At 41.5% G+C, this 51,394-nt stretch overlaps 1 protein-coding gene across 1 annotated transcript; it reads left to right on the top strand.

Annotated features, from left to right (window-relative positions):
- Nucleotides 1–8,514: 8,514 nt before the first annotated feature.
- Nucleotides 8,515–49,090, top strand: LOC115464499 (vomeronasal type-2 receptor 26-like). Its single transcript, XM_030194866.1, has 7 exons — nt 8,515–8,520; nt 9,438–9,598; nt 14,221–14,512; nt 26,918–27,337; nt 32,099–32,326; nt 41,783–41,909; nt 48,192–49,090. Exons 1-7 carry the CDS (start codon nt 8,515–8,517, stop codon nt 49,088–49,090), a joined length of 2,133 nt encoding a protein of 710 aa, XP_030050726.1.
- Nucleotides 49,091–51,394: the final 2,304 nt, after the last annotated feature.

Here is a 51,394-nt window from a genome sequence, read left to right as displayed (position 1 = left end):
GACAAGCTGATTGGTTGAGTGATGTCAGATGTTCCTCTGGGGGGGGGGGGTGAGTTGCCAGGGAGACTGCTGAGCAGTGTTGCCAGGTGGGCGGTTTTACCGCCCAATTGGGCGGTTTTCCGCGACCCGCCGCGGGAAATTTTTGCCCGCGGCGGGTTGCGGTTTTTTGGGCTGTTTTTTGGGCTTCAGGGCGGTTTTTTGTGCGGCTTTTTTGGCCGCGGGGGCGGGGTTAGTGACGTTTTGGGCGGGGTTAGTGACGTGGGAGGCGGGGCCGATGACGTGGGAGGCGGGGCCGATGACGTGGGAGGCGGGGCCGGTGACGGCGGGGGCGGGGTTGATGACGGCGGGGGCGGGGGTGAATGTCGCGGGGGTGGGGGTGTCAGGGGCGGGGTTTGAGTTTGGGCGGGTTTTGGGCGGTTTTTGTGCTGGATTGGGTGGGAAAAAAATTTCCCACCTGGCAACACTGCTGCTGAGTGAACTGAAGACAAGAGCAGGGGATGACTGGGAGAGTAAAATGTATGCTGTGTGTCTGTGTAAAGTAAGAGAACAAGCATGGATTTTATGAGTTTTAAAGTGAAAGGAGACATTGAAAAAGGGTACTTTGATATTGAAAGTGAGCTGAGGTGAGTGTGAATGTTGCAGTATAGCACTGAATTTCCAGAGATAAGTGATTTACCATTTTAGGCAGTGCAGGATTTTAGCAACTAGAAACCAGTTAGACACAAAACCTGGGGCACCAAAATCTCCCTTTGTAGGACTCTGCATCTTTCTCCCTTTCTTCAGTAGAGTCCCTCAAAGTGCCTTTCCTCGGGCCAGGTCTGCTCAGGCTCCTGACTTTGCAGTGCCTCAGGTTAGAAAGCTGCAGCAGTGTTTGCAGAGAAAGGACAGGAAATTGGGGGAATCTCCTACCAGAGCAGTAGCTCCTGCAGGCAGTTTTCTCTCTGTTTCTCCTGTTTGCAGGATTAGAAGCTCTTTCTCTGGCTATTGGGGCAGAGCTGAGGATTTCTCTCTTAAAATTTTGCAAGAACTGGAAAAGAGCAGAATCAGACCTTGACCTGACTCAGGTTAAGCTGGAAAGCAAAAAGGAAGAGAAAACTTACAGCGATTTTTATTTTCAGGGGCGGGACAGGCTGAAGTAAAGTCCCCAGGATTGGCTAAAGCAACGTGCTTTTTCTTACTCTGCCTGCCGGCCGCCCGGCCGGCACCACTGAAAAAAAAATCGCTGTAAGAAGAGGAGCTGCATCAGGAGTAGGGGGGGAGGTGGTGAGACATGCTGAGCGAGCCACAGGGAAGGACGGAGCGGAGGACATCAAGAAGAGGCATGGCAACTCGGCAAGCCTAAATTTTGGGAGCCGGTTGTTAAAGTAGCTACTTTAACAACCGGCTCCCAAAATTCTTAAAAAACTAACAACCGGCTCTTGTGAACCAGTGCGAGCCGGCTCCAGCACACCACTGATTTTAGGGTGAGAGAGGCTTTGATTTGTGGTGGGAATTGTACTACATGAGAAGAGCTTGTGACTCTGAGGGAGACAGACCTGTGTGCTGAGGGTGTTGCAGGTGTGTGGAGAATTGGGTGTTGGACTGTGAGAGAAGCTGCAGATGTGGGTAATGTAAGGGAGTGAGAGAGGATCCAGACACTGGAGGGAAGTGTATGGTTTGGAGAGTGAGTGAAACTGGTTGTGAAGGAGCAATTACAAACCAACAATAGCCTTCTCATTAGTAGTGAGGGAAAACCAGTGAGTCTAGGGTAGAGAAAGGGAATAATAATTATTTATTGTTTAAAATTAGAGAGTTGGCCACCAGTTTTGTGTAAAATTCCCACAATTTCTGTATATGTTCGTTAAGGAGGTAGGGTTTTTTTCCCCCCTCTTATTTAATTATAGTTCAGGTACCGTCCACCCTGCAAACATCCCGACTGAAAGAGCTCCAACGCAAGAAAGGGAAGAAGCTGAAGAAGTTTTGCAGCAGATTTGCAGCTAAGTACTTACCTGCTCGAGTTTTGGACTGAAATTTTAATTAAATTAAAAGGTTTAAAGAAATAAGCTGAAATACTGTATACTTACCTTCGGATTTTTGATGGTGAGACCTGGAGGAAAAGAAAACAACACAAAGAATCAGTTCTTCACATAGGAAAACAATTCTAACATTATTAAGTGTTGGTTGAGAGTTAAAATTGTTGAATACTTATCTGACACAGGTGTTAGATTAATTCGCTAGGATTGCTTGCTGTTAAAGAAAAGAAATGCACATTAGTAGATCTGTTAATACATGAAATTATACAAGAGTTGAAAGTTATCGTGAGTTGAACTTATTTGTTATTCTCAAACATTCATTGCACCTTAAAACATCTTGTGCAATAAATTATTTAAATCCAAAATTTAGTGTGCAAAATTGTCATCATTAAAATTTTGTAACATCTAGGGAAATTCGCTTAACATCTTGAATTACACACTGTATAACATACAGAATTTCCCCACCTTTCTTTGTACCTTCCTTAAGTGGTGAGAGTTTATCGTGGGACCCTACACCGTGATTTTACCATCGCACCACCCTCTTTAAAAAACCTCACCCATAGGGGATCTACAGAAAGAAAGTCATTTTCAAAAAAAAAAAACATCTTTTTTTCAAAAATAGTGTTTTGAACAAGGTTTTGTGATTTGGACGTTTTGTTTTTTGGTCCATTTTCAAAAACAAAAAATGTCCAAGTGCAAAACCCACAACATCAAGCTATTGGGATATAGGAGGAGGAGCCATCATTATTAGTAAACTGGTCCCCCAGACATCTCATGAAACCAATAGGTCACCCTAGGAGGCACTGCAGTGGAATTTATAAAATGCTCCCAGGTACACATCTCACAATTGCTCCCTTATCTTGTCTGCTGAACCCCCCAAACCCCACCCAAAACCTACTACCGCCAACTGTACACTACTACCATAGCCCTTATGGGTGAAGGGGGCACCTATATATGTAGGAACAGTGGGTTTCTAGTGAGTTTTGGAGGGCTCACAATTTCTTCCACAAGTGTAACAGGTAGGGTAAGTATGGACCTGGGTCCACCTGTCTGCAGTGCACTGCACCCACCATTACACTACTCCAGGGATCTACATGCTGTTCTAATGGACCTGAGGCTGGCAAGTAATGTATTAAATCACATTTTTGGAAGGGCAGTAAGGAGATGTCATCCCTGATTCCATCCAGTGGTCATCTGGTCATTTAGGGCACCCTTGTGTGCCTTATTCGTTATAAAAACAAGTCTACTACTACTACTACTACTACAATTTTGCATCAAAACGTCTTAGCTTTAGTCCTGGATGGTTTTGTTTTGTTCCTTATGGCTTTAAAATTTCCAAATGTTAGGAACGCCCAGATCCCACCATTAAAATATCCCTGACACACCCCCTTGTGATTTGAACACACTTCTGATGGACTTCATAGAAAAATTGGTTTTAAAAATACCAATTTGGAAGTTTTGTGAGAAAAATGTCCAAATGCAGATTTATGCCAGTTTTTGGACGTTTTTCTCTCTTGAAAATGAGCTCCTTAATGAGATTACACTTACACTGGAATTTTCTTTCTCTTACTCCCCTTTCCCCACCTTGTGTTTCTCCCTAGGTTAATTTTAACCAAATTCTTCTCCTCTCTTGAATTTTATTAAGTTTCCCATGTAATCCAAGCTATCTTTTGTTTCCATCTTCTCATTTCAACCCTAATATTATTAATAAGTAAACCACTTGATATTTGATTTTATTTGAGGTATATTAAATAAAATTGAACTGTGAACTGTGATAGTCCATTTGCTTGCATGATATTCTATAACATAGCAGACCCTGTTATCTTAGACTTTGAGAGGCATAATTGAAAGGGACGCCCAAGTTTTCCTGAGGATGTCCTCGCAGGATGTCCCCAGAGAGGGGCGGGGACACCCGTATTATCAAAACAAGATGGACGTCCATCTTTTGTTTCGATAATATGGTCGGGGATGCCCAAATGTTGAAATTTAGGTCTTCCTTAGAGATGGTTGTCCCTAGACTTGGTCATTTCTGATTTTTGGTGATAATGGAAACCGAAGACGCCCATCTCAGAAACGACCAAATCCAAGCCTTTTGGTCATGGGAGGAGCCAGCACTGCAGTGGACTTCAGAAATTGCTCCCAAGTGCATACCTCCCTTTCCTTGTGTGCTGAGCCCCCAAAACCCACTCCCCACAACTGTATACCACTACTATAGCCCTAAGGGGTGAAGGGGGGCACCTACATGTGGGTACAGTGGGTTTCTGGTGGTCTATGGTCATCCTCGCGACGGAGAGAGGTTGGGGAAGCCCAAAATCTGCTTTCCTTTATACCGATTTGGGCGACCGTGTGAGAAGGACGCCCATCTTCCGATTTGTGTCGAAAGATGGGCATCCTCTTTCAAAAATGAGCCTGTTTGTCATGTGAATCCTCACTCTCCAAAACACATTTTTGGGTCTTCATTAGTGACCCAACATCACAGCAAATAGTAATCTAGCATACCTTACAACGGTTAACAGACCAAAGAACACTGCATATCTCCCAGATTGGTTACGTTCAACAACATCAGTGAAATGGCAATCTTGCACAGTTGAAACCATCACCATAGTCCTTATGACTATGGGGACAATATAACCCGTACAGAATGCACCTATACCACCTTCAGGGATCCCATAGCCATCCTTCCATTAGCTGTGTGCAGCATGTGAAGCCTACAAACTTGGGAAGGTTGGAGGAGGAGGTAGGTGGCCATCTAGATAATGAGGGAAAGGACAGAGAATGTCATGCACAGAGAGATCTCAGGCCTTATTGCAATTGTGCCCACATGCATAACTTTGGTAGACACTTCATGGTTTATTTAAACTTTCTATATCACCCATAATAACAAGTAGAGCTGAGAGGTGTACAATTTTAAAAACTAAAATTAAAAAGAAAATAAGAAAAGAACTACAATATATTCATTTATTTATTTGTTACATTTGTATCCCACATTTTCCCACCTATTTGTAGGCTCAATGTGGCTTACATAGTACCGAAGAGGCGTTTGCAGGCTCCGGTGAGCGCTATAGAAATGATAAGTAGTAGTAGTATGTTGTGGTAAGATAAAGTTCATGTGGCACAGCCACATTAGGGAATCGTACAACGGAAGAGTTATGTCCATTACGTACTTAAGTTTTGTTGTGTTGCAGGGATCAGGCATTTAAGTTGGATCGGAGGGGTATGCCTTTTTGAACAGGTTAGTTTTTAGTGATTTCCGGAAGTTTAGGAGGTCGTACATCTTTTTCAAGGCTTTTGGTAATGTGTTCCACAGTTGTGTGCTTATGTAGGAAAAGCTGGATACATAAGTTGATTTGTATTTAAGTCCTTTGCAGCTTGGGTAGTGCAGATTTAGATATGTTGATTCGGATGTGTTTCTAGTTGGTAAGTCGATGAAGTCTGTCATGTATCCTGGGGCTTCACCATAGATAATTTTGTGAACCTGGGTGCAGATTTTGAAGGCAATGCGTTCTTTGATTGGGAGCCAGAGTAGTTTTTCGCGGAGGGGTTTTGTGCTTTCAAATCACGTTTTCCAAATATAAGTCTAGCTGCTGTGTTTTGAGAGGTCTGGAGTTTCTTTAAGGTTTGTTCTTTGATTCCCGCATAAATCCCATTGCAGTAGTCTATGTAGTTTTGTACCATTGATTGTATCAGGTTGCAAAATGTTTCCCTTGGGAAGAATTGTTTCAAGCGTTTGAGTTTCCACATTGAGTGGAACATTTTCTTTGTTGTGGATGCTACTTGGCTGTCTAGTGTTAGGTTGCTGTCTATTGTAATGCCGAGGATTTTCAGGCTGTCTGAGATAGGAAGGGTATAGTCTGGGGTGTTGATACTTATGGGGTTGTCCGCGCTGTATTGGGATGAGAGGATGAGACAATGAGTTTTTTTCTTTATTGAGTTTTAGTTGAAATGCATTTGCCCATGAGTCCATGATGTTCAAGCTGAGCTTGATTTCGTTGGTGATTTCTGTCAGTTTGGTATTGTACTGAATGTATATTATGACATCATCTGCATATATGGAAGGGTTAAGGCCTTGGTTGGGTAAGGACTTGGCTGGAGGGGTCATCATTAGGATGAAGAGTATCGGTGATAGCGGTGATCCTTGTGGTACTCCACAGTCTGCTTTCCACGGTGATGATATGCTTGAGTTTGATTTTACTTGATATGTTCTTGTGGTTAGGAAACCCTTGATCCAGCTAAATATGTTTCCACCGATCCTAAACTTAGCTAGCAGTCTTATTAATATATTATGGTTTACCATGTCGAATGCACTAGACCTATCGATTTGGAGGAGAAGGATGTTTTTGCCTATGGCTATTTCCTGCTTGAATTTGGCTAGGAGAGTGATTAGTACTGTTTCAGTGCTGTGGAGGGGGCGAAAACCTGACTGTGCTTCATGTAATATTGAGAATTTGTTTATGTAATCTGTAAGTTGTTTGGTTACCATGCTTTCCATCAGTTTTACTGCCAACGGGATCAATGCTACTGGAATATATGATAGGACAGAAGACATATACAGTTAAAGAAAAATCTTAAGTAACTGATGTTTTATGTGGAAATATGCAACACAGAGGGGGAAGCCCTAACCCGTCTAATTAATCAATGCCAAAAGGCAACGTCTTTATCACAGTTTTAAAATCTTTTAATGACAAAATAAAACAGAAAGTCAAAGGCAAATTATTCCATGTCAAAGGGGACAAGAAATTAAAAAAAAACTGATTACATCGTTCATTCCAATCTAGCTTGTTTTTGGACTGGAAGGACCAATCGGTAGTCATTGATAAATCGAAGAACCCGTGTCGGAGTTTAGGGAATAGTGAAAACAGCTAAGTAATCTGGAAAGTCCATTTAAACACTTTGAACGTCATAAATGCAATTTTATAAATAATTCTATGCATAACAGGCAGCCAATGATGTTTTTTTTTTTAACAAAGGAGTAATGTGTTGTCATTGTTTCACATGAGTTAACAGACAAATTGCTATATTTTCTCTAGTTTGCAACTTTTTCATTAAGAAATGTGTAAGACCAGCATAGACAATATTACAATAATCCAATTTGGTGATAAGTAGAGAGAGAATAAGGCCATGAAATATATTATTATCAATAGATGTCTAACTGAACGCAATTGACGGAGAACGAAAAAGCTAGCTTTATATAAATGAGAAACTTGTGGAGCAAAAGATACCCTAGATTCTAGTATAATTCCAAGATATTTAAATGAATCAACTGGCACTACAGGCTTCCCAGATAGTGAAATAGTGTTTGTTGAGGAAGAAAAGTGGCCTGTGATCCAACATGTGACAGTTTTGTCTTTCTTTAACACTAATCTATGATCGAATAGCCAGTCTGCTATACAATTTATGCAGCCCTGAAGTGGATCTAGTTGAGGTGAAAAAGGTTCTGCAGGGTTCAGAAAGAGGATGTTGTCAGCTTAAAAGTGCGCTGATATATCTTTAGATTGGATGAGAGTGGCCAAAGGACTAAGAAAAAGATTGAAAAGAAGAGGTGAGAGTATAGAACCCTGGGTGACACCATAGTGTAAAGAAATCACTTTAAAAGACCATCCTAAAAGAAAATATGAAAACTACTCCAAAACAACACCAGAAATTCCCAAAGCAGATTATGAAAGGAACAATTTTGGGTTAATCAGATTAAAGGCTGCTGATAGATCCAGTGAGAATGTCAGTATCACCTTATATTGTCCATATAAGAGCATATTTCATTAATAAGAGCTGCCAAAGCTGTTTCAGTACTATAATTTTGCTAAAAACTGGACTGCCTGGGGTGTAAAGCCAGAGTTTTTTCGACAAAAGATGAGAGTTGATGAAATTGACAGAAAGCAAAGATTCGATACTGGCCTATAATGTGCCAAGATAGCTGGATCCAACAATTTCTTCTTTAATATGAGCTGAACAACAGCCATCTTCCATATGGATGGTACCTGACCAGAATTTAAGCTATGGTTAATAATTTCTAATAAAGGTGGATGAGTCTTTAGCTATGGTAACTTTATTCATTTCCAAAAGTGATTGCAAGTATCCACCCCTCACTAGTGATGGAACATGTTTCAGCAAGTGGCAAGGGAATCCACCTTGCCCCTTACTATTCTCCCCCTCTTTAACAAAGTCACGCTAGCAGCTGTTGTGCAATAATGCGGACAAAGCCCATTTACTTTTAATGAGCTTTGTCAGCATTAACCCACCACTAGCCGCTAGCATGGCTTGATAGAAAGGGGCCTATATTTGCAAAATATGCATGTAGGCAGATGTAATCCTCACAATCTGCCTCCTGCTGCCTCAAAGTTTTCCCTCTCTGCCAGGATCTGCCCAGACAGAAACAGGAAATTGCATTAGCAGGGAGCGGGATCCTGGCATTGAGAGAAAGCTTCAGGGCAACCAGAGGCAGCTTGTGAGAATGTCCTGGCACTGTAGCCCCTCTGAGAATGGAAATGAATTTTAAAAGAAGATCATGAAGGTGAGAGAAAGGAAGAAGGAGATGGACTGTGGTGGGAGAAGGGGAAAAGATTCCTGGACCATGGGGTACCCCTGGAGCTGTGAGGCCCAGGGCAGCTGCCCTGTTTGCCCCCACCCCCACCCCGCCTAATGCCTGCCCTGTTAATAGCAAACCCATGCCTACAGCCTTCTTAGTCTTGCCCCAGGCCAGAAAGGCACAAGCTGTGGAAAAATCTCCCACCCTCTGGAAATTGAGCTGTGTTTTTATTTTGTTTTGCAGGAAAGTTTTGATTTCTTCCTATGTCTGAAACTCTCTTTGCAGTTGTCAAGTGTATTCTTTAATCCATCATGAAGATAGTATTGTTTAAAATTAAAAGATGACAACCACACTACTTTATAAAATATGAAGGGAATATAATGTCACTGATTATAATCATTTTCTTCTCACTGAGATTTTCTATATAATTAATTTTTGTTAGTTAATAAACATGCAATTTCTATTAGATATATTAAGAAAGCAAAACAAAAAATCAAAAGTATAATGTCAAACACATATATCTGGAGAAGACATCCCTTGAGGCTGAATCTTTGAGGAGCAGGACTCTATAAAGATTTATCTGTGCCCTCACCAGCTGCTGAATCACAGCTAATAATACAGAGATCTATGCAACATCAGTATGAGACTTGTGCTGTCTTTCCTCAACCTCCTGTGTGTCTTTGCACAGATTTAGTGGTCTGCACTTTGAAAATTCTTGGTCATAATATGACTTTTTTTCTGCAAATTATTTTAATATCCAAGACCTCTTAAACTTCCTCCTCATACCACAATTGCAGAGCAGGACAAGCAGGTGTTTGTTTCATAGGAAAAACTGATTCACAACCTGAAAGACGGCAGCAATTCTGGTCCTGATTTTGATACTTTTCTACATTCAATGGAAGACCACCGAGGGCCAGGGTCCACCAGTAAAATATGGAAGCATAAAACCAGGATACCACAAGGATGGAGACATCATGATTGGAGGAATTGTTACAATGAGAGATTTAATAATCTCCAAACCACCGTCCTATACAACTTTGCCCACATGGAATTATATTTACTTGTAAGTAACACAGGAGCTTAGTTCCTATTGGACACACACTTATGATTCATATGTTTAGGATGGTCTCTGACTTTAACTTCCAATTTGATTTGTAGCTTAATGAAGGATCTTTAGATAAGAGAGACCTTTGTGGGATTTTACATTTGCCTAACACCATTTAATGGGATGCTATGAATTTAATCATAATCTGATGGTTTACAGTTCTAAATCAGGGTCTGTCAATAAATTAATTGCCATTAAGAAAACACACAGAGGTAGATATTCAAAATCATTTAAGCAGTTAACTTCCGGTTTAACCACATTAGTCTTTTTTTAATTTTTTTTTTTAATTTGGAGCTATCAAACTGAAAACCTTAGGTTAGATAGCAAAATATCTTGTCTGAGTTACATGTGTAAAAAGAGAGTAGTGATATTCATCCCCTTTTTGGTCAAATTTATTCCGTTTAAGTTTAGAACTGTATATTCATCAGTCCTATTTAAATGGATAGTGTGTTTGCATCAAAGCAGTCAAATAAGCCATTTGCTTATTTTTATACAGAGACCACCCTGCTGAATATCGACCTTACACTGTCCAGGTAAACAGATGAGAAACTGCTCAGCTGAATTCTCACTTAGCTCAAGGTATAAAATGAGCAAAACTAGTGACCTTAAAATTGTCATATATGCAAATTTTTTCATCACCATAAAAATCTAAGGGATTGGTATTCAAAGTATAATCCAACCAGTTAGTGCCGCAAAATATCATGCTAACCACTAAAACAAAACAGGCTATTTTGTGTGTACAGAGAGCAGAGTCAGCACTTATGTGGTTAAGTGCCGCTAATCAGCACTTACATGCATATGATGACCTCATGAATCGGACTGGTTAAAAGACTTCTAGTTATTGCTATGACCTTGTTTCATAGGGAGCTTGTAGGGATCTGTACCCAGAAAATTTTCAGTTTGGTTTCCTCTTTCATTTGCTTTTGAATCATGAAACATCAGTTGTTTCCATCAGTGTCCTGGCTAACCTTCTTTTGAAGAAACACTCACTTGATCGCCAAATTATAGGCTTGTTCTTCTTTTCTAAAGTGGTTGATAAAACAGTTTTCTCCCAATTCCTATGCATTCTGAGGCCACAAATATTTTCCTTCCGCACCTGTTTGGCTTTTGTGTAGACCGTGGCATGGAGTCCATTCTGACTGGTTCTTGAGTGAGATTTACTCTATCCTTGATAAGGGTTAGATTGAACACCTTATCTCTTTAGATTTATCATTGGCTTTTTATCTAATGAATCAAAAACTTCTTTGCTGTTTTGTGAATTCTGAGCTCTCTGGTATGGTATTAAAGTGGTTCAACTCCTTTCTTACTGATCGTGCTTCTCAGTCTGTGCCCATTCTACTCTGTCCACTCCCTCCCTTTCACCTGTGGTGTTCCTGGGGGTCACCCCTTCTTTTCCAAAATATTTCTTAGTCCTCTTGTCACTGATCTTCAGAATGAAGATGTCTTGTATTACTTCTATGTTGTTGACATTCTTAAGATTGTTCTGCAAAATGATCTTACCCCTGATTTTTCCTAGATTCAACATTGTCTCAATCCAATTTCTTTTTGGTTTCAATCTAATCACTTGACCCTGAATACTTCTAAAATTGTCACCTGTTGAGTGACAGGTGCAAAGGACTGTCTCTCATTTTTTCTTTGTTGACTAATTTAAATACCTTGGCGTTTGCATCAACCAGCACCTCTTTTGATCCTCACATCTATCATTTAATTCAAATTTGCTCATGACCATTGCAACAGTTTAGATAAATGTAGTCTTATGCTGACCAAGAATCTCAGATTATGTTCCTGCATGCTCACATCATATCTCAGATGGATTACTGTAACACTGAGTATGTCAGTTTCCAACAGCTGCTACTTCAATATATTCAATCAATACAAAATACCATAATCAGACTTTGTCATGCACATAGGTTTCATCACATTACATCACTCCTCTGTTGTTATCACTGATTTCCAGTCATGTTTCAAATTCAGTTCAAACTCTATACCAGTATCCCTCCCTATTTGGCTAAATTTATCGTACCATACTCATCTTCCCTTCTTTTACCTTCATCAAATTCCTTGTGGCTTTTCATACCTCTGTCTTCACTGATGCATCTTGATACCAGTAGAAAAGCAACAGTTTTATTTTTTGTTTTTACTTTGTGGAATTTAGGCGGAAGTTATCAATATGGGCTACCATTAAGTCAGGTTATTTTACTGTTAAGCCAGGTTTTTAGTTACTATTGCATAAAATGGGACATCTGCTCAAACAGATGAAGTTAGCAGTAGAATTATCCATCTTAATGGTGGCCCACATTGAGGGGCATAATCGAACGGGGCGCCCAAGTTTTCATCAGCCTGTGTCAGGCACATAGGTCTGATCACATTACACCACTCCTCTGTTGTTATCACTGATTTCCAGTCATGTTTCAAATTCAGTTCAAACTCTATACCAGTATCCCTCCCTATTTGGCTAAATTTATCGTACCATACTCATCTTCCCTTCTTTTACCTTCATCAAATTCCTTGTGGCTTTTCATACCTCTGTCTTCACTGATGCATCTTGATACCACTAGAAAAGCAACAGTTTTCTTTTTTGTTTATACTTTGTGTAATTTAGGAGGAAGTTATCAATATGGGCTACCATTAAGTCAGGTTAATTTACTGTTAAGCTAGGTTATTAGTTACTATTGCATAAAATGGGACATCTGCTCAAACAGAAGAAGTTAGCAGTAGAATTATCCATCTTAATGGTAGCCCACATTGATAACTTCCCTTGTTAGTATCTATGTGCCACTGAGTGGGGTATGTACCTGCTGAAGAAAGAGGGGACCTGGAGAGAGAGAAAGTAAAAGAGATCTAATTTGAACTATATGAGAGTAACATTTCCCAGCCAGAGAACAATTTTCAGAAGGATTTATAGGTACCAAATGAGCATGTAAATGGTTAGATTAATGACCTATTCACTCGTATGTTCATACATAAATGCTGATATTCTGCTTATTCACTGTTCTATGACTATATGAATATCTTTCACAGTTCATAGTTAAAAGGTAGATCACACATAGGGTGAAGTCTGGGTGGGTCATAGGCAGGTCTCACACTGGGCTGTGCCAAGGGTCTCTGGTGCCCCCCTGCAGACTATCAGTTGCCCCCCCCCCCCCCCCACGTGGCACATTTTTTTGTAAAGCTTTTTGTACTTATTTTGCCATCTTTTTTTTGGGGGGGGGGGTAATGGCTCACTTTGCTTTTTCCCTGTCTGCCTCTTTGCCTTTCTGTTCCATCAGCTTATTTTCCTTTCTTGTGCTGCCCTTGTAGTTTCCCCTCCTTCCTCCCTGATTCTAGCTTGTTCTCTTCCCCCCCCCCCCCCCCACACACAGAAATGTCCTTGTCTTGTCTTTCCTTTCTTCCCAGCTGGTTCACTCCCAGTTCCCCCAACCTGCAGGGCCTTCAAATGCACTTTCTTTATCCCTATAAGTAGGCCCAGGCCATTGCAGTAATCAAAACAAGGCTTTCAAAAGAAATTTCAGATGTCTTACCAATGTCAGCAATCCAAGCAGCCATCTCTCCTCTCCTCTCAGCACTCTTTCCTGCTCCTATCTGAAGGGGGACGTGTGCTGCAGCCTCTCCCCTTCATTAGTGCTGGCTGTTGTTAAAAAGAGTGAAGGGGAGCACGGACGGAGGGACGATGCTTCAGGCTGCCTTTGCTTTTGCTTCAGCTGTTCCACAAACAGGAAATGAGTGCGGGCCCAGAGGCAGCCTGAAGCATTGTCCGTCTGTGCTCCCCTTCACTCTTGCTGAACTGGAAGCTGCTCTAGATTTTACTCGGCCGGCGGCAGCGGCGCCCTTGAAGGCAGGCGCCCCCCTGCCATGCTTACCCCGCTTACCGGGTTGGCACGGCCCTGGTCTCACATTTATACACATAGGGATTGATTCAATCTAAATCAGTGCCAAAAAAGCGCTTACAGGTATTCTATTGTGCATCTGAAGTTAGGTGTGGTTTATAGAATTAGCGTTTATAGCTGGGAATCACATCTATCTTTACGTACGACCATTTGCACCAGCTGAAATGTGCTATATTTAGCTACAGCCATATGAACCAACTGCTCAGAATGCCCATGAACCATGCCCCAATTTTAGCCTTGCATGTTAAATTTAGGCATGGATTGTGAGCCCAGATTTACTCACAAACACTTTTTATAGAATAAGGGGGATAACAGAAAATACTGCACACATCTCGAGGTATGAGTATTTACCCCAGCTCTATGGCTGATATATGTGCTCACATCTTATGCTACTTTTCTGTAAAGGAGGGTAGGTTCCATTTTATAGAATTGCTCCCATAGTGGTGATATTCATCCTAATACTACTACTACTACTACTACTACTACTACTACTTATCATTTCTATAGCGCTACAAGGCATCCTGAATACAGATAGCCTGTGCATTTAAGTTTAGGCCTAATATAATTATATTTTCAAACCTTTTAAGCTGGCTTTTAAAAACACACTCTGACCACTGGCTTTGAAAATAGTTCCACCGCTTTCTTTCCATCCTTCAGTGAGTGATTAATTGTCTGATCTTCATTGTCTTACAGTTTTCATGAAGAAAACTATTTTGACTACCTGGCCTTTGTTTCTGCAGTGGAGGAGATTAACAACAGCTCAGAGCTCTTACCCAACATCACACTAGGGCTTCATCTTTATGAATCTTATCTCAATCCATTCTTTGTGTTTGGGGCTGCCATGAGTATATTTACTGGTATGGACACCTGGGTTCCTAATTATCGCTGCAAAACATCTGGCACGCTGGCCGCTATCATTGAAGGCCTTACATCAGAGCAATCAAGTCAAATGTCCAATATGTTCAGGATGTACCACTATCCACAGGTAAAAGGACTGTTCTGTTTTCTTTTACTGTATAATCTATTAAGAAAAGAGTGAAGGATGGGGAATGCTGTGATACATTAGTTTACTAAGCTGCATTAGAAAGTGGAGCTAGCATGCCCTTGCATGAAATCTTTCCCAAAAAATGGCCGTTTTCTAATTTTTCCATTAATGCGTTAATGTTGCCATTAGTGTGCAGCCATTAAAAAAATTAGGCGGTAAGAGCTCACACGTGATTCCTGCGCTAATCAATAAGGAGGAAATTAAAAATATAGCACTGAACATTTGGTGCTGATAAAACTGAGCACTAAGCACTGTTCTATACAGGGAATACACCCTTTATAGAATTATATCTGGTGTGGATCGATCACCTAACTTTTGGGGCATTGTACTTATGCCTGCGATTGAAGTTAAGTACTGTGCTTTATAGATGCGCACACAAATTTTTAATACTGCCAATTAATATCAATAATTGGTTGTCAGAACCCAATTACTGATGCTCATTAGTCAATGTATACACAAAGTTGAGTGAGGATGTTTGGGCATGACATAAAATCTGGGGGTTAATGCACAGTAATGAAGCTGCGTTAACTGATTAGTAAAGGAACACACTTTCTTCACACGCCAACCAATTAACGCATGGTTAGTGCCTGAATCCTTTCACCTACTAAATAGGTGTTGGTAGAGGCTCACGTCCTAGTTTCTTTTGCCTCCTGCCAGATCCTTTCATTACAGTGTGCTCGCTCTTGAGATTACTCTTATTTTATGACCTGGTTATGGAACAAGATTCCTCCCTCTGTGAGATCTAATAATGATATCGTGAGATTTTGTAAGGCTGTTAAGTCTTAATTGTTTTAATCTAACAATTTGATAAGTTGAAATGGAAATTGTCAGACTGGAACCATTGTTTAATTTAATTTAATGTTGTTATTTGTTGTATTTTATTATATTATGAATGCAAACGTGATGCACATTGGAAAGAATAATCCAAATCATAGTTATCTAATGCAAGGGTCCACCTTAGGAGTCAGCACTCAAGAAAAAGATCTAGCTGTCATTGTAAACAATACACTGAATTCTTCTGCCCAGTGTGCAGTGGCAGCCAAAAAAGCAAATAGAATGCTAGGAATTGCTAGGAAAGGGAAGCAAAATAAGACAGAATATTATAATGCCTCTTTATTACTCCATGGTTCGACCTCACCTTTAGCATTCAATTCTGGTCTCTGTATCTCAAAAAAGATATAGCGGAATTAGAAAAGGTTCAAAGAAGAGTGATGAAAATGACAGAGAGGATGGAACTCCGCACATATGAGGAAAGTCTAAAGAGGTTAGGGCTCTTCAGCTTGAAAAAGGTTATCAATAGAAATCAAACAAAATAAAACATGGAAAAGAAAATAAGATGATACCTTTTTTATTGGACATAACTTAATACATTTCTTGATTAGCTTTCGAAGGTTGCCCTTCTTCCTCAGATCGGAAATAAGCAAATGTGCTAGCTGACAGTGTATATAAGTGAAAACATTCAAGCATTACTATGACAGTCTGACAGGGTGGGAGGAGGGGGGTGGGTAGGAAGTATGCATGGAGACATCAAAGCATATCATTGATATTCTAACAGGTTGGGTGTGGATAGGTGAGGGGAGGGTGATCAACAGAGACATACAGCTTTATGGTTTATAATGGGCTAGGAACCCCAGATCCTTGTTAAGTCCTTTCTGTTGGGTGTTAAAATATTCAATCATTCTGACTTCAAAGGTCTTACGTTCTTGTATGGTTTTAAAGTTACCTTTCAGGATTCTCACTGTGAAGTCACTGGTACAGTGTCCCTGGTCCTGTAAAATGTTGACCAACAGACGTGGGAACCCTGCTGGCACCAGTATTGTTCATATGATGTCTATGTAAATTGAATCTTGTCTTAAGCATCTGGCCTGTTTCTCCAATATAGCATCCTTCGTTACATTTTTTACACTGAATGATATATACCACATTGGAAGATGAGCAAGTGAAAGATCCCTTTATGTTGAATATCTTTCCTTTGTGGATGACTTTGGGGTCCTGTGAAATATTTTGGCATAGTTTGCAACTGGATAAATTACAGGGAAGTGTGCCCTTCTGTTCCTTTTCAGTCTGTGATGGAAGTTTACTTCTGATTAGCTTGTGTTTTAAATTGGGTGGCTGTCGGAAGGCCAGTACTGGTGGGGATGGGAATATCTCTTTCAGTAATTCATCCTCCTGGAGTATAGGTTGTAGATCTCTTATGATTTTCCTCAGTTTTTCCAGCTCTGGATTGTATGTCACTACAAGCGGGATTCTGGGCACTGTAGGAAGGACAGGCTTAATAATCAAATAAATAAATGGTAAAAGGACTCCCCAATATGTGGAACCCAGGTTTCACTCCCAGCATACTAGGATACCAACTAGCTCTTTGGGTCACGCACCCCGAGACCCGGGCCATAAACAAACAGAACAGATGTGGGTATTGTCACTGAGCTGGGTGCAGGCTGTGGCAGAACTTGCTCTAGTAGGTCATAGGGTATTAAGCCACTATCAGGCTTATTTTCGAAAGAGAAGGATGCCCATCTTTTGACACAAATCGGGAGATGGGCATCCTTCTCTCAGGGTCGCCCAAATCGGCATAATCAAAAGCTGATTTTGGGCGTCCTCAACTGCTTTCCGTTGCGGGGACTACCAAAGTTCCCGAGGGCGTGTCGGAGGCATAGTGAAGGCGGGACTTGGGTGTGCCTAACACATGGGTGTCCTCGACCCATAATCAAAAAAAGAAGGGCATCCTTGATGAGCACTTGGACGACTTTACTTGGTTCTTTTTTTCTTATGACCAAGCCTCAAAAAGGTTCCCGAACTGACCAGATGACCACCGGAGGGAATCGGGGATGACCTCCCCTTACTCCCCCAGTGGTCACTAACCCCCTCCCACCCTCAAAATACAACTTCAAAAAATGTTTTGCCAGCCTCAAATGTCATACTCAGGTCCATCGCAGCAGTATGCAGGTCCCTGGAGCAGTTTTAGTGGGTGCAGTGCACTTCAGGCAGGCAGCCCCAGGCCCATCCCCCCACTACCTGTTACACTTTTGTGGTAAATGTGGGCCCTCCAAAACACACCAGAAACCCACTGTACCCACATCTAGGTGTCCCCCTTCACTCAAAAGGGCTATGGTAGTGGTGTACAGTTGTGGGTAGTGGGTTTTGAGGGGCTCAGCACACAAGGTAAGGGAGCTATGCACCTGGGAGGAATTTGTGAAGGCCACTACAATGCCCCCTAGGGTGCTTGGTTGGTGTCCTGGCATGTCAGGCGGAGCAGTGCACTACGCATGCCGGCTCCTCCCATGACCAAAAGGCTTGAATTTGGTCGTTTCTGAGATGGGTGTCCTCAGTTTCTATTATCACCGAAAATCAGAAACAACCAAGTCTAAGGATGACCATCTCTAAGGTCGACCTAAATTTCACGATTTGGGTGTCCCCGACCGTATTATCGAAACAAAAGATGGGCATCCATCTTGTTTTGATAATATTTCTACGCCCCTTCACGGGATGTCCTCAGAAAAACTTGGGCGTCCCTTTCAATTATGCCCCTCCGAATTATTTCAGTTTAGTTTCCTTTATCAGTCTAGGTGCAAAGAACTTCACTCTCACTCCAAAGAAACACTTTCCATGTCAAGGTTTGTATTTTTGCAAACAAACTTTACTTAAACTCTGCAACAGGCAGCAATCCAAAGTCCAACTTGATTTCACAACAGGTAGTTCACTTGATATCAGACTGTGTCTCCTACATCCAACAGTGTGCTTGCTGAAAGCAGTTTAAATATCAGTGAGTCTCTAAGGACATTTCTCTTATCTATTCAAGTTAATGATCTCTTATTAATCTTATGAGTATTCACATAGATACAACTCCACCAGTCCAATTCCCATCCATTTGGGTGGAATAATCCAAGCCTGTGTTTGCAGTAGTTGTCACAAGCTGTCCCCCACTGATGCATTTCCACAAGCTGCTGACTCTGACACTGAAGAGACTCCTTCCTTCACTGTTCACGGGCTCTCACCACCCAGAGCACTCCACTCATCCAGTTACTGCTTTTGGTTGTCAATAACTGCCCCTTATCCCAGCCTTATTTTGTTTGGCAGGGGTGAAGGCAACCAAAGACTATGTGCTCACTAGAACATTAACTTTTATTACTTTCAAACTGCATCCCAACTGTGACACCTAGAGGCTCATTTTCTAAAGAGAAAAACATCCAATAAGTGTTATAAAGCAGCATTTGGATGAATTTCTTCACAAAACATCTAAATCGTTAATTTTGAAACCTATTTTGCAGACGTTTATCTATGCAATTCATCTGAGATGCATCCAAATCACAAGGGGGCATGTCGGGGCACTGTGGAGGTGGAATTAGGTCGTGCCTAACACATGGACATTTTTATTGCGATAATGGAGCAAAACACAACGTATAGGTTGAAAACGTCAATGTTTTGCTCTAGGTCTGTTTTTATTTATTTATTTATTTATTTATTTATTATGTCATTTGTACCCCACAGTTTCCCAACAGTGTCAGGCTCAATGTGGCTTACAGCGCACCACAGAGGCAGACACCAATGCAGTAAAAAGACGCTAATACAGCAGGAAAAACTACAAGAGATAATGGGGAAGAGTAGGAATTGACGGAAGGAGTAGGGAAACCAGGAGGGAAGAGGGAAGGGGAATGTGTCCAAAATGTCTCTAGATCGATGCACATCCAACAGTGGAGACACATGCAGAGGCCGTGGGATAAGCATTTCCAAATAACATGGTTTTTAGTGATTTCCTGAAAGTTAGATGGTTGGTGATGGGTTTTAAGGTTTTCGGCAAAGAGTTCCAAAGCTGAGTGCTGATGAAAGAGAAGGATGTAGCATATGTGGATTTGTACTTGATGCCATTGCAGTTTGGATAATGAAGGTTAAGATATGAACGGGAGAGCCTGAAAGTATTCTTGAGAGGTAGGATGATGAGATCTATCATGTAGCCAGATACCTCACCATATAGGATTTTGTGAACTAGAGAGCAGAGTTTAAAGGTGATTCGATCCTTGACAGGAAGCCAATGCAGTTTCTCTCGGAGGGGCATGGCACTTTCAAATTTTGACTTTCCAAAAACCAATCTGGCTGCTGTACTTTGGACCATCTGCAGTTTCTTAGTTGCTCTTTACATCCAGCATAAACTCTGTTACATTAATCCAGATGACATAGAATGACGGACTGTATGAGGTTGCAAAAGACCTCTCAAGGGAAAAATGGTTTTATTTGTTTTAGTTTCCACAGTGAGAAGAGCATCTTCTTTGTGGTGGCATTAACCTGTTTTTCGAGTGAAAGTGAGTGGTCAAGGGTGACTCCCAAAATTTTGAGGCTATCTAGGATGGGAAGGTTCAGGGTGGGAGTGATTAATGTTGAAGGTCTGTACTTGTTGTGCGGAGATGATAATAGAAGGCAGTGTGTTTGTCAGCATTAAGTTTCAGTTTGAAAGAAGATGCCCCAAAGTGCATTGTATTTAGACAGTGGTTAATTTCACTAGAGATCTCGGACAAGTCATTTCTGAAGGGAATATAAATAGTAATATCATCAGCATAAATATGCGGGTTGAGTCCTAATTTACTTAAGGACTTGGCCAGTGGAATCATCATAATATTGAAGAGTGTTGGTGATAGTGGAGAGCCTTGAGGGACTCCACAAACTGCTTTCCATGACTGTGATAAATCTGAGTTGGCGATTACTTGGTAAGTTCTAGATGAGAGAAAGCCCTTAATCCAGCTGTGAACATGTCCGCAGATCCCTATGCTGTCGAGGAGGTTCAGTAGTATGGTGTGAGCAACCATGTCGAACTTTAATAACAATATACTTTTGCCTAGAGCTATTTCCTGCCTAAAGCTGTTAAGTAGAGTGATGAGCACGATTTCGGTGCTGTGAAGGGGACGAAACCCAGACTGAGATTCGTGAAAAATAGAAAACTTGTCAAGATAGTCAGTTAGTTGTTTCGTCACCATGCTCTCCATCATTTTTACAAAAAGTGTGATTGATGCAATAGGGCAATAATTGGTAAGGTCACCATTCTGTTTCTTGGAGTCTTTTGGAATTGGCATAAGTAATATGTTACCATGAGTTTCAGGGAATAGACCGCGTTCGAGCATAAAGTTGAGGTAAGCAGTGAGGTCAACAAGAAAGCAGGAAGGTGCTGATTTGAGCAAGTAATTAGGGCAAGGGTCCAGCCGACAGTACTTTTTGGAAAATTTGTGAAACCCCTGGGTGAAAACATCCAAGGAGAGTGGGACAAGAAACGATCTGCAGGATCTTCACCTGGGATAGGAGCGAGACAGCTGAGAAAGTAATCGATGTCAGTAGTGGTCTGAGGGATTGTTTTCTGCAAATTACTAATTTTTTCCTGAAAGTATCTTGCAAGGACGTCAGCAGGTGGAATATCTGTGCAAGAGGTGGTCAGTGAATTAGAATCCATTAATTTATTGACAAAGTACAATAGTTTCTTTAAGTCTCTAAAGTTTGGACCTAGTTTGGACCTATTTTGGTCTTGTAGTAGTGCCGTTTAGACTCTCGTATTGAATATTTATACTTTCGCTGCACGTGTTTCCATGTGTTAAGCGTATGCTCATTTTTATTTTTTCTCCATGACCATTCTGCTCATCGAGTAAGTATTTTAATATTCCGAAGTTCATCATTATACCAAGGCGTCAAGTTCTGTCAGTGTGTTGTGCGAGTGCGTTCAGGAGCTAAAACATCTAAGACGGCTCTGCACCTAGTATCCCAGTCGAAGTGGAAGGAGTTGGAATCTGTACAAACTGTCCAGTCTTTGTCATAAACCATTTTCCAAAAGTCCCTAGGGTCAATTAGACCTCTAGAACTGTAAGTTGTAAGGCCCAGTGAGCGGTGGGGACCTTTTTTACAACATAAAAGGGTTAAGTTTAACTTGTAGTGATTGGACCATGAAGTTTCCGTCCATTAAAATTTTTTTATGCAGAAATTACTATCTAAGGCTAATTTGTGTGAAAGAAGATCGAGGGAATGCCCTTTGGCGTGAATAACTTGCAGGGGTGTTAAAGAAAAATCCCATGAGAGAAGAAAATCAGTGCAGTCCCGCACACTGGCCGATGTAGGATCGTCTAGGTGGAGGTTGATGTCACCTAAAATAATAATGGTAGGACTTGTTAAACATATGTTAGAGATGAAGTCTGTAAAGATAGTATGGGATTGATTCCAATTACCAGGAGGTCTATATAATAAAATGCAATTTAAATGGCCATGCAATGATTTGTTGGTGATTCTCATGGAGGCAATTTCAAGGTGAGGAGTTAGTGAATCTGCTGTAATATCAATAGTAAAATGGGAGCGGTAGATCAATGCAATGCCACCTCCTCTTTTTCCCTTTCTAGACCAATGTGCAAGTTTGTATCCTGGAGGACATAAAGCGAGACAAATGGGATCGTGTTGGACAGGAATCCACATTTCACTAATAAAAAGCAGGTCATGGCGTTCCGCTGAGATCCAGTCTGATATAATAGTTGCTTTGTTAACTACCGATCTGGCATTAATGTAGCCCACGAGGATAGTTTGAAAGAGGGTCGTCTGATTTGGTGAGGGAGAAATCCGTAAAAGTTGTCTTTTGGGGGATTATGTAAGCGTAGGATGACCATAAAGTGAAGGTGGAGTTCTGGAGGACTCTCTGCTTTTGATACGACTGTAGGCAAAACGGCTAGACCGGCTGTGGAAACTGTGGATGATGGGAATAAAGTTATTTTCAGTGGGCGAGATATGAAGAACAGGGTAAGACAGTAGTGGGAAGAGGGACCTGAAAAAAGGGTTAAATAATTTCATATTTCAGAAGGGTTAAAGATGGGCAGTACAATCAAGTCTGAATTAGCTCTGAGTTTCCTCGATGAAACTGGAATCCGTCGTATCCACTTCTTCTCAAATAGCAGGGCAGGAGAGCTGGCGCTGGAATCCATTCACAGGCACTAAAACTGCAACAGAGAGCAGCTGATCGGAAGGTAGATGCCGGCGAACAACAGTTGACCAGCATCGGAGATGGAGCAACCCCACCCAAACAGCAGGGCAGAAGAGGCAGCACCGTGTGGACTTGCTGGTCGTGTGGTCGGAAAGGCTGATAGCAAACCAAGAGGTGTGCAGTAGTTCGCGAGTTCAAATGAAGCAGGTACCAGCAGAAACTGGCCAAACTACAAACGGGTAACAACCCGACCCGCTGTGTGGCTCAGGAGCTAACGTTTTTCAAGCTTTGCATTCGGCAGCCATTTTGTTCTTAGAACGAATAAGGGACATAAAGGTGCCCTAAATCACCACATGACCACTGTAGGAAATCAGGGATGACCCCCTCCCATTCCCCAAAGATATGATTAAAAAAAGTACTTACCATGCCTCTGTGATAGTCTCAGATGTTATAGCTATGTGCATTAGCTGAGAAAGCAGGTCCCTGGAGTAGTCTAATGGCAGCGTAGTGCACTGTAAAAAGGAGGACCCAGGCCCATATCTCCATCTACCTTACACTTGTGGTGGAAAGTGTGATCCCTCCAAAGCTTACCAAGAACATACAGTACCCACATATAGGTGACTCCCTCACATATAAGGGCTATAGTAGTGGTGTACAGTTTATAGTTTATTTGGTATTTGCTATGCCACCATTGCAAAGGCCTTTGGTTACAGCAGATTTCAACTAAACAGTCAACAAATAAAAGAACGGAATTTGAGTACAGGAAAGTTAGGCAATCATAGGAGGAAAGGAGGGGGAGTCTGTGGAGTTTGTTTGTTGTTTTTTCAAGTGTAGGGCTTTGGAGGCGTTAGCTTTTGGGTGGGTTTTGGAGGGCTGAGAAGACAAGGGAGCAAAGGTGAGACGTGTACCTGGGAGCTTTTACATGAAGTCCAGTGCAGTGCCCCCTTGGGTTCCCCGTTACTCTCCTGGGTGTCTGTGTGGCCAGTCCACAGAGAATGTATCCCCACTTACATGCCAATGGCTTGATTTTCTACGTTTTTCACCTGAACATTTTTTTTTTTTTAAATGGACCAAAAAGGTAACACAAAGAGCACAAAAATATGTTACATGTATTTTTGAAAAAAAAATATAGATGTATTGCTTTTTTAAAAATGGGTATATTTTCTATTCAGATATGGTATGTTTAGCACAAAACTTCCAAAATCTGACTTAAACTTCAAATCAAAAACGCCACTCCTAGTGTCTTTCTAATCTCTCAAACATTTCCCTCTGCAGCTACCTCAAAAACACTCCTTGGGCAGGATCTTTTACCATCTGCTCTAATCCATCCCACCCCCCCCCCCCCCCAGTAACTCTGGAGACTTCTCCCATGATGTTTATAATAGCCCCATTATAATAAGGGATTACATATGTTACAAATAAACATATTCAGAAACATACTTTTAAAAACATAAATAATTCTAAAATGAAAATTACAAAAGGAAGACAAGTGCATACAAGTCCATGTCACACAGATAACTGGGAGACAGCAATTATACCAAACTTTAAAAAGAAGAAAAGCCAATGCAAAAAACAATCAGTAACCAAAAACAATAATCATAACTTGCTCATATAGATCAAACAAATGAATATGAAATTAAACATTCTCCTTTTCTAACAAAAAGTTTCCATTTACTTCGAGTCAAAATAATTATTCTCTCAAGTGTTAGCAGGGACATTTTACAAAGAAAGATGCCCCTACTGCTAAAAACCCTAGGCTTTTGCTAAAGATAAGTTTCTTGCCTCAGCTGCGTGGGTCTGGCAACATCTGGGAATATCCTAATAGTCTGCCAAAAGAATAGAACATTCTGTTTTGAAAAATAAGCTTTCATAATTACAAATTCATGTTCCTCTATCTGGAAAGATAGCAACAAAGTAGCTCTTTTAATAATAGGTTCCTGAGAAGACTCAAGATACCTAAGATCCCACAAAAGTACAATATGCAGCTTATCTTATAAACAAGCAGTAGATTTTCACCAATTCCATTTTAATAATGGTCTATGGACTTTTCCTTTAGGAAGCCATCCAAACCTTTTTTAAACTCCGCTAAGCTAACCGCCTTTACCACATTCTCTGGCAACTAATTTCAGAGTTTAATTACACATTGAGAGAAGAAATATTTTCTCCAATTCATTTTAAATTTACTACTTTGTAGCTTCATTGCATGCTCCCTAGTCCTAGTATTTTTGGAAAGAGTAAACAAGTGATTCACGTCTACTCGGTCCACTCCACTCATTATTTTATAGATCTCTATCATATCTCCCCTTAGCCATTTTTTCTCCAAGCTGAAGAGCCCTAGCCGCTAAAGCCTTTCCTCACGGGGAAGTCATCCCTTCCCCTTTATCATTTTTGTCGCCCTTCTTTGTACGTTTTCTAATTCCACTATGTATTTTTTTAAGATGGGTGCGGTCGCACCATGGAGCGATACAATGGCATTATAATGTCATTTTTGTTTTCCATTCCTTTCCTAATAATACCTAACATTCTATTTGCTTTCTTAGCCACCGTAGCAGCACACTGTGTAGAGGGTTTCAACATATCATCAACGATAATGCCTAGAGCCCTTTCTTGGTCGGTGACTCCTAACGTGGAACCTTGCATTACATAGCAATAATTCATCATGCATCTCTTTGCATTTGCTCACCTTAAACGTCATCTGCCATTTAGACATCCAGTCTCCCAGTCTCATAAGGTCCTCTTTAATTTTTCACAATCCTCTCACTATTTAACAACTTTGAATAACTTTGTGTCATCAGCAAATTTAATTGCCTCAGTAGTTACTCCTTTAAATAAATTTTATGAATTTATAAGGAAGCCAAAAAATTTGTAACAGCGAAATTTAAAAACCTTAAATTTAGAACCCTAGACATGTTCTCCAAGGACTCCATTCCTAAATGAATGGCTAGACAATCATTGGTAATTGCAGCTGATTGAGTAAAAGTCTAGACTCATGAACATTAAATTTTGCAACAGTTTCCTCTGTAAACTTCACAAAGGAAGATAAATTTTCATGCAGTGATTTATCCATTTTATTAATTGCTATCAGCAAATCTTTTAATGAAACTTCCTACTGATTGGTCTCAACAGAGGAAGTAACAATAGACACCAAAAAAGAAACTGATGAAGGTATCTTAACCTGGGCAGTCTGTCTAATCTCCTTACCAGGGATTGAAGAATTAGAGAGGGAACTCTCTGCAAGGGTCAAACCTGTAAGGTCTGCAGCATCCTGTCCTCTAAGAACGTCAGCCGACTTTTAGAAAACAGCAGGTTATGGGGATGGGGTTTGGACCCCAGAATAAATGGAGACATTGGGAGAAGAAGGCAAACTCATAGACTTTGAAGGTAAAGCCGGCATTGCAAATCTAACATGCTGGTCCATAGGCCTCTTTTTAGAAGAAAGTTGCCGGGTCCTGCCTTTGTCCCCTTTCCATTTTCCCTTGGAAGGGAGCAGTGACATGCTTCTTCTTCCTCACGGGCTCTGAAGGGGCTACAAAGGTATAAGACCTGTCATTTTGGTCATACCCCTTTGGATGCATGCCAATCAGTATGAACCATGGGCTATGGACCACAGCAAGGATGTTCTCATTTAGTCAGGATGTAGGACCCCACACCAGGGCAAGCTGGAACAATCACTTGAATACTTGTTGTCAGAAGACAGTGGATAAAGTGTTTTCACAGATTCTCAAACCAGCCACAGCAAGGATGCTGAGATATACCTAGGATGCAGGACCCCACACCATGAAAAGCTGGAACAGTCATCCAACTTAATGCCTGATAATAAGAAGACAGTGTATAAATTGGTCTCACAGGTTCTTCCTCATTTACGATTCCTAACTTTTTAACCTATTTTTAGTAAAGCATAGAATCCTAAGGGGGTCTTTAGTAAAAGACACCCTAAGTTTACTGCTGAAAAATCACCTAAATGTAGGAGCTTAAAAGTTTCTAGAAATTATTTAAGATTTGATCTCACAGTGGCAAAGATTATGATGTACTAATTATTAATAATATTTTTGAACAGATCGGTTTTATCTCACAGAGTCTTCTAATGAGTGACACAGTTCAGTTTCCTTTTTTATACCGGACTGTCCCCAATGAACTGCACCTCTGTGCTGGGATTATAAGGTTACTGAAACATTTTGGCTGGACCTGGGTTGGTATCATTGCATCCAATGAATATAGCACCCTGAGGGCAATTCAGACCCTGAGAGAAGGGATTGAGCAGAATGGTGGCTGCATTGCATTCATAGAAATCTTCAGTCTGAGCAATTCCATCATAATACAGGAAATACTTCGAATGAAACAGATCATCCACATGTCATCAGTTAAAGTGATCATTCTCTATGCTAATGCAGAAAATAAATTCCATCTAGTTCATATCTACGATGATCTCTGGGAAGGTCTGGATCACTAAAACTGAACTGAATGTTGAAAAACCTTATATAAAGAACAACACCTTATCATTTTCAATTGTAAAGAAGAAGATCCCAAGCTTTACAAAATTTATCCAAGAGGTGAACTTTACCCTGTTTCCAAATGATCATTTTACTAATGAGTGGTGGACAGGCCTGTGTGACAGCCAGTGTCCAAAATACATCAAACGATCCTGCAGTTCTGATGTAAAATTGTCAGATGTTCTACCCTGTAAAACCAACTACATTGGGAAGAGCAATAGTGTATATAACGCTGTGTATGCCCTGGCACACGCACTGCATGACATGCTGATGTCTGGCTCTAGAAACATCACAAGGAGTAGAGAAATGTGGAAATTATCTGATTATTTGCCATGGAAGGTAACATCATTTGCTATGTTTGTTGTTCAGAAGAGAAAGAAAGTGAGACAAAGCAAAATGTGAAAAGAAAGTCTTTGAAGAAAAGGAGTGTGCTGGAGACTCTGATCTCAGAGAGACACTGAATCCCCATAGTCACACAATGCTTTCTATGATAAGATCTTTTACAAGTAGAATAGCTAAAGAAGTGGGAAATGAATTGGGGAAAACATACAAAGCATGGCTAAAGTCATTTTTTTCATCTTGTTGCCAAATATTCCCCCTAATCCTATACAATAAAAAGCACCTCCAACGTTCTGAAGCTGACTCCCTGGCAGTGAAGCCTTGAAGCATTCGAGCTCTTTGTAAGGCTGTATCCATCTCCTGAATTGACGTCACATACTTCCGGGTACGTCACAAGCAGCAGTGACCAATCACTTTGAAGAGAACGCTGCAGAGTTGCCAGGGAAAGGAATCCGACGTCACACACATGAGGGTGTCGTCATCCCTCCCTCCCTCCCTTCCAGTTCCAGGCCCCCTCCATTTGAATTTTAAAACTCATCTTCACTTACCAAGTCGGGTTTACGGCGGCCGACAGAAGCGGTAAAAGGCGTGCAGGCTCAGCCCTTCTCTCTCTCTCAGCTCTAGTCCCGCTCTTGCAGAAAGAGGAAATGAAGGCAGGGACCAGAGCTGAGAGAGAGTGAAGGGCCGAGCCTGCACGCCTTTTACCGCTGCTAATGGCCGCCGTCACCCTGACTTGGTAAGTGAACATGACTTCTAAAATTCAGAGGGAGGGGTTCTGGAACTGGAAGGGAGAGAGGGAGGAAGGGAGGGACGATGACCCTGGAACTGGGAGGGAGGGGGACCCTGAAACTCGGAGGGGGGGGCCCTGAAACTCAGAGGGAGGCAGGACCCTGAAACTCGGAGGGAGGAAGGGAGGGAGGGGGGAACCTGAAACTGGGAGGAAGGGGACGACCTGAAACTCAGAGGGAGGGAAGGAGGGTATGACCCTGGAACTCGGAGGGAGGAAGGGGGCGACCCTGGAACTCGGAGTGAGGGAGGGGATGACCTTGGAACTCGGAGGGAGGGAGGGGACGACCCTGGAACTCGGAGGGAGGGAGGGAGAAGAGGAGAATCTCTGGGTGGCTGGAGGGGAGCCAGGGGACAGAGGAGACACACTTGCACCCAGCAGTCTCACTCTCTCTCTGTCACACACACACACTTGCACATTCACTCTCTCTCTCACACACACAGTCACTCTCACACACACTCTCTCAAACATTCACACTCCGAGGAAAACCTTGCTAGCGCCCGTTTCATTTGTGTCAGAAACGGGCCTGTTTTACTAGTTTTATATAAAGTGTTAAAAAATGTGCATGCAAATAAGTTTTAATTAACATGTACGTGCATGGGATCTGCATCCAAATTTTACACATGAGTCAGAAAAGGGGGGGGGGGTGGAAAATGGGAGGAACATGGGCAGATCAGGGGCATGACTTTTAGTTACACAGGTATCTACAGAATGAGGGGGCTCCACGCCTATATATAATCACAAGAATTCACACCAACATTTACGCTGGTGCAAATGGATGTGCCTAAATGTATGCGCAATCGATGGGCTTAAGCGTTATTTTATAAAACATACCTAACGTATAGGTACAGTTAATAGAATCTCTCTACACACTTTCTTTCAGGTGCATTTATTGATTTACCCCCATAGGGGTAGATTCAAATAATGGAGAAAAAATAGGTATGAAAAATATTAGCATGAGACGGCATCTGTTTCTAACTCAAGGCATAAGCAAATTACACCATATCAACCATGATAGAAAAGAAGTGATATTATTTGGTTGTATGTCACAATGGTCTCTGTTCAGAGGAGCTCTCATACCAAGCTACTGTCTTTGTCAAGCTCCCTAGCTCCTCCTCGTCATGAACTTTTAGCAAGGCAGAGAAGGGTGATTATTAGTAAATGACAATATAAGGGGGTTATTTTGAGATATGTACCTAGGACCTTTTATGTGAAGTCTATGCATTGCCCCTCTGATCTGCTATGAAGACTTTGTGGCCAGTCTACTATGAAAGCTGGCTACTCCTATGTCCCAATGGCTTGATTTTGAGCGTTTTTTTTATTTGAAAGGTTTTTTTTTTTTGGGGGGGGGGGGGGGGGGGGTAAATGGTCCAAAAAAGGTAGGAGTACTATGCACAACATCTAGAAATTGGTCATTTTCAAAGAAAAAAAGATAGACGTTTTCCTGGTTTGAAAATGGTCATTTTCACTACTTGATTTTTGTACATTTTCAGCAAAATGTCTAAAGTCAGATTTAGATGTCGTGGAGGGGCATAATTCAATGGCGCCGGCCATCTATATGGGCGGCCATCTCTGGGGCCGGCGCCGCAACTGGGCGGAGCCAACCGTATTTTCGAAAAAGATGGCCAGCCATCTTTCTTTTGCTAATACGGTTGGGGCCGGCTTGATGTTGAGATCGCCGGGTTTAGAGATGAGGCGGCTTCGGTTTTCACCCATAATGGAAACTGGGTCCGGCGATCTCAAACCCGGCGAAATGCAAGGTATTTGGTCATGGGAGGAGCCAGCATTTGTAGTGCACTGTTCCCCCTGACATGCCAGGACACCAACAGGGAACTCTAGGGGGCACTGCAGTGGACTTCACAAATAGCTCCCAGATGCATAGCTCCCTTACTTTGGGTGCTGAGCCCCCCAAATCCCCCCAAAACCCACTGCCCACAACTCTACACCACTACCATAGCCCTAAGGGGTGAAGGGGGGCACCTACATGTAGGTACAGTGGGTTTCAGGGGGGGGGGGGTTGGAGGGCTCCCATTTACCACCAGAAGTATAACAGGTAGGAAGGGGATGGCCTTGGGTCCACCTGCCTGAAGTCCACTGCACCCACAAAAAACTGCTCCAGGTACCTGCATACTGCTGTCAAGGAGCTGGGTATGACATTTGAGGCTGGCATACAGGCTGGCTAAAAAATGTTTACATTTTTTTTATGTGTGTGTGGGAGGGGGTTGGTGACCACTGGGGAAGTAAGGGGTGGTCATCCCTGATTCCCTCCGGTGGTCATCTGGTCAATTGGGGCACTTTTTTGAGGCTTGGTCATAAAAATAAATGGACCAAGTGAAGGCGGCGAAATGCTCGTCAGACCCGGCCATCTTTTTTCTATTATCGGGCAAAGCCGGCCATCTCGTAACCACAACCCCATCCCACCCCCGTCCTGCCTTCTGTACCCTGCCAACATGCCCCCTTGAAGTTTACCCGGCTCCGGGACAGGAGAGCAGTTGGCGCCGGCCAAAATCGGCTTTCGATTATACCGATTTGGCCGGCTTCAGGAGATCGCCAGCCATCTCCCAACTTGTGTCAGAAGATGGCCGGCGATCTCTTTCAAAAATACGCTGGATATCTTGGCAAATTGCTTTGATAATCACCCTCAGTATCACTAGCTTTCGGCCCTCTCTTTCTTTCCCAATTCTCTGTTTTTATTTCTTTAGTTCTCTTCATTTTTTCAGACTATGAAATCTAAATAAGCATGTATCAGAAATCAGATTTTAAATATTTGATTCTTGTATACCACTCTCTCTATATTTTTTTTATATTTTCATAATGATAATCATACTGTCACCTGGTATTGAAAGATCAGTGATTCACACCTGCTTATCCTTTTTTTCAATAAACAGAACAGAGAGGGGCCAAAGCATAAAAAACAATCCAAAACACACAAAAAAAAATGTACCAAGAGCCTTCAAAAATGGAACAACTCTTTTATTCCACACATAGATTGACCTTGTATGTCAAGAACTTAGTCTTGTACATCAATGACCCGATATGCTGGAACTGTCAGAATAGTGCTTGGATAAGGTCCTACTTCTTGCCCTCAACTTGGATACTGGGCATGTTCACAAGGGATTTTTGACTTCTAACGACTCCTGACATAGGTGCTGTGCACCAAAACAGGGTCCATGTCGGGTCATTGATATACAAGATTGAGTTTTTGACATACAAAGTCAATCCACCTTCTGGAATAAAAGGACTTGTCCCATTTTTGAATGTTCTTCATAATTCTTTTTATGTTTTGTCCTTTTTTTTCAATTACTATTCAGTCTGGTAAATTATGTGCTAAGGGGTTTTAGAATACAAAATGGACAAGCATCTAACACATATTAAACATGATTTAATAGTTGTTTTAAATAAGAATAAGCTGGTGTGAATCATTAGCTAATAAACAGCAGCTGAAAGTAGAGTTGAAAAGAAATGTCTGTGGAGAAAAAAAGCAATAGTAATGTTAGTAGTAATCAGCACCTTTGGTGCAATCCCCAGTAATCTGCACTACCATGTAAACACATTAGGACAGGGATGGGAAACCATAGTTTTCAAGGTCCACAACCCAGTCAGTTTTTCAGGATTTCCACAATGAATATGCATATAGTGGAAGCAATACATGTAAATCAATCTCATGCGTATTCATTGTGGAAATCTTGAAAGCCTAACTGGGTTGTGGACCTCCTGGACTGTGATTGTCTTCCCCTGTTTTACATATTAATAAAATTTCCAGATGTCAATTTCAAAAAGCAGACCTACTTGGCACAAACCATATCCTATGACTATATACCTCTAGGTGTCTTATGGCTCTTGGAAAGAGTCCAATATCTAGAGACCTACATCCAGTCTCTAAAATCTGGTAGGCTGTGTATATGAGCAGAAATATGTTTGAACTTGGCAGTTAACTTGACAGATAAGTTCACTATTGAAATTTTAATTTTTAGCTTCATCGTTATCTGAAGATTGTCCACTTTAAGAACAATCTGAATGAAGATATCTTTTTTGATGCGAATAGAGACCTGAACACTGCCTACAATATTATAAGTCAGGTCTATCTTCCCAATGGAGTACAGCATTATGAAATTGTTGGAAGTTACAATCCTTATGCTTTCCAGGGGCAGGATTTCATCATCAATGAGAAGGCAATTGTATGGGAGCGTTCATTCACCCAGGTCAGATTTAAGAAACATTAGAAAAATGAGGAAAGGCACTGGATCATGTTGTATCATGCATGTTGTTAACTGCAGCTGTGTAACTGGATTATCTCAATTTTAAATGAAGCAGAAATAATAAAGGAGTAGAACTTGCGAATAGGTTTTGAATTGATAAAGGCATGAATATTTATGTTCAGAGAAAGTTGAGAATAAGGACAATTCTGGAAGAGGATATTAGAAAGGGTCAAAAAGGTTACACAGAAGGCCAGCTTTCAAACTAATTTAGTTGGCTAAGTAAAGACTTAGCTAGAAAGACCAAAGTCTTTGAAAATTGCTATTTAATCTTCAATATGTATCTAACATTAGCTGTTCAAATTCCAGCCAGTCCAGGGGTATGATTGAGTGCAAGATTCTTAACTTAATGTAACCCTAAGGGTTTAAAATAATCTTACCTGAGCTCCTGCAGAGGAAAACAAATAAGGGTTCTATAGTGACATCACTCTGGGACAACATCTGAGCAAGCTGAGACCTGGTTGCCTTGGCAATGGCTTGCTGGTCAGTTGGGAGTTGGGCAGAAGAAAAAAAGGGAAAGCACTGAGAGTGAGAGGATGTGTTGATGGTGGCTGTGAGAAAGAAAGAGAAAAGTTAGAAATTTTATTTAGGGGAAGTGTAAATGCTGAGGAGAGGACAGCTGAGATTGGTTGTGAGTGACTGGTAAGAGAGTGAGGGGCTGAGTTGTCTGCTAGTGATGATATTAAATGTGAACAGTTATAAGGATGTCAGGAAAATAGTGTGACAGGATTGAGAGTGTGCAGTGTGTTGGGGTTCTAGGATAGAGAATTGGGATCTGCCTGCAGGTTATGGGGTATCTAGCACTGCCTATTCATGTGTATGCTGTATTACCAAGATTGATCTGCCAGTTATAAAGAGTAATGCCGTGTATTTCTATGAAGTTTATGGGATGGAATGTTGGATTATCTTCTGCATATGAAGTGTGTTACTGTGTGAGACCTTGAATGCAGTGCTGGAGCCTGCTGCAGCATTAGAGAAGGGAATCAATAGTGAGAGATAGGCTTGGTAGTGAGAAATCCTCCAATTTATTTGGTTTTTAACTAGTGAGTGAGGCCACAGTATTGTACACTATTTAATGTCACCAGAGGGGTCAGTTCCTGGTCAAAAATAGGGAGTTTAGGGTTTTGCCTCCCAGTTTATTTTCTTTTAAGAGAGGTTTAGGGAGAAGAAAGCCGGGAATGATTCCACATATAAGAGAAGGAAGCCGTGAAATATTTCACACTCAAGACTTCTACAAGGGCCCCCACGCAAGAAAGAATTTGCTCCAATTGGCTACAGACTGAGCAAATACAGCTAAGTGTCAATTTTGCAGAAAAACTGTGTGCGGGGGAAAAAAAGTTAATAAAATACTTACCTGAGATGAAGATGGTTCTCTTGCAGGAGTGAAGGGGAACTGTAAGAGAAGAGTTACACAGAGAATCAAATTCTTGATAAATTCTGAGAAAAAGTGAAATAAATAAAAAGGTTAAATGTGTTGTTCTTTAAAGAGAAATTACTTATCTGATGTTTAGGTTTCCTGTCTGAAGAGTATAAATTGACCTGTTGAAATACAGAGCAGACTAATGTTAAATGCCAAGTTACATGTTAAGCCAGATTTGTTAAGGGAAGAAACATTATTTCAAACACTATGTAGCTAAATACGTACTTTGACTCAGAAATATAAAAATAAAAGGAAATAGCATGAACATGCAAAGTTAAAGGTTTGATTCTTTAAAGATTTAAAGTACTGAGTAAAATAGGGAAAAGAATTGTGTCAATTTCCTTTCTCATCCTCTTAAAATGAGTCAGGAGATTAGTTTCTTTTTTTATCCCTCGCCCTACTCCTGCAGATGATTCAGAGTCACTGGCTTGTCTACTGACACAGGGTACTCTGATTCACTTGATAAGATCTAGACTGCCTGAGAGGGGGCGGGCACTACATTAATCAATCAGGATTAGATGTTGTAATAGCAAGCCTAAATCTACAAAGAGTACTCTCCATCAGGACTGACTGATATTTTTGGTGAGTGTAGAGATGCATAGGCTTACTTCCCACCACTACAATTATCCTTGTTCACTCTCATCCTTAAAGAATCATAGGGGAATGCCAGATCTTTGTGGTCCTCTGTTTCTCTTTCTCCTATAGAATTTTGTAAGATTAGCTGCTTAACTGCTAACCCCATGAGATAACACTCTCTCCCAGCAATTGTAAAATATGACCAGCCATTTCCTTTTGAAACCTCCAAGGCATGCTGAAAATTTCCAAAATCTCATCACATTTCACAAGCTGTACTAGAAAGAGGACTTATTCTACTCTTCTGCCAGCTAGGCCTGCAATGTTGCTATGGCAATAACACTTGCAGTCATGCTGCATGGCATGGTGATATGAGGGAACAGAGAGTCAGGCACTGGTGGTTTTCGTAGGATCTAAGGTTTTGGATGTGTAAAGTGGTGCAGAGGGTCTGGACTAAAGGGGGCAGATTCACAATGGATTAGTGCAGCTTTCTTTTTAGTTCAATTTCATTATTAAGGTGCCATTTTACTTAGCTGTGGTAAAAGGGGGCCTAAGCTAGCATCAGCTATTCTTTTTGATGTGCGCTGAAGCTCCCTTTATTACAGAGGTAAAATCCTGTCTTTTTTGTCGAAAAGAAGTGCCCATGTGGTAAGTGAACCATGTCATGCTTGTGGCTGTGTCCCTGCGTCCAGACTCACCTTTTTTTCCAGTGATCTGGCTCTGTGGCTTCTCTGAACTGCCTTGTCCCTGCATTGATGCATCTGCTGCCTGGTGTTCCTTCATCCAAGCCGCGCTCTGGTTTCCCTGTTTCCAAGCCTCACGATAGTCTATTCGAGCCTCATTCCAAGTTGTGACATCATCAGCAAAGTTCTTTATAATGCACCTTTGAACTTTCATGCTTTGCCTTTGCAAGAGGTCTCTAAACCTTGTCTTTGTGTTCCCTGTTTGGATGCAATTCCTGCTTGGCTTTATTCCTGCATGCCTTGATTCCTGCTTAGCTTTGTTCCTGTGAGTCTTGTTCCTAAATGCTTGTTCCTGTTTGTCTTGATTCTGAACCATGTTCCTGAAAGCCTTGCTTTTTAAAACATTGTTCCTGAAGCTTTACTCCTGGGTAGTCTTTTTCTTGTTTCTGTTTACCTGTGTGTCTATGAGTCTTGTACCTGAAAGCCTTGTTTCTGACCCATGCTCCTGAAAGCCTTGTGTTTGCAAACCTTGTTTATAAATGCCTTATGCCTTGATTCCTGCCTGGCTTTGTTCCTATGAGTCTTGTCCCTGAATCCTTGATCCTGTGTGTCTTGCTTCTGAACCTTGTTCCTGAAAGCCTGGCTCTTGCTATAGCCAAACCCTTTGTGTTTATCCAACACATTTTTGAATTCTGTTACCGTTTTCATCTCCACATCTCCTGTGGGAAGTCATTCCAGGTATCCACCACCCTCTCCGTGAAAAAGTACCTGATATTATTTCTGAGTTGGCCCCCTCACAACCTGAATTCATGCCCTCTAGCTCTACCACCTTCCCATCTCTGTAAAAGGTTTGTTTGTAAATTAATACCTTTCAAATATTTAAACTTCAGTTTCATATCACCGCTGACTCTCTTTTCTTCCAGGATATATATTTTCAGGCCCTCAAGTCTCTCCTCATACATCTTGTGTCTTTCATTGTTCTAATTCAATTCTGAAGTCAAAGTACAGAACTGGATGGCATAACTTCCCAATGTTTGTGATCCCAGTCTCAGACACAGAAGTTCAGAGGCTGCAGAAGACACATTCCCCGATTCTTAAATGACCTTTCAGAATTGTTCCAGGAAGCCATTAAGGCTGTTGAACACTGGATCGCTCTATTTCCAGAGTGGTGAAGTCCACACAAGAGCTTGACCCATCAGTAAGGAGATGAAGTAGGCAACACGGGCCCATTCAGACAGGAACTCTCTGAAAATTATTAGGCACTGATTGACAAGCCCTCTGCAAGTTTCAGGATTGCCGTCATATCTAGGGAATGGTGCCAGACGGATACCAGAGTATGCTGAAGCGGTTATGGACATAGTTAGTTCTGGGACAGAGGCAGTTGCACCCTGAGGTGACACTGAAACCTGTAGCTGATCCATATGAGACGGAACTATGCAATTGCTGAAGCTGCCAGTTGCTGGAGCAGCCTCAAGATGGTTGGCTCACCCGAGCTTATGGCCTTCACAATCTGTCACACTGGGGTTGGTTAGCCCTTGAGCTATAGCCAGGTTTGTGCCACCTACTTGACCTAGAGGTCTGGCATGGCTCGACTGGCAGTAGGCGAGTTGTGCTGTGGCTAGGGTGGACTGGACCTGGGAACTGGAAGATGTACTGGGATTAGAAACTGAGGGAAGTGGGAACTGAAGACTGGTAGGTGTACTGAGGCTGAAGGTCATATGGAACTGAGACTGGAGACTGGACAACAAGCAGGCGCTGAAGGCTGGAGAGAGCTGGAGCAGGAGATGTACTGAAGCTGGATGGAGCTGGGAGAGGATATGTATAGAAGCTGGTAACTGGAGGGAGATGGAACTGAGACTGAATAACAAGCAGGCATTAAAGGCTGGAGAGAGGTGGAACAGGAAACATACTGAAGCTGGAACAGGATACGTACAGAAGCTAGAAACTGGAGGGAAATGGAACTGGAGATGAAGACAGTGCTGCAACCAGCTGCTAGAAATTCTAGACAACCCGTTGTGAAGGCAAAGAGGAAGTGTCCCTCGGCTTCCTATGAGGTCCTCGCTCTTCAGACCTCTGACATCATCAAGTGTGCTCCCGAAAGCACTGATCCTGGTGCTAGAGACAGCAAAGGAAGATAGAGTCTGAGCTGTGGCCAGCACCAAAATGATCCTTAGCGCTAGGAAGGCAGCAGGGGTCCTTGGAGCTGCTCGACCCCATCACTGAGGTGAGCAGGGATGTGGGTAGGCACGACTAGAGCCATGAAAAATGCTTCATGCTGTGGTGATAAGAGAGAACCGAGTGTCATTCTGCTAGCCTGAGTACAGGCACTGGTGCTTTTGTAGGATCTCAAGGGTTAAGGTTTTGGTCCCTACTTTTTATGGAAGCAGGTTGGTTCAAGCACTGACAAAACAGTTGACCTTTAAAGCATAGTGTGGCATTAATCAGACCCTTACTTCCAATCCAATACCTCTTACAATCCCACCAATCATATCTCTGGTGTCTAGCAGCACTTACCCTGATCTTACATATCTAACCCCCTCCTCTTCATATTAAAAAAAAAAAAAAAGCATCCTGATGGTATAGTGATCCCATGGCCCCTTTCATTACCTCAATTGACCTCCTTCTTCTAGCATTAAAAAAAATGCCCTTGTAGACTTCTGGGTCCATAGCCCCCTACCTCCCACCAACTACCCCCCCCCCCCCACATACACACACAGATACCAATTTCCTTGTAGTCTAGTAGTCCCCTCTTCCCACCAAGTCCTCCCCCAAATCTCTGGTAGTCTAGTGGCAACTCCCACCCACCCCACAAAGCCAAGCCTAGCCCCCCAACCCCATACCTGGAACAAGGCAGGAGTGATACCCACTCACTCCTGCCTCCGAGCACTGTCATGTGCAAAATAGTGGTACCCCATCCCACACCATACATCCATGAAAACCTCCCGTATATTACTCTGCATAGTGCATTATAGGATGCACTGCAAGAGGCAAATGACAGTGCTCGGAGGCAGAAGTTAATGGGAATTGTTCCTGACTTCTTTGAGGTATGGGGTTATGGGGCTAGGTTTGGAGTCCTGCTAGACTACCAGAGATTTTGGAGGACTGGGGGGAGGGTGGGACAACTAGAATACCAGGGAATTTCTGTATGAGCAGATGGAAGGTGGGAGGGCAGGTGACCACTAGACCACCAGGGCATTTTTGTAATGTTAGTGGAAAGGGAGGTCAGATCAGGTTGACCATTCCTTGCCCAGTAAAACTGGATTAAAGCTATGTTAATGTTTTGTGAATTAGACCCCTTTAGTTCTGACCCTCCTGCTGCATCTGACCTGTGAAACAAGCAAGTGCTGCCACCTGGAGTTCAAGGAGGCCAGCGCTAATCCCTTCTTCAGACCTTCATGAGCAAAAGCTAGAATATGAGCAATAGATAAAATGTGGAAAAGCCCTGTCCATGCACCAGCTCTCCACACTGTCACACAGGCAACCCAAGTGGAATAGGGAAAACATTTCTTGCTTTGAATGGAGCCCCAAGAGAATAGCCCATTGTGATGTGGCAACTGCAGTGTCTAGTGAACCTCTTTTAGAAAGATTGCACTTTTTTATTCAGTAACAATAACTGTGTTTCTTATCCTTTGGAGTCCACTAAAAATTTTAGGGGTTGTTGTTGATCGGCACTTTACCTTTGAATTTCAGGATTCCATGGTGGTTACTAACAGGGGCGTAGCCAGACCTCGAGGTGAGAGGGGGCCAAAGCCCAAGGTAGGGGGGGCACATTTTGATTGCTTCCTCACTGCCCCCCTCTGCCGCCGCTGTACATCTGGCTGGCGGGGGTCCCCAACCCCCACCAGCTGAAGCACCGCCGTCACAAATACCTTGGCTAGCTGGGGTCCCAACCCTCACCAACTGAAGACTTCACCCAGCTCTAGTCTCCGGCTCCGTCGCTGCAGAATTGCCTTCCCTGCTCTCTCATCCCCTTATGTCCGGCATGCTCCTTTTAGTGAAACTGAGCATACTCAATTACACTAAAAGGAGCGTGCCTGATGTGAAGAGACAGCAGGGCAGGCAATGCGGCAGTGACGCTGCAGACCAGCGCTGGATGAAATAACCCCCGCCAGTCAACCAGGTGACCAGAGCAAATTTGGGGAGCCAGGCCCCCATGGCCCCACCTAGCTATGCCACTGGTTACTAAATCTTTTAAATTACTTTGGAAGCTGAAGCACATTAGGCCATTTTTTTTTTTTCAATTGATATTTTCAGATTACTTGTCCAGTCTCTTGTTTTGACCCAATTTGATTATTGTAATTCTGTCTATGCAGGGTGTAATGTGTTTTAAGGAAACTGCAAACTGCTCAGAATCCAGGGGCTAGACTTGTCATGCATGTTCCACGCTTTGAGAGGGCTACTCCTTTGCTGATACATTTGCATTGGCTTCCCATTAGGGTCAGGATTCTATTCAAACTCTGTGCTCTCATAGTTCAGATTTTGTATGGTATTGCCCCTGACTATATGTTGCCCCTTGTTACTCTGCCTTCTCACAATTCAATCTTTGGTGCAAGAGACTACCTGCATCTTTCCTACCTGAAAGAAAGTAGTTTATAAATCTATATATTCAGCTACTTTTTCATACTAAAGGTACAAGTGGTGGAATTCCTTGAAGAAAAATATAAGATCCGAACTTGATTATTTGGTTTTCCGTAAGTTTTTGAAATCTTTCCTTTCCAAAAACATTTCTGTCAATTGATCCTGGTGCCTAATCTCCTCCTTCCAGTCTACCCATTATGCTTTTTGATTGAACCCTATATATATTACAATTCTTTCCTTATCAATATGTCTGAGTTTATGTATTTTGTTTCATATTTTGTAATGACTTCTTTTTAGCTTGTTAGCCACATTGAACTTGAAATTGTACAGGGAAATGTGTGGTATAAATGTCATAAATAAATAAATAAATAGTGTCGGCAAGCATGAACTGCGGTGCATGCTCAACCATTGCACATACATGAACCATTACACATGCACGACTAATATTCCGCCAGTGTCGTTATGCTCATTTTAGCCCTCTCCTCAAGTCACTTCACTGGCTTCCTATCCATTTCCGCATACAGTTCAAACTCCTCTTATTGACCTATAAGTGCATTCACTCTGCAGCTCCTCAGTATCTCTTCACTCTCATCTCTCCCTACATTCTTCCCCGGGAACTCCATTCATTGGGTAAATCTCTCTTATCTGCACCCTTCTCCTCCACTGCTAACTCCAGACTCCGTTCCTTTTATCTTGCTGCACCATATGCCTGGAATAGACTTCCTGAGCCGATACGTCAAGCTCCATCTCTGGCCGTCTTCAAATCTAAGCTAAAAGTCCACCTTTTTGATGCTGCTTTTAACTCCTAACCCTTATTCACTTTGTTCAGAACCCTTATTTTATCATCCTCACTTTAATATTCCCTTATCTCTTGTTTGTTCTGTCTGTCTGTCCTAATTAGATTGTAAGCTCTGTCGAGCAGGGACTGTCTCTACATGTTCAAGTGTACAGCGCTGCGTACGTCTAGTAGCGCTTTAGAAATGATAAGTAGTAGTAGTAATGTACGACATTATAAGGGAAGAGTATAATCTTTCTGAAATAGTATACCCTCTTTGCCAATAGTGCCCACTCTTTGGAAAGAGGGTACACTATTTCTGAAGTATGCACACTCTTAACATTGCCCTACAACAAAATGAAGACTATCTAAATCAAAATAAAATAAATAATGGTCCAAACAACATGGCAAATTAAACAAAAAAAAAATTCTGAGCTGCCATCCCTATTTCTGACTAAACCAGGATAGGAGGAGAGTAATGTGTAAATAGCCAGTTGCTGTTTCCCTATGCCTAATTAGAACATAAGAATAGCCATACTGGGTCAGACCAGGGGTCCATCTAGCACAGTATCCTGTTTGCCACAGTGGCCAACCCACCGGTTTTGCTTACCAATTACCAATATTGCCACCCAATCTCCGCTAAGATTCCGTGGATCCATTCCTTCTAAGCAGGATTCCTTTGTGGTTTTCCCATGCATGTTTGATTTCCATTACCATTTTCATCTCCACCACCTCTCGCAGGAGGGCATTCCACGTATCCATCACCCTTTCCATGAATTAATACTTCCTGACATTAGACCTGAGTCTGCCCCCCTTCAACCTCAATTCATGTCCTCTAGTAATACAGCCTTCCCATCTCCGGAAAAGGTTTGTTTGCAGATTAATACCTTTCAAATATTTGAATGTCTCTGTCATGTCACCCCTATTTCTCCTTTCCTCCAAGGTATACATGTTCAGGTCGGCAAATCTCTCCTTGTATGGTTTGCAATGAAAATCTGGAATCTGAAATTCAGTTTGAAATGTTGTGTGTACTGATCTTTCTTATTTTACAGGGTACTTTTAAAATGAAGGCCTCTCTTTACTAAGCTACACATCCACTCATGCTTCTTGCTTTTAATAATTCAGTATAGTCTCAAGTTGGAGTTCTGAACCAGCAACTTTACTTAAAATTTATCTCTTTCATCAATATAGAACAGAACTTATAACAGAGACAAGAATGTTGCTGCTGTTTAGGTTTCATTTACTATGTTACTATATGTTAGAGGCTTGAAAGTAGGAATTGGCCCATAGGTGAACAGAAATGGAAACCTGCATTTTAACAATCACATGTGAATGCTATATCATATCACCCAGATTTTTCTTTCAATATTTAGACACCCCCTCAGGCCAAATGCAGTGAGAGCTGCCCTCCTGGCTTCAGAAAATTAACAAGGGAAAGCGAGCCCATCTGCTGCTTTGACTGTATTCCGTGTCCACAGGGAGAGATCTCCAATCAAAGTGGTGAGTGATATGTGGCATGTCAGCGACTGTGGTTTATTTGCTGGTGCTGATTTATAAAAGAGAAAAATGTCTCAAAAGCAGCTCAAAGCGACAGATGGATGTTTTTCTCGCCAAAACATCTAAATCATGATTTTCAAAACACCGATTTGAGACATTTTACTCTGCAGTTCATCTAAATTGCAAGGGGGGCATGTTGGAGCTGTGTTTTAGGTGAGATTTGGGAAGGCTTTAATTCTGGATGTTTTTCTGCTACAATGGCACTTGAAAAACAAGGAAAGGTACCCTACGAAATAAAGTCCAGTCAACAAAGTAGGGAAGGGACGTAGCTCTACCAAATGAAAGGGACTCCAGAGATGGATCCATAGAAGTCTTCATTGGTAAAATACAGATACAGTGGACTCGACACGGTCCTGTGTTTCATCTACATGCCTGCATCAGGAGTCTTGGTATCTACCTATATGAAATGCACAAAAACAAATACAAATATATACATTTATAAACAGCTAAAAGATACATGATGTTAAAATGTGATATAAAATTACAACTTAAAATTATAATAATCAAGCATATATAGAGGGATATTCAATTTGTGCCATGTACACGAAATATCAAAAACACTTGGGGATCTGTTTAAGGAGAAGCTCTAGCGGCTGTCCATGCACTAGTGCTGACACAGCTCTTTCAAAATGAATGGGCCTTGTTGGCCCTAGCGCAGGGGTAGGCAACTCCGGTCCTCAAGAGCTGCAGGTAGGTCAGGTTTTCAGGATATCCACAATGAATATGCATGAACTTGATTTGCATACACTGCTTCCATTGTATGCAACTCTATCTCCTGCATATTCATTGTAGATATCCTGAAAACCTGACCTGCCTGCAGCTCTGGATTACTGGAGTTGCCTACCCCTGCCATAGTGCATGGATAGCCGCTAGCGCTGCTTAGTAAACCAGAGCATTGGTCAACAAAGTGATTTACGTATACAAATGTGTCCTTCAACAGTGAGCAGACTTAAAACCATTCCCAAAAGGAATAAAGTCAAATAAAATATATATTGAATAAGAAAAGAATATGTGTGAAAAATTTCTTAAATTGAAATAACATATAGTAAAAGTGAGTGGCTTAAATATGAAATATCATATCTAAAACATAGATAATATGAAAAAGGTTGATAAACGTGAAATTGAGAAATGCTATAATGGAACAGAAAAAAAGTTCATGGCAGAAAAGAAGCATGTTTTGGTCTAGACCTGTTCTAGTCATAATTAAGGGCCAGATGCACAAAGCTTACCGTGCTACTAATGTTTGCTTTAGACTGGTTCTAGCCAGTTTAAAGCAAGCGATTATGTGGTTAGCAGTGTAAAATGGGGTTTTCCATGGTTAGCAGCTACTGTGAACCACACGCAAATGTATTACAATGAGCTCATTAGTATTCTAATGAGCTCATTATTATTGTAATATGTATTCCAGGGGATGCACAGCTCCTGAGTAGCCGTAATTTAACAAGCACATTTTATGGCTGCTCTGGAGCTGTCGGAGAGGAGAGAAGCACAAGCAGGCAGCTGCAAAGGCTGCCTGCTTGTGCTTCCTACCTCTCACCTCCCGGGGCACCCCCCAACCAAGCACCACCATGATCTCCCACCCCCCTGAATATTTTTATTAATTTCCTTGGTGGTCCAATGGACACCAGCACCCCCGTCCTCTCACACACACATACACACACACACACTCTCTCTTAAGACATTATTTAGTAGTATCCCAAGAAACACTATTCACACCTATACACAGTGGTGTGCTGGAGCCGGCTCGCACCGGCTCTGCAGAGCCGGTTGTTACTTTTTCAAGAATTTAGCGAGCTGGCTGTTCAGCTGTCAGCTCTCTCCCCGCCTCTCCAGTCTCCGAGTCGACATCACGACACCTACCTCCTCCCAGTGGCTCCTCTCGCTCTCTCTCCGCCTCTCCTGTGTCTCCCAGTCCTGCCCAGCGGACCATCTGTCGACATCAGGATGCCGTCCTCCTCCCAGCGGCTCCTCGTGCTCTCTCTCCGCCTCTCCGAGTCCCGCCCTCTCAACGTCACGACGCCTCTGCAGCACCATGGCCACCAGTGAGTGCGCGCCCTTCCTGCTTCGGCTCCTGCAGGTGTTAGTTTGGTTCCTGTCCTTCCCAGGCAGCTCGTGTCTGACCGCATTCTTCATTGGCCACGAGGTAGTAGCGCCTTCTGCTGCACTTTCACATACCCCTGCCACCGGCCACCAGTCCATCATCGTCCTCCTCGTTGGTAGAAGAATCTTGGATTGGATCACCACTCCATTCCAGCCAGGTAGGCCCCGTGGCGCAATCTAATATTTATTTATTTAAATTGACATTTTTCATTGCATTTTCTGCTGCTGCTAGTGCGTGAGGATATCCTGTTTCCTGATGGGTCACTCTTGTTGTTGTTGTTGTAATCTACCATGGGAAGCCTGGTGTTATAAAGTTTGATGGAATATATTGACATTAAATGGAAGTAGAATTAAACTCTCCTTTCATTGGGGCACACATGGAATCAGATCTTCATCTGTTTTGTAGAAGTTTACCTTTTAGATATGCAAATGGATTATTCTGTTTTGAACATGTTTCAGGGGGAAGTGGTTTTATTAGTCAAAATAAATATTTTGTTTGCAGATTTCTTTTGTTTATATAAATGGGCTATATAAGCCCCTAATGCAGCCCATATTGGTTTTCTTATATTTTGTTCCTGTGATAACTTATACTGTGCCAAAACTGAAAACTCTTATCTCTGTCTGGTTGGTAATAAAAGGAGCTCATTGTGAACACTATCTACCCTAAAAGATTGTTTTGTGGCTTCTATGAAGAATTGTGATATTGAATAAATAAGCATATGTGTGTGTGCAGGGCCGTGCTGATGCGGTATCTGCTCACTTGCAAAATCTTTCACCTAAACTTGTGATTCTCCTATCTCTGCTGCCCTCCCCTTTTCATGCAAAGGAGCAGTATTAATTGAGGAAGGCAGGCTCTTCAATTTACGTGAGAATACAACCAGATTGCTATTTATGCTTTGGTTTGGGGCTAGCTCCTCAGTCAGGGTGAGTTTCAGAGCTTGAAACAGCATTCAAATTAAAGAGAACCTGAAATTTTAAAAGTGCTAAAAATAAGTTTTAAAAGTATTTGCCTTAAATCTAATTGCAGAATTCAGGTGCTGGGAGTCTGGTTGTCATATGCTCAGATTTGTTTAAATCATATGCAAATTAGTCCGGTGTTTTTCACTAAACATTCCCATGAGTGTCTGTATGTTAATCTTCATTCAAATAGAGCTCTCTGATTGGATGATCAGCTTCTGTTAAGAAATCTGCCCGGGAAGTGAACAGAGTGAGAGCTGTCCTTTGCCAAGAGAGGCATCCAGCTGTGACTTCCTGTGTTTGTTGACTGAAGTTATAAAAGAGTGCCTGATTGTGGTAAATGAGAAAATATAAGTGAAAAGAGATTGGTGGCGATTGAAGTTTCTCTAGTGAGAAAAGGATCTGAATATTTCAGGATTACTTGAAGTTTATGAAGAATAGAAAAGGGTGAATTTCAGTTTAAGAGTGTTTAAGTCCTATAAGCTATATAAAGGCTAGGTAGATTTAAGTGACTGTAAGCAAGGAAACCTTAATATTTGATCTGAAATAAATATTTGATCTGAGATAGTTGATCAGAGATAAATGTTTGATCTGAATTATATCCTTTGGTGCAAAGGAGATTAGAATGCAATAGAGTATTTCTTTCTGTTTACCAGTACAGTCAAATAATTCCATTCCACTTAAATAATTTTTTGTTATATATATGAGGGAGTAGTATCTGGATTTATTGTAAATCAAATTGATTCCATTCACAGGAATTCATATTCACTTTCATGCATTCATCCGATATTATCTTTTAAGGATGAAGTTTTATTTTATGTTCACTCTGTCTCTTGTGAGCTGAGCACAGTTAGTTTCCTCGGCTGGCACGACTACATATTAGAGGTATTTTGATACTGTGTGAAGTTTTACCACAGACGGGTGACATATATAAAACATTCTCCTTGGATAGGATGTGATATGTGAAAATACATTTTGCTTTAATGAAATTGCTAAACTTTAGAGTCAGAGACTTATCAATGAGGGATACATACAGTGCTACTTTTTCCTGAGGTCCGGCTTACTTGCCTGCTCCCTTCTGTTCCTGCTCTGCTGGACGGGGGGGGGGGGGGGGGGGAGCCCAACCGATAGTCTGCAGGGGGGCACCAGAGACCCTAGGCACGGCCCTGTGTGTGTGTGTGTTCCTTAAGCATATGTGTGTGTGTGTGTATCCCTAGTCATGATGCATCCTAAGTTTATATAATTCTTTCAAGAAATCCACCCCTGGGTCTCCCCCACCATCCAAATTGCAGGGCAGGCTATGCCCACAGAGAGAGCCTGTTGTTAATACTTTACCAGCTAACTCTCTCCCTGGGAATAGCCAGCTCTGCAATTTGGGGGGGGGGGGGGGCGCAGAGGTGGATGGGGTGTGCGCAGAGGTGGATGGGGGAGAGAGCCTGTTGTTAAAAATTTACCAGCACACCACTGCCTATATACATTCATGTTAGCTCTGGGCCTACCCAAAATATGAAGACTGGCTACGCCACTGGTGTACAGTTGGGAGTAATGGTTTTGGGGGGGGGGTTGGGGGGGCTCAGAAGACAAGATAAGGGAGCAGTGGTGAGATGTGTACCTGGAAGCATTTTTTTAAAGTCCACTGCAGTGTCCTATTGCTCTCCTTGGATGACTGGTGGACCAATCTACTAAAATGCTGCCCCTCCTATATCCTAATAACTTGATTTTCTACGTTTTTCACATGGACATTTCTTTTTAATGGTCAAAAAAATCACATACAAAGCACAAAACCTTATTCGAAAAAGTATTTTTGGAAAAAAAATAGATGTTTTTCTTTTTCGAAAATGACCTTTCCTGTTCTGATTTTAGATGTTTGTGCAAAACTTCCAAAGTCGGACTTAGACATCATATCAAAAATGTCCTTTCACACCTTCTATTTTAGTAAAGATTGTAATAGTTTAATAATGAATAGAAATGCATCAAGTAGAGTCTGAAACGAAATCAGACCCTCTGAAGAAGCTCATACACTACTCTTTACTACTAAAATATGATTCAAAAAAGTCCATCAACCTTGGCCAAGCAGGGTACAGACTGTGGAACTCAGCTGCAGCTGCCAGAAGGTCAAAGCAAAAAAGATGAGTTCAGACTAGAGCTATGAAAATAACTGCCCTGGTAAATCTTTTAAAATTTTCTGTGCATTTGTATACTATAAAATGAGACTGGGGAGGTGGGATTTATTATTTGGAAGCAATTCAGCCAGGCTATCCTTTCAATTCCTAAACTGCCTTGATATGAAACCATCCTGACCCTATTGTCTCAGAATTCCTTCCTTCAGATCCATGTGTCTGGTTGATATTATCTTTGGTGGCACAGATATTATAACAATGCCAACAAAATAGATATTCTAACCCATACTCCTGGTAAATATTCCATGTCCTGATTTTCTAAAAGAAACAAAATGATTTCTTGAGATACTGATTGAGTTTCCCATTTGGTTTAGTCCTGTGCGGGACAAACACTTCAGCTGGCAGGAGTTGGGGACCCCTGCCAGCCAAACCAGGGGCCCCAGAGCAATTTGAGGGCCCAGGTCCCCGTGGTCCCCATAGCTACACCACTCGCTTTAGGCAATTAAGTGCTGAATATTGACACTTAACTGCATAATTGCTGACTCCATTCCCAGACCACCTAAAAATTAGCCGGCTTTCATTTTATCACTCTGTGATGATAGTCAGTGGCACCAACCAGTCAAGAGCCACTGAATATCCACAGATAGCCCTAAATAAGTGAATTCACCAGCCAGAAGCCATTTGTGGCTGGTTAAGTCGCTTTGAATATCAATCTTAAGGTGTTAATGTTGCTCACTTTCTAGAAAATAGAACAAAAATAAAAGGAAGAAAAGAGATCAAATATACAGGAAACAATATAAGCCATGTTTTTTTTATTTAGTAAGATAAGTTGAAATTATTCTTGGCAAAATGTATGTCTACTGTACATACTGATTCTGATTTGTAACTAGTTGATGGGCGTCAAAACTACTTCACTCCAAACATTAGGATATTATAGAGCAACATTATCTGCTGTAGTTTGAGGTATAGAGAATTAATTTAATGCTCATACACTATCCCAAAACCAATGCTGTTTATGAGATATTGAGACAATGTTCATCTTCCTCAGATATGGACAACTGTGTGAAATGTCGAGAAGACCACTGGCCAAATCATGAGAGAGACACCTGCATCCTAAAACCAACAGTTTTCCTGTCCTATGAAGAGACTGTTGGGATAGCTTTGACTACCAGCAGCATTTTCTTATTTCTTATCAATACAATCATTTTGGGAATCTTCATTAGTTACCGAGATACACCTATTGTGAGAGCCAATAACCAGGGCATCAGCTATATCCTCCTCATCTCCCTTATGATCTGCTTTCTATGCTCCTTGATGTTTATTGGCCACCCTGAGCCTGTGACCTGCATTCTCCGCAACACTACCTTTGGGATGACTTTCTCTGTCTCACTCTCTTCCATACTGGCAAAAACCATCACTGTGGTTATGGCTTTTCATGCAACCAAGCCTGGAAGCAAGTTAAGGAAATGGATGGGTTCCAGGATCTCATATACTATAATACTTTCCTGCTCTCTTTTTCAATGTATTCTCTGTCTCATTTGGTTATTTACTGCTCCCCCATTCCCATATCTTAACATGCAATCAGAAACTGGGTCAATATTAATTGAATGTAATGAAGGGTCAATGATTGCATTTTACTGTGTTCTGGGTTTCCTGGGATTTCTGGCTGGTATCAGCTTCATCATTGCGTTCTTATCAAGAAATCTACCTGACAGTTTCAATGAGGCCAAGTACATTACTTTCAGCATGCTGGTGTTCTGCAGTGTTTGGATAACTTTTATCCCAACATATCTGAGCACAAGAGGAAAATACATGGTAGCAGTAGAGATATTTGCCATACAAGCTTCAAGTGCTGGACTTCTGGGATGTATCTTTATGCCCAAATGTTGCATGATCCTATTGAGGCCTGACATGAATAGCAGGAAATATCTTACAAAAAACAACTGAAATGCTGTGGAAGTTAAAGATGTGCTAATTCAAATTTATGGAATTATCTTTGATTTGGATCTTTCTATCTCTTAGTGTTGCATTCACTCCTAGGACCCTAATACTCAAAGGACCCAACGTTTTTAACTCCTGATATTCAGCGGCACCAAACCAGACAGTGCCACTGAATATCACTTCAGACTGCCACTAAAAAAATATAGGCAAATCAGGAGCAGTAAGGGGGGTGCCACTAAGGAGAAGCCTGGGGTTATGCGGGTATCTTTAATATTCAATGCCATTACCTGCAACAATCAGCAGCCTAATTTAGGACAACTCAAAAGCTATCATAAATTAAGCCTCTGAGAGATGCAGGTGCCAGCACTGAATATTGGCTGACACCTGATTAACTTTTTTTTAATTATCTTTATTAATTATTTATATTATACACTCCAAGAGATAATATAGAAATTGTAATACACTTTCAAGAAAAAAAATGTCCTTATTTTCATAAGTTGACATCAATATTTTTCTATCGACCTTAAAATAAAATGAGAAATTACAGGTCCAAGAAAGGAAAATAGATTATGTGGTAAATACAAATTTAAGGAATATTCTCCTGACCCAATCTCTTTTCCCAAGTTATCTTATACAGTGTGCATTCTGTTACTCGTACTACTACATTTACATTCATTGTTTCCTTTGAAATCAGAAATTCTTCTAATTGTTTAGGTTCAAAAAATTGAAAAGTCTTAGACTGAAATAATATTCTTCATAAACAAGGAAATCTAAGTACAAAATTAGCACCTAGGGCCACAGTTCTCTGGCGCAAGGTCAAAAAGGCCTTACATCGTTTCCGTGTCTCTTTTGACAAATCCGGATATATTCTAATTTTTGATCCCAAAAAATCTGAATCTAAATTTCTAAAAAAAAGTCTCAGTACAGCATCTCTGTCCATTTCCAGAGCAAATGTTACCACTGCAGTAGTTCTCTGGGTAATAACTTCCAGTGATGATTTGAGGAAAGATGTTAAATTCATCTAGTCTCCCTTCTGTGCATTAGGCATGTGATTAACAATGTTAGTATTAAGCTGGAAATATTGCACTCTCACCAAAGGAAGCAGTAAATCTCGTGACATCCCCCAAACTTCGACTAAATATTTTTTTAAACATCTCTATTGGTGAAATCAGTGGGGACCTTGAAAAATTAGTCAACCTCAAATTACTCCTCCTTGACTGATTTTTCAGGTATTCCATTTTCCGGGAAATAAAACTCCTTTCTTTAGTTGAGGCTTGGGTTAAAGTCTCTAATTTGTTTACACTTTCCTCAATTCGCTTCACCTCTGAAAATTGATGGGTATTTATTTGTTCTTGGATTAGGACCACTTCTGATAAGGTTTTAATTTTCATAGTATTTTCCTGAATATTTGATTTTAAGGAGGAATGCAAAGTGTAGTTTAAGTCCCAAAGGGACTCCATCGTCACTACAGCTGGTTTACTTATTAAACCCACTTCCTCCACTTCCTTTGGCTTAAAGTATCAGTTATTTCCTACCATTACACTCCCAGCAGTTCTTCTGACAAAGGTGTGCTCCCTCTCTGTATGCTCCTCTCTTCCTCTTCGGGTAGGTGATGTAAGCTAAATTATCTGACACAATAATGGTAAGTAACTGATAACCACACTTTATTTATGAGATGAGCCATTCAAAGACCAGAGAGCTCCTGTAAATAGATCTGAACCAGACTTAACACATGTCTGGCCAATGGCAAACCCATACTGGCAGCCTTCTTAGACAGACACATGTGATAAGAATATCTCCTCCCTCCTCAATCCTCTGATTTTTTTTTCTGGAAAGTTGTGATTTCACCCTGTCTCTAAAGCTTCCTCTAGCCAATATTCAGCCAGTGGCAGACAGTGTTTTGTCATTGACTTTCTGACTTTTGGAAAGCCAGCGAGTGCATGACTGGTTAAGTCAACATTCACAATTAACCAGCCAAGGTAGGACTGCTATTTAGGAGGTCCTATTTATCCACTAAGCCTGGCTGATTCTTAATATTCTAACTTAACTAGTCACACCCAGGAAACACCTCCAGAATGCCCCTGATGCAGCCAATTTAAAAATCACTAACCAGTTATTTTTAGCGGCAATAAGCAGTTAAGTGCCACTGAAAATGACTGGTTAGCCTCTGACAAGTGAGTTAACCGGTTGGCAGCCATTCCCAACCCGTTAATTTGTTTTGAAAAAAGCTCTGCTGCTGTATCATTACCCACAGATAATCCTTCAAGTAGGAATTAGGGATGGAAGATGGTGTGGTGTCCCCATTTAAAC

Source organism: Microcaecilia unicolor, chromosome 3, assembly GCF_901765095.1.
Source record: "Microcaecilia unicolor chromosome 3, aMicUni1.1, whole genome shotgun sequence".
NCBI classification, from domain to species: domain Eukaryota; kingdom Metazoa; phylum Chordata; class Amphibia; order Gymnophiona; family Siphonopidae; genus Microcaecilia; species Microcaecilia unicolor.
Note: the sequence above shows the minus strand (reverse complement) of the source record. Positions and strands in the feature narration are given on the sequence as shown.

Coding starts and splice junctions, on each gene's coding strand:
- LOC115464499 (XM_030194866.1), top strand. Junction 14,513..26,917: donor GGATGTACCACTATCCACAG/GTAAAAGGACTG, acceptor AATTCCATCTAG/TTCATATCTACGATGATCTC. Junction 27,338..32,098: donor CTGATTATTTGCCATGGAAG/GTAACATCATTT, acceptor TTTAATTTTTAG/CTTCATCGTTATCTGAAGAT.